General features: G+C 43.2%; 1 protein-coding gene and 1 long non-coding RNA gene across 5 annotated transcripts; both read right to left on the minus strand.

Annotated features, from left to right (window-relative positions):
• Window positions 1-36,629: 36,629 nt before the first annotated feature.
• Window positions 36,630-42,605, minus strand: LOC135561625 (uncharacterized). Its single transcript, XM_065003347.1, has 2 exons — window positions 42,521-42,605; window positions 36,630-39,466 (listed from the first exon to the last, which is right to left on the minus strand). Exons 1-2 carry the CDS (start codon window positions 42,603-42,605, stop codon window positions 36,630-36,632), a joined length of 2,922 nt encoding a protein of 973 aa, XP_064859419.1.
• Window positions 42,606-45,041: 2,436 nt separating this feature from the next.
• LOC115145975 (uncharacterized) lies at window positions 45,042-57,717 on the minus strand. Of its 4 annotated transcripts, none has more exons than XR_003866074.2 (3): window positions 56,774-57,713; window positions 52,423-56,551; window positions 45,042-46,433 (listed from the first exon to the last, which is right to left on the minus strand). It is a non-coding gene; the product is annotated as an uncharacterized LOC115145975 (long non-coding RNA). The 4 variants fall into 4 exon arrangements; XR_003866076.2 differs by lacking the exon at window positions 45,042-46,433 and adding an exon at window positions 51,057-51,985; XR_003866075.2 differs by lacking the exon at window positions 45,042-46,433 and having other exon boundaries at window positions 51,057-52,559; window positions 56,774-57,717.
• Between the last annotated feature and the right edge of the window lie 14,372 nt (window positions 57,718-72,089).

Genomic DNA, 72,089 nt, shown 5'->3' on the forward strand with positions numbered 1-72,089 from the left:
CCCATATAGCTGGTGTAAAGGAGTATAAACATACTTTACTCAAAATATACAAATGCGATACAGTACAGAGAGCCCACATTAACGGGCCATACTACATACAAACAATTACTTACAAACAGACATGGGGGAACAGAGGGTTAAATAATGAACAAGTAATTGGGGAATTTAAACCGGGTGTGTAAGACAAAGACAAAACAAATGGAAAATGAAAAGTGGATCGGCGATGGCTAGAAGGCCGGTGACGTTGACCACCGAACGCCGCCCGAACAAGGAGAGGGACCGACTTCGGCGGAAGTCTTGGCACTATGTCCCAGAAAGATAGCTGTTGTACACAACATCATTCTAGTCACATTAGCGCACGTTAGCTACAACCGTCCTGGTTTAGGGACACCCATGTGTAAGTCCGGTCCTGCATTAACCTCTAGACAGCAAGATGGAGCTGACAGAGATGGTCTCCTCGCTTCGAGTTCTTATTTTGATTTGATGTATTATTTCTTACATTGTTACCCCAGGAAATCTTAAGTCTTATTACATAGGGTGGCAGGTAGCCTAGTGATTAGAGTATTGGGCCTGTAACTGAAAGGTTGCTAGATCGAGCTGAAAGGTAAAAATCTGTCGTTCTGCCCCTGAACAAGGCAGTTAACCCACTGTTCCTAGGCCGTCATTGTAAATAGGAATTTGTTCATAACTGATTTGCCTAGTTAAATAAAGGTAAAGGTGTAACATTATCTGTTTCATAGAAACATGGCTCACTCTGGGTATGTTGTCGGTAGTGCATTGGAGATGTTGTACCCACTGTGACAATTTAAACCTACCCTGACCAGAAACTATGGATGAATGGCGGCATTCGAGGCAAAACTAAAAGAGCGAACCATTTAACCGCATTTAACCATGGAAAGAGCTCTGGGAATATAGCTGAATATAAACAGTGTAGTTATTCCCTCCGCAAGGCAATCAAACAAGCGAAATGCCAGTACAGGGACAAGGTGGAGTCGCAATTCAATGGCTCAGACACGAGACGTATGTGGCAGGGTCTACAGGAAATCACAGACTACAAAAAGAAAACCAGCCACGTCACGCTTCCAGTCAAACGAAACACCTTCTTTGCCCTCTTTGAGGATAATACAGTGCAACGGCCCGCTAACAAGGACTGCGCCCCGTGGCCGACGTGAGTAAAACATTTAAACTTGTTAACCCTCGCAAGGCTGCTGGCCCAGACGGCATCCCTAGCCGCATCCTCAGAGCATGCGCAGACCAACTGGCTGGTGTGTTTACGGACATATTCAATCGCTCCCTGTCCCAGTGTGTTGTCCCCACATGCTTCACGATGGCTAACATGGTTCCTGTACCCAACAAGGCAAAGATAACTGAACTAAATTACTACCGCCTCGTAGCAATCACTTCTGTCATCATGAAGTGCTTTGAGAGACTAGTCAAGGATCATATCACCTCCAACCTAGACCCACTTAATGTTTGCATACCGCCCCAACGGGCCCACAGACAACGCAATCACCATCACACTTCACACTGCCATATCCCATCTGGACAAAAGGAATACCTATGTAAGAATGCTGTTCATTGACTACAGCTCAGCATTCAACACCATAGTACCCTCCAAGCTTATCATCAAGCTGGAGGCCCTGGGTCTCAACCCCGTCCTGTGCAATTGGGTCCTGGACTTTCTGATGGGCTGCTCCCAGGTGGTGAAGGAAACAACATCTCCACTTCGCTGACCCTCAACACTGGAGCCCCACAAGGGTGCGTGCCCAGCCCCCTCATGTACTCCCTGTTCACCCACGACTGCGTGGCCATGCACACCTCCAACTCAATCATCAGTTTGCAGATGACACAACAGTAGGGGCTTGATTACCAACAATGATGAGACAGCTTTACAGGGAGGAGGTGAGGCCACTCAGATTGTGGTGTCAGGAAAACAACCTGTCACTCAACGTCAACAAAACAAAGGAAATGATTGTGGACTTCAGGAAACAGTAGAGGGAGCACCGGCCTATCCACATCGAAGGGAAAGCAGTGGAAAAGGTGTAAAGTTTTAAGTTCCTCAGCATACACAGACAAACTGAAATGGTCCACCCACACAGACAGTGTGGTGAAGTAGGCGCATCAGCGCCTCTTCAACCTCAGGAGGCTGAAAAAATGTGGCTTGTCACCCAAAACCCTGAAAAACTTTTACAGATGCACAATCGAGAGCATCCTGTCGGGTTGTAGTATCACAGCCCGGTACGGCAACGCCCTCAACCGCAAGGCTCTTCAGAAAGTTGCATGTGCATCACAGGGGGCAAACTGCCTGCCCTCCATGACACCTACAGCCCACGATGTCACAGGAAGGCCAAAAAGATAATCAAGGACAACAACCACCCGAGCCACTGCCTATTCACACCGCTACCATCCAGAAGGCGAGGACAAGTACAGGTGTGTCAAAGCAGGGACCGAGAGACTGAAAAACAGCTTCTATTTCAAGGACATCAAACTGTTAAACAGCAATCACAAACTCAGAGAGGCTGCTGCCTACATTGAGACCCAATCACTGGCCACTTTAATAAATGGATCACTTTAATTAAATAATGCCACTCTAATAATGTTTACATATCTTACATTATTCATATTATATGTAAATACTGTATTTTATACCATCTATTGCACCTTGCCTATGCCGGGCCGGCCATCAATCATTCATTCATCTATGTACATATTCTCATTCACCCCTTTAGATTTGTGTGTATTAGGTAGTTGTTGGGAATTGTTAGATTACTTGTTAGATATTACTGCACTGTCGGAACTAGAACTACAAGCATTTTGCTACACTCGCATGAACATCTGCTAACCATGTGTGTGTGACCAATGACATTTGATTTTATTTGATTTGGAGTGTCTTAAGGCCACACAGCATATGCTGAAACTACATTTTTGCATCTGCTTATACAGTTTGAGATTTGTTGGTATTTTGGTTCATTAATATTAGTATTTCCCAAAAAATGTAGATAAAAATGTAAAAAACTTGATAATTTATATTTTCTTTAGTTCATCAAACTACCTTCATCAACATTTGAATACATTTTAACCACTTTAAAATGGACATACAATAATTTCAAAGCTCGCTAAATTAAATTACACACAATTTAAAAGCCCATTTCATAGAGAGTGTTACAAGCTGTACTATATTTAGTAACTCACTTTGAAGAGACGGTGATCGATTCTAAATAGGCGTTTGGTAGTCTAAATTCAGTGTTCTTGTTTTCCTCAGCTTCAGAGGCATCTGCATTCACCAAACTTTGTGTGCTTATCCTTAGATATATTCTCCAGACTTACCCTGAGGGAATTGTTGATATGTTATATATTTTGTATTCTAGATACATTTTCTTTGGAAAATTCTCAGATAGTGTCATGTTCTGACCATAGTTCTTTTGTGTTTTCTTTGTTTTAGTGTTGGTCAGGATGTGAGCTGAGTGGGCATTCTATGTTGTGTGTCTAGTTTTCCCGTTTCTATGTTTGGCCTGATATGGTTCTCAATCAGAGGCAGGTGTTAGTCATTGTCTCTGATTGGGAACCATATTTAGGTAGCCTGTTTTGTGTTGGATTTTGTGGGTGGTTGTCTTCTGTCTTCATGTGTCTGCACCAGACAGAACTGTTTCGGTCTTTTCCACATTTGTTATTTTGTAGTGTTCACGTTTATCGTCTTTATTAAAAATGATGAACACTAACCACGCTGCACTTTGGTCCTGTCCTTCGTCCACAGAAGAAAGCCATTACAGATAGATAAAAAAATATAAAAAAGTTATTAAGGGGGGAAAATATCCTGTTAGGGTGTGGTTCCTGGCCTTAAAAGCCTACTTTATTACTTCAGACAACTGAGAAATGTATCAATTACATGTAAGGGATATTATATTGATCATCAAGATATGTTTCCTTTGAACGTTTAGCTTCATTGGAGGACAGAGACATTCATGTTGCTAATTTGAAACAGAGTCTTGATTTTGCATTTGTGAATACATGCTATTTTCCACATTTGCTCCCCTCACTTATATTTCTATTAGCTGCGTTGGGCTTAGTGCTAACGTACTATTATATGGTAATAGGTTACTTATTAGCATACGGCTACTGTGCCCACTAATCACTACCAAACCGTCTATTTAGAATCGATCACCGTCTCTTCAAAGAGAGCTACTGAACATAGTCCAGTTTAACACTTAGAAGTACAGTTGTCTCTTGTGCATGGTGCCTCTCACTACAGTGCACGGGCCTACACACACATTCTTCTTCTTCTATACAGCGCCAAGTAATGGTTCTTTGTAACCGTGGCAGATCCCTTTTTTAAGGTTCTACAAAGAACCATGCTCATAATGTTCTAAATGGAACCTTTACGGTGTTATAAATAACCTTCCCCTAACGTTTGATAGAAAACAATTAAAGATCCCAAACAGTCATTCTGATTCCCATGAAAAATAGCATTTTGAGTGACTAAAATATCACCCATAATATGTTTTGGGGATAGAAATGCTGATAATTTGAGATAAAGGACTTTTTTTCTCTCATGGCTAACTATCAGTAAGTTTGAAAAGACAGGCTGAGTGGGCAGGGAGTGTATATTCATGACATCGCCTTGACTGACAGCTCTTTGAAACACCTATGTCAAGAAATGTGTATGCAGTCAGCAGTAAAATCATCTCAAGCAAATTTGGTGATACACAAAGCAACTCAAACAACATTGAAATTGCATCAATGATGTCACATTTTTATACATCTCCCGTTTGGCATGTCTCTTGTGATGCGATTCCTAGCAGCACTGACGGATGTGTTGACATGACAACTATGGCAGAGTTTTGAATGACCCTTCTCCCCCTTTTTGTTCCATGCTGTCTGAAGACCTACCTAGCAAGTAGCTAGCTAACACCAGACACAGATGAAAGGGGACACATATCTTTCCCACAGATTAATAGTGTAAACTTTTAATGAGAGAACTTACTGAGGAGCAAATTGAGAACCACTTCACAGTTCTCAATTGACATAAAGCCATACATTGGTCTTTCAAAAGACACTGTTGTTAGTCAAAGACATGTTTAACAGGAAACATAACAATACATATTAGATAAAATGGTATAATACTCTGACTCACGGTTGCACAAAAAGCGCTTTGTACAAACCTCGCCCCAAAATATTCTAATGAAAATTAATCTTCACTACATTTTAATTATCACTAAAAGAGGAAAGAACCCTTTTCTGAATTGCAAAGAACCATTGAAGAGCTCAAAGGGTTAGTTGAGTCTTTATGATTCCACATAGAACCATCACCCCTCCCAAAAAACCCATGAGGAACCCTCTTTTCTTGGTGTGCATATAGTTGTCTGTCTGTTGACTCATTTGAAGTGTGAGCAAATGTCCACAGCGCTCTCAAACCAGTGGTTTTTATTCCAGCACGTTGAATTATAGGCCTGCAATATTTACTAATGCTACACTTAGGATCTATGAGGACATGAAGTTCAGCTTGTCAATATTTCATGTTGAGAGCTATTTAGAAAGTCCCCCCCCCCCCCCCCCCACTCACACACACACCTGCAGCTCTCCATTGGCTTCAAGCGTCTCTCCTCTCCCATGTTTTCGAAAATATTTGTGTGGAATTAATATGCTCTCTACTTGTCACACATCTCCTTACACCACCATGCCGTTAATCTCAGAGATTTCTCCCACTGGCACGATCCATACTATATAGCGAGTTCTGTATAAATATAATGTAATTAATCCAACAGAAAGAAAGTGTTGATTGTGGCCAGCAGGCCTCCATGTGACTCCAGCTTTATTCAGAGATCAGGTTACACATTTGGGACTGGCAGGGCAGTTCAGATGACAACCCCAGAGCCAAAAGGGACCATGCCCTTGACTCCTTTCTCCTTTATTTATTCCCCCCTCTCTCCCTCTCTTTCTCCTTCTCCGTATATCTCTCACACCTCTTTGGTAACAGAATGACAGCACAAAAAACACAAACTGTCAATCTCTTTCCAAACTTTACATCTTTGCATCTCAGGTAAATGTGTTTTTGTCAAATGTTCTGTGGAAATTGTTAAAAGTAGTCCTCGTGCAACCATTGGTTTTTGTTTGACATACATTTTAAAGTGTAAAACCTGAGTGTCATCATCATTCTGTTACCGTGGAAATGCCCATCTCTCTTTCTCTCTTTCTCTCACTGCGGCAGTAGCAGCAGTATCCTCTGCTCTGCTCTGCTCACCTCTCCTCTCTTTGGTGCTCCAACAGGCAGCTCTCTGGTCCTCTCTGTGTGTTTCTCTGTGACTGAGGACAGCAGCTAAAGGTTGGATGGAGGATGACTGATTTCCCAGAAGAACCAACAGCACCTCCAGGCCCCATTAAAGCCATCTGCACCTCGCCTTCCTGTTTATCTCATCCTCTCTCCCATCTCCCCCTGGACCAAACACTGGGCCCCTCCCCTGCTCTGCCCTCTCTATCCACAACCCCTCTACCAGCCCTCTAAAACCCCCTCCTACCACCCCATGGACCAAACAGCGCCCCTAACAGCCCCCCACCTCTGCCGTACTCATCCAGTGCCCCTTCCCTCTGGACCAAACATTTCCCCCCCTTCCCTCCCCTGCTCCAGTACCCCTCCCCCTGGACCAAACATTGCCCTCCCCTGCTCTCCATATCCACTACCTCCTAGCCCCCTACCACCACACACCGCCCAATGTCACCATTCACCACTGGACTCCCACTCCTCCCAGTACCCCATGCCCCCTCAACCCCTCACTCACCCCCCCCATTGTGTTGTACCACCCTCAGGCGTGCCAACAACCAACCCTCTCTCCCTGCCAAGGCACCTTGGGCTCCATTACCCAGCGTTATCAGTGGGGACCAAGCAGGGGGAGACAACTAAAGTGGCATTTCCAGAGCGCATCAACAGATAACCCACACATCCTCCCCTCTCCCCCTCCACCCTCCTCACCATCCTTCTCCCCTCAACACCCCCTACCATCCCACCCTCCGACCCCCCCTGCCGCCTCGGGCCTCGTAAAATTGGACTTATGGCTGGGTTGCCAGCATAAATAAGTCCCTTTGATAGTTAGCGGAAGAAGTTATGACACTCTTGGGTACGCGTGAGGGACAGTGGCAGCGAGCGTCGTCTCAGGGAGGACTTGCTAGCCTGGCACCCCGGTGGCTGTGATCTTTCTGACGATTCAGGGCACGCTCTCTTCATTACCGCCGGCCACCGGGGACTTGTTTTTTTCTGCAAGATTAATGAGTGCCGCGGAAATTCTCCAGCGCATCTCGATAATTAAGTCTTTGTTTATCAAAAAACAAGTTATATTAGGAGCAGGAAATTCGCAGTAATTATTCATAATCCTAACAATTCAAGTGTAGCTACCTCATTTGCCTGTGTAATTCTGCTTTTTAATTTCTTGCATACATTTGCATATTAATTTCGCCCGTTGGCTGCTGCAGGGCTCTGACAGTTTTTTTTTTGCTCGTTTTTTCCCTTCTCTCTCTCTCTTGCTCCGCGTGATGTTTTTCACAGGGGTGAGGCTCAGTTGGGTGGCATTTCGGCTGGGTGTAATGATAAATTATGAATTTTTCTAATTTGCTGCATAATGAAGTAACCCCTTCCGATCCACTTCCTCTTCTTTCCACCGATGGAGGCACCAAGGCGCCGCTCCGCTCCGGCCCACATCAGATGGCTGTCAGGGCACGTTTACCCACCTCCTCCCTGACACGGCTGTACACACACACACACACACACACACACACACACACACACACACACACACACACACACACACACACACACACACACACACACACACACACACACACACACACACACACACACACACCTCCCAGCCACGGCCATGTGGTCATTAGGGACAGTGAAGGCGGCCATGCCGCGTGGGTGTCAAAGGCTGTTTGGTGAGTGAGAGGTGAGAAATCGTCAGTTCCCTCCCTCTCTCCCTCCCTTCCGTCCCTCCCTCCTTCCTTGGCATGCTCTCCGGCCCCTCTGTGCCCTGCCATCCCTGGCCTAACCTCCAATCCCTTCCCCTGCTCTGCTCTGCTCTCTGCATGTGGTGTCAACTCCCATTTACATGATGTCTCCCCAATGCCCTGTACCGCGGTGTCACTGCCAGGCACTGCCAAACTCCACTAGCTGTGTCCACTCCAGAGAGAGAGAGTGTGTGTGTGTGTGTGTGTGTGTGTGTGTGTGTGTGTGTGTGTGTGTGTGTGTGTGTGTGTGTGTGTGTGTGTGTGTGTGTGTGTGTGTGTGTGTGTGTGTGTGCGTTTGTTTAGCCTATGTTTATGGTATGTTTTTAGATTTCCATAGATATATAGCCAGTCCTGGGCCTTGATGACAATGTCTAAGAGACACCCTGACATATGTTTAAGTGGTGCAGTGCATCGTTTGTTAAGTGGTAACTGTTACACAACTAGACTGGGGCCTGTCATAGGGGAATGAATATTGATGATGCAGAGACTCATGAAGGAGGCAGGATGATGTGCTTAAAATACACTGGGAGCCATTTAGAGCACTGCAAACACACCCCCACTGACATCTGAGGCACTCACACGCAAACGCTAGAACACACATGACACACACACACACACACAAATGCGTACATGCAAGCACACACATGCCCGCTCAGGTACACACACGGAGGCACGCGCGCACACATGATCTGACAATTAACCACTAACATGAAACATGATGTAACCTTTGACCTGAAACGTTGACTTATAATGGGATGATCGCGTATTAAGCCTTATGAGACGAGATGTGACAATTCTTTGTCATCCAACTTTGAATAAATCAACACCGATTTAAGACGAAATCATAGCTGAATGCATGTGATCGTTCAAACCATAGTGCGTGTAAAGTCCTTTCCTTACTCTTTATTTAATATAATATAAAGGCCAGAATATTAAACATAATTTGCATGAATTTGATGCTATCCTGCTTTGAGAGTGTTCATTACAAATTAACAATCATATAACACACAATCCATCTGGTTCCTTGAGAAATAGGCTACTGAGAGAGCTTATTAAGGTATGGCTGTAACTCTCTCTCTCTCTTTATCTCCCTCTCCCCTTTATGAGGTAGAACTGGTAGAACTCTCTGGACTCATTTCTTTCTGTCAGAGCGACTGTCATGCTCTTAGATTTATCTCCTATAACCACGGTTACACACCAAACTGGTCAACAAATGGTGCATGGGCTCACCAAGATACTCTGCCCACGTGTTGCAGCTCCAACTTCAACTTCATTTTTCATTTGGCTTTAGTTTTTCTCGCAGGCTTTATAATCCATTGTTATCCTGACAATCTTTCTCTCCTCTGTTTGTGGTTCTTAGGATAAGGTCACTGTTAAGGTTAATGTTTCGTGAAAACCAAACATACAATGGCATTAAACCTTATTGCAAACCCTGAGTTGAAAGCTGTTCTGTAATCCTTTATGACTGTAGATAATACAGAAACCAGAACACTAGCTCTATCTCTGTCTCTCTGTTCCAATCTCTAACTGAAACACAGGACAGCAGCACTAGCTCTATCTCTGTCTCTCTGTTCCAATCTCTAACTGAAACACAGGACAGCAGCACTAGCTCTATCTCTGTCTCTCTGTTCCAATCTCTAACTGAAACACAGGACAGCAACTCTATCTCTATCTCTGTCTCTCTGTTCCAATCTCTAACTGAAACACAGGACAGCAACACTAGCTCTATCTCTGTCTCTCTGTTCCAATCTCTAACTTCCAATCTCTGTCTCTCTGTTCTAACTGAAACACAGGACAGCAGCACACTAGTCTCTCTGTTCTAATCTCTGTCTCTCTGTTCCAATCTCTAACTGAAACACAGGACAGCAACACTAGCTCTATCTCTGTCTCTCTGTTCCAATCTCTAACTGAAACACAGGACAGCAACACTAGCTCTATCTCTGTCTCTCTGTTCCAATCTCTAACTGAAACACAGGACAGCAACAGCTCAGCTAACTGAAACACAGGACAGCAACTCTATCTCTGTCTCTCTGTTCAAATCTCTAACTGAAACACAGGACAGCTAGCTCTATCTCTGTCTCTCTGTTCTAACTGAAACACAGGACAGCAACTCTGTCTCTCTGTTCCAATCTCTAACTGAAACACAGGACAGCAACTCTAGCTCTATCTCTGTCTCTCTGTTCCAATCTCTAACTGAAACACAGGACAGCAACTCTAGCTCTGTCTTTATTTACATTTTTTATTGAACCTTTATTTAACTCGGCGAGTCAGTTTAGAACAAATAGTTTTTGACGGCCTACCAAAAGGCAAAAAGGCCTCCTGCGGGGATGGGGGCTGGGATAAAAAATAAAAATACAGGACAAACACACATCATAAGAGAGACCTAAAACAACAACACAGCATGGCAGCAACAACTCTGTCTCTCTGTTCCAATCTCTAACTAAATCACAAGACATCAACACTAGCTGTATCTTTGTTCTGTCTGTTCAAGTCTGTAACAAGGTACTACCAATATGTAAATGTCTTCTGGCTAACGTATTCAGATTCACATGTCAGCCATCCTGACACCGGGTACCATTCCCGGGGACCTCAGAGTGTCACCTTGCTGTGCCAGCCCCGGAGCAGGCTGCTGGATGCTCTGACACTCACAATTAGACGGCCGTGTCACCGCCACACGATTAGACAATATTGGACGCTATCGTCCGCCTCACCTCTTGCTCTCTCCTTGTCTGTCACTCCGTCTGTCAGACTTTTATGATAATTTTGAGTTTTGTATTTTCTGTTTAAGGATAGGTACTGGCCAGCAGCATAATCCTGAAATGAGGATACGTCATTGATGCATAAGTTGTTTGTGATTGTTGAACTTTCCCACCTCTGGAATAGAGCTGAGGTTCATTGAGATCATGTAGGGGTTGCGGTGTGTGTGATCTGTTTACAAGACTGGCGTTAGCAAGGGTCATGGGTCAACATTATTGCATGCGGTCACACCATGTTGGCTAATAAGTGTGACAATATTGCGTTTTCTGTTGCCTGCATTTTCTGGAATGGTCTCAACAACAGTATGTTCTGTTCTACTGCATATTAGTGCCTTGAGAAAGTATTCATACCCCTTTTACTTATTCTACATTTGTTGTTTTACAGCCTGAATTCAAAATGGAGTATTCTTGTTTTCACCCATTTACACACAATACCCCATAATGACAAGGTGAAAACATGTTTGTTTTTTTATTTTGCAAATGTATTGAAAATTAAACACAGAAATATGTCATTTACATAAGAATTCACACCCCAGAGTAAATACTTTGTAGAAGCACCTTTGGCAGTGATTACAGCTGTGAGTCTTTCTGGAAAAGTCTCTAAGAGATTTCCAGACCTGGATTAGGCAACATTTGGCCATTATTCTTTTCAGAATCCTTCCAGCTCTGTCAAGTTGGTTGTTGATCATTGCTAGACAACCATTTTCATTCAGGGTCTTTCTATAGATGTTCAAGTAGATTTAAGTCAAAACTCTAACTCGGTCAGAACTTTCACTGTCTTCTTGGCAAGAAACTCCAGTGTAGATTTGGCCTTGTGTTTTAGGTTATTGTCCTGCTGAAAGGTGAATTCATCTCCCAGTGTCTGGTGCAAAGCAGACTGAACCAGGTCTTCCTCTAGGATTTTATCTGTGCTTAGCTCCATTCCGTTTCTTTTTTATCCTGAAAAATTCCGCAGTTCTTAACGATTACAAGCATAACCATAACACGATGCAGCCACCACCATGCTTGAAAAGATGGAGAGAGGTACTCAGTGTTGTATTGGATTTGCCCCAAACATAACACTTTGTATTCAGGACAAAAATGTATTTGCTTGCCACATGTTTGCAGTATTACTTTAGTGCCTTGTTGCAAACAGGATGCATGTTTTGGAATATTTTATTCTGTGCAGGCTTCCTTCTTTTCAATCTGTCAATTAGGTTAGTATTGTGGAGTAATGACAATGTTGACGCATCCTCAGTTTTCTCCTATAACAGGCAAAAAACTCTGTAACTGTTTTCAAGTCACAATTGGCCTCATGGTGAAATTCCTGAGCTGTTTCCTTCCTTTCCGGCAACTGAGTTAGGAATGGCACCTGTATCGTTGCAGTGACTGGGTGTAATTAATGACTTCACCATGCTCAAATGGATATTTAATGTCAGCTTTATTTTATTTTTTACCCATTTACTGTATCAACAGGTGACCTTCTTTGCGAGGCATTGGAAAATCTCCCTGGTCTTTGTGGTTGAATCTGTGTTTAAAATGCATTGCTCGACTGAGGGATAATTGTGTGTGTGGGATACAGAGATGAGATAGTCATTAAAAAAAATCAAGTTAAACACTATATTTACAAACAGAGTGACTCAAGACATTTCATCTTTTAATTTTGATTAATTTGTAAAAATCTCTGAAAACATAATTCCACTTTGACATTGGATATTGGATATTGTCTGTAGGCCAGTAAATTTGAAATGGATAACCAATCTGCCGTTCTGCCCTTGAGCAAGGCTGTTACCTCCCAACAGCAACTGCTCCCCGGGCGCCGATGACGTCGATGAAGGCAGCCCCCCGCACCTCTCTGATTCAAAGAGGTTGGGATAAATGCGGAAGTGTAACGGCTGTTGGAAGAAGGTGTGGACCAAGGTGCAGCGTGGTACGTGTTCATGATTTTTATTAACTGAACACTGAAATAACAAAAATAACAAAGAGAATGAACGAAACCGAAACAGTTCTGTCTGGTGCAGACCCCACAAAAACCCTGTGGGGAAAAGCTACCTAAGTATGGTTCTCAATCAGAGACAACAATAGACAGCTCTCCCTGATTGAGAACCATACCCGGCCAAAACAAAGAAATACAAACACATAGAAAAAGAACATAGAATGCCCACCCAAATCACACCCTGACCAAGCCAAAAATAGAGACATAAAAAGCTCTCTATGGTCAGGGCGTGACAGGAAGACACATTCCAGGTGAATGCACTCAGTTGTTAAACTAACTAGGTATTCCCTATTATATTGTGTTTTTCCTGATATATGGAGGTGTAACGCACGTCGTGGGTGGAAGAAGAGGAGGACCAATGCGCAGCGTGGTAAGTGTCCATATTGTTTTAATAAGAATACTGAAAACTGAACAAAAACAACAACAAAAAATGACAAAATGAACAGTCCTGACCGGTGAAGCAAAACACAGAACAGAAAATAATCACCCACAAAACACAGGTGGGAAAAGGCTACCTAAGTATGATTCTCAATCAGAGACAACGAACGACACCTGCCTCTGATTGAGAACCATACCAGGCCAAACACATAAACACAACATAGAAAAAAGAACATAGACTACCCACCCCAACTCACACCCTGACCATACTAAAACAAAGACATAACAAAGGAACTAAGGTCAGAACATGACAGGAGGATAATGTAAAGTGCCATTTCAAAAGCAGAGCAGCCTGTACCTAAAGGTTAGGATACAAACCAATCTCACAAATGTTTTGTGACAAATAGATGCTTCTGAAAATGTTGTGCTTAATCAACACATTTGTGCATACTGCATATAACTTCTTAAAGATATTACGTCAAGTTTGTTTGTCATACAGTATATGTGGACTCATTGATATGTAAGGAGTCTTTGAAATTAACCCATTAATGTTGCTCTCGGGGATGCCTCACTGAGACAGTGAGTGAAAACATTCTTGATGACTTTGAAGGGCTTATTGAGACAGTGAAAGCGTTCTTGATGACTGTGTAATGGAGATGAATGAGTTGGGCTGTAGAATATTTTTTATAACTATCATCAACACCTGGTTGCTTCTGGAAACATCTGCTTGCGTAACTCGTGTCATTCTGGACACGTCTTCACATGACACATGCGATGTGATACACATATGTCCATATGCAGACGTGTGCACTTGTGTGTGAAACACATGTGCACACACACATGCAGATATATACACACAGACGCACACACACGCACGCACACACACACACACGTGTAGTTAAGTAAGGGTGTCCATACTATTGATGGGTTAGTGTATCCATTTTCACTTGTTGTTGGTGGGGAAGGTCCAACATCATGCATCCCAAATGGCAACCTATTCCCTATATAGTGCACTACTTTTTTTTACTAAGGCCCCTAGGGCTGTGGTGAAAAATAGTTCATTTTATAGGGAATAGGGTACCATTTGGGATACAACCTATATGCAGTATGACTACACCATATTGGTATCAACCTGCATCTCTCCTTCCCTTTCAGCCCAGACTGAACCTACATCTCTGGCACTTGTAACAACCCTGCAGGTCTATGACTGCCAGGGTGAAAGGGTTCAGAGTGGAGAGAGAGGAAGAGAGAGAGAGAGAGTGAAAGAGAGACAGGAAGGAGAGGAGAGGAAGGAGTGAGGTGGCATGGTGGGGTGGTGGGGGGTTGTTGAAGTTGAAGCCTGTTCTTTTGTGCAGCCGCTTCTGATCATTTACATCAAGTTGACATTCGGAGAGTTTACTCTGGGGTCTGTAATTGTATTCTTTCGCCAGTTCTGCATTGCCAACCGTGAAAATGGAATCATATCAACCCTGACCAATTTTTAATGTACAAAATGAATTGGCAGAGGTTCAAAAAAGAGAGCTACAATTCAAATCAGGTGAATGATACATGGGAGTTTTTTTCTAGAATGCACAGAGCCGAGAGCACCCCCCCCCCCCCCCACACTGCTCAACCCGTCCCCCTAGCCCCCCTGCTCTCAGCTATCATATTACAATGGATTTCTTTTGCTTTCAGGGGAAGGGTAGGCAGGCTTTGAGGGAAGGGGGGGGGGGGGCTGAAGAGAGGTGTTCTAGTGAGAGAGAAAGAGATTAAATCACCACAGATTTATAGTTGTCTTAAAGGTGAATTAACTAATTGAATTGATGGCCTAAAACAAGGGCGGACAACCTCAATTTTACTGAGTTCACTGTAGCTGCTCAAAAGAGACAGAGGTTGACATTTCATTGGCCCTGCTGGGTGGCTAATGTTGGGATGAGTGAGGGAATGCTGGCGTTTAAAACTGAACTGACACCATCCTGGTCTTGGATACGTCTGTATGAGATGGGGGTTAAGGGCTCTCTGGTATGGGACTCACTCCATCAATCATGTTTAGCTTGTACGCATGCCACAGAAATACAAGGTAAATTAGCTGTCCTGGAATGTTTACCCTCTATTGTAATGTTGTGAGCATACAAGACAAGATACCACTCGGATTAGACAGCCATTAAGTATTCTTTTATTAATGATCTATATGTTCAGTCAGGTAACTCACAACTCATATCGAGAATACATCATAGTTTACCTGACCACCTACAAGTCTTTGCTGTTGAATTCCCTTAAAGCTAGAGGATTTTCATTGCTAGTTCATTGTTGATTCTCCTCAACATTCCATTGGATTATATTGGATCTAAAATGATCCAGAATGATCCAGAAGGATCAGCGTGTTGGAATCTGCTCGTGTATGGAGAGGATCTCAAAGATTCCATATCTCCTAGAGATATTCCATATCTCCTAGAGATACTCCCCTCTTTTTCTCCGACTTCAACTCCTAGTCCTATGTGACAGTGCACCGAACCCCAGAAAACGGACGTGTCTCTTCCTCTTCCATATTCCAGTCAACATCTCTCAGAGAGAGAGAGAGAGGGATGGAGAGAGAGGGATGGAGAGAGAGAGAGAGGGAGAGAGCGCAAAAAAACAAAGGGAGCGAAACGAAAGCCATACATATGTTAAAATCACATCAGTAATAAAGATTAAGTAGAAGTTAATAGCATCCTCAGTCATGCTTGTGGAGGTAATCTCTCTTTTTTTAAATCAAAATTAGATTTGGAGGAAAGGAACAAACAGGGGGCGAGACTTTGGCGTAATATTTTAATCAAATTGTCATGAATGAGTGCATACAATTAGAGATGCTGTCAGTCACAGAGCCAGGGACCCTGTTGTCACTCAGCTGTCATGTCGGGGAAGGGGGCTGGAGGGAGGGAGGGGGGGGGGGGTTAAGCAAGGGGGAGGCATGACACGGCCAGGATTAGAGATGATGACCTTTTGTAGGGTCCCACATACAGTATGCGACCCCTTTGGCTACTATGCCTTGCGCTGTTGTAGCCGTCGTATGGACACCGTCTCCGTGTGTCTACTCAAAGAGGGTCAAGGACATGTGTGTGCATGCGTGTGTGTGTGTGTGTGTGTTCCTTACAGGCGGACTAATTAAGGGGCCGAGGTGGCTGCTCTGGAAGTCAGACAGTGAGAGACAAATCTCCTAATCTCATCAAATGATATTAGAGCACACAGAGAGAGAGACATGCAGGGACGGGGGGTGGAGAGGGAGAGAGGGAGGGAGGAAGATAAAGGTATAGAGGCCAAGAGGGGTAGAGTAAGAGGCAAATAGGGAGAGTGGCGACATGGAGGGAGATTGCGATAGAGAAGGAGGGGGAGAGAAGCAGGGGAGGACGAGGTGAGTTACAAATGGAGACAGGTAGACAATCAGGTTTTGCAGGCCACACAATACATGAATGCTATCATAGAAATGATTGTGTGGAATAAACACTCATGTCGCTGTTATCATACAGAAAGAGATCTCTCCCCCCCTCCTCCTCATCCATCTCTGTTGATTCTATTGCTGTTGTTTTTTGCATGAGCACTCTAAAGCCTAAACAAGTGTGAAAACGATGGCTTATTAGTGTTGTTTGGGCCCGGGCGGTCTCCGTCTCTGTCTCGCCATGCACTGTGAATAAAACGCCCTGCGATTCGCCTCGGCATTGCTGATCTCTGTGCGTTGGAGCGTCGTCCTGCCTGCCTGCTCATGGTGAGATAATCAATTTGTGACACACCTAAAGAGGACCAGGGCTGGCTTCTCTTAATTGGGCTATTATGAGACCAAGAGGCATAGACAAATGAGGGGGCTACTTTATTATTAGCCAGACTGTTTGAGGAGAAGAGTACATTATTCTCCCTTCGTTGCCTATTGTATATCTACCCCTCTGTTGAAGAAGAACAAAAACACATTTTCATCTTTATGTTGTTGGAGATGACCATTAATGATCCCAACCCATTAGGGATCCTCTCAGAGATCAAGCATGCGTTCCAAATGGCACCCTATTTCTATAGTGCACTACTTTTGATAAGGGCCCTGGTCAAAAGTAATGCGCTAAATAGGGAATAGGGTGTAATTTGCGACGCAGGCCAAAATACATGTAGAGAATGCTCGGCCCACCATACTGGAGGTTAGCATGTGTGTCACCCACCCTTTTAAACCTGTTTTAACATTATCGCCATATTATTTGTACAAGTCATTACTTGCAAGAGGGAGACCCCCCCCCCCACCTTCCCTCCAACTTTGATAACCGATAATTATGATTTATCAAATACATTTATCAGAATCAAGTCATCACTTAAAGTGACAGACTAAAGAGAAAATTGACATGTTAGCCAACACAGCAGACAGGTACGTAGTCCAACATTTGGTACAACTAATTAAACACAATGTATGTCAGACACAGTGACTGATGCCTTGCATAATGGCATGTGTGTTTGTGAGCTGCGGGAAAAATCTACTCAGCCAAAACTGAAACCGAAACGCCATGTGACAACAAAACCAAGGGCGACGTCAAGCTCTCCACTGAGAGAGAGGACTGACAGCATTTTGATTCAAAAACATTATTGAGCACCAAGTTAAAAAGCAGGGACAAAATTGAATGTATTTACTCTGTAGATATTTTACGTCCCAACAGCGCACAGTGACACACACACAATCCTACCTTTCCTCTTTGTGTTATATACACTGATTTAAGTTGTTTTGCTACACAGAATATTGGACAGTGTCACCTAGTGTGTGATTGTGTCAGATTTACTCTGTGGAGAGTAAAACATTTCCATCAAAACCACACCCATCATTATCATATTCCCCAGCAAGCTCTACTGCAGCTAGATTATTTTTTAGGATTGTTTTTAATAACTGTGATTTTGCATGTAGCATTGCAAGAGCCTTAACTCCTGTAGCTTGATGTACAAGTACACCCCCTGGACAGGACACTATTCTTTCTCCTTAATGCCAAGCAGAGATGCATCAGGTCCCATTTTTACAGTCTTTGGTATGACTCGGCCAGGGATTGCACTCACAACCTTCCTATCGCAGGGCGGACACTCTAACCACAAGGCCACTGGTGCATGTGCATTCCCTGAATGATTAATCTTATGCTTCACAAAAATAAACAACGTACATTTTTCTAAACTAATCCAATCAGTTAGTTAGATAGATGTATTGCACCCACTACTGAAATGGTTGTTACAGTTGAAATATACTATATGAGGTGTTATTACATCTGAGGTGTTATTACATAACACTGAAACTGTTCATTCCCTGACACGGACAAAGTTTAACAGTGTCGGCACGAAGCACAGTGTTCATTTAACACTCAAATGTTTTGGGCCCGTATGGACACTGGCCCAGTGTTACATGTAACAGTCGGTGTTGATTTAACAATGGAGTGTATACCAATGTGTTATGCATTCAGCCCGTTATCATGTAAAACACCATAACCATCACAACATGCTACTCACACAAGGAAATGTCACCTCCTGTGAAATGGCGATGGCATGCTATTCCAGCAAATAACCCATATTACTTGAATGATAAACACCCCTTGACAAAGAGTAGTAAATATCAAATGGAGAGCAGTAAAAATAAATGGTACGTCCCTCTCTGGTTATGGATTGGCTCATCGATCAGAGAGGAAACATAGATATTCTCTTGACAAGTAACGGGGTTGGTTGCACAGCGGACATGGCGGAGGGACATAAGTACGCGAGCGAGCAAACGAGGCTCAGTGTGGAGTGGAAGGCGGCCGAAGGCGGTAAGGTGCATCGGTGTGGGACGTGCTCCATTTGAGCGCGGATTATGGAAGCAGTGCATCTTGGGAGTCAGGTAGAAGAGGACAGGAAGTTGATGGATGGGGACTTTTGATTGATTTAACTCTGTCTGGTGAGGCTCAGTGGTTCAAGACGTGCTAAAGAGTAGAGGAGATGAGGAGACATTATCAAGAGTAATTTCTTCAGGTACACTTATGCATGCAACGGGAGGATATCATTTCGTGTGCATCCCAGATAGCAGCCTATTTCCTATATAGTGCATTACCTTTGACCAGACCCCTATGGGTCCTGGTCAAAAGTAGTGCACTATGAAGGGAAAATGGTGCCATTTTGAACCCAGGCATGGTCTGTGTTGAACCCAGCCATGGTCTGTGTTGAACCCATATGGTGATGATGTTGCCATTTTTTGGGACCTGTTATGTATGTTTTGAATGTTAACTTGACTCTTTATGTCAATGGGGCTGTTATACTGTATGTCTGATGTGTTTGGCATAAAATATGTCTGTATGATCTCATTATAAATCATCCAAGACATCCATTCATCCGTTACACCCGTTAAACGTATAACATGAATCCCCAAATAGTGATTACAAGGTAACTAAAACCACAGTTACATCTCACATTCACATAATACTGATAATTACCAAGATAATAAATGTATTAAGATCTCCTCATTCATTAATTTGTCCTGCTGCAGGCAGGCCTGACTGGAGCTAGACTGTGTCTTCGTCCCAAATGGCACCCTTTTCCCATGTATTATACTAGTTTTGATCAGAGCCCTATGTTCCCGTATGGGCTCTGGTCAAAAGCAGTGCCATATATAGGGAATAGGGTACCATTTGGGATGCAGCCTACAGCAGTGTATCCATTCATCCAACAGTGTTATTCCCAGTCATTTGTCTACATCAGCGGCCCACATCAGAGCTCAGATTGAGCTGCAGCCAAGCTCTACCACTTAATCACCGGGTTAATGCCATCCTCAGAGGAAGAGAAGGTGTTGGACATATTGAGATTTCAGTCCATTTACAAAATGTGCATAGGAAATTACCCAGACCCCGTGTCATTCTCACCCCCCTCAACCCCCTTCTGCCCCCGAGACACTGTTAATGCCAGCAGGGCATGGGGGGAAAGAGGGAGGAAAACAGGGAGGAGGGGGGGTGAAGGAGAAGGAGATGTTAATCAAAACCTGCCCGCATGTTTTAAAATAGTTGGCATTGAGTCATTCCCCTTCTCTCATTTCTCCAGCCCTCCTTTCTTTCTCTCCCTCATTTTATTCTCTCTTCTCTCCTTGTCTCCTTCTGTCATTTCTCTCACTTCATCTTTCGTCCTCCACCGTTCTCCGTTCATTTCTCTTTCTTTCTACCTCTTCCTTTTATATTCCTGTCCTCTCTCTCTTCCACACTCTCTATCTGTATCACTCTCACTTCCTCCCTTCCCACCCCTCTCTCTCTCTCTCCATTCGGTGGGAACATGGCGTCCTGAGTCCCTGTGAAATATAACTGCCGGTGTCTGAGGAGGGGCTGTGTGTGCGCTCTGGCAATATGCTCTCACTCAATCAGATTTGCATAAGTAACCTCTCAGCAGGGCTGCTCCACTGCCCAGGTGCAGGCCTATTTGCATATAGAACTGTGAGAGGGCTCCCCAGAGTCACTTTAGACTCCAGTGACTGCTGAGTGAGCTTACGGGCCGCGGCGCCCCACATGAAATTTGAATTAAAAACCTTGCCTTCCGCCCTGTTTTTTTTTTTTAGGGGATGGGGTGGGTTTGGGGGGGGGGGGGGGGTGTTTGTGTGTGTGTGAGTTTGTGCGTGTGCTTGTGTGTCTGAGGGCGGAAATGGGGCTCAAACACGGAGGCATGTCAGTAATGAATGGAGAGACAGATAGCCCAAAAGAGATGGATGGATGGATGGACAGAGGGATGGGATGGACCACTGCTCACAGTCTTGGAACGTCAGGATGAGATTGAAGGTGAAGGGATGATACGTGTGGTGTCATGTGGACAAATGTAAAACAGAAAGCTGAGTTTACGCCATTACCCCTGAATCATCTACTATTATGGACTGATTTGTAATGAGAAGTTTAACCAAAATCTCTTCTGCATCTTCTTCCTCAATGGTGATAACAGCACCTTTTTTATTTTATTTATTTATTTATTTCACCTTTATTTAACCAGGTAGGCTAGTTGAGAACAAGTTCTCATTTGCAACTGCGACCTGGCCAAGATAAAGCAAAGCAGTGTGACACAGACAACAACACAGAGTTACACATGGAGTAAACCACAAACAAGCCAATAACAAAATAAACAAATCAATGACACAGTAGAAAAAATAAAGTCTATATACAGTGTGTGCAAAAGGCAAGAGGAGGTAGGCAATAAATAGGTCATAGGAGCGAACAGTTACAATTTAGCAGATTAGCACTGGAGTTATAAATGAGCAGATGATGATGTGCAAGTAGAGATACTGGTGTGCAAAAGAGCAGAAAAGTAAATAAATAAAAACAGTATGGGGATGAGGTAGGTAGATTGGGTGGGCTATTTACAGATGGACTATGTTAGCTGCTCAGATAGTTGATGTTTAAAGTTGGTGGGGGAAATAAAAGTCTCCAACTTCAGCGATTTTTGAAATTCGTTCCAGTCACTGGCAGCAGAGAACTGGAAGGAAAGGCGGCCAAATGAGGTGTTGGCTTTGGGGATGATCAGTGAGATATACCTGCTGGATGTGTGCTACGGGTGGGTGTTGTTATCGTGACCAGTGAACTGAGATAAGGTGGCGCTTTACCTAGCATAGACTTATAGATACAGCATATGATGACTGAGATAAGATAATTAAACGTTAACAGTGCAAACACCATATTATATCTGTACCACTGAGCACTGTTTCTATCCTTCTCTGGATGTAAATTCAGCATATACTGTATATTGAAATGTATCCTCTTATTCTCATATGGCGTGACAGTAGCAAAGGAAATTGGCTGAGAGGATCTCACTGGTGTCCCATTTTCTAAGAGATAAAAACTTGTAAAACAATGTATTTTAATACATGAGGACCCACAGTTTGCATCAGAAGGGAATCGGTGCATAATTCTGGGGCTCCAGCTTTGACCTTGACTTAATACTATCTTTAACAGAGGGCTATTTGGTGAAACCACTGGCTGTACTGTATGTCATTTGTACTTTCTTATATGTTAATGTATCGAGGAATTTATTCTAAGTCCCTAGGAGAAAAAAAGGAGTCACCGGGGAATTCCAATGGCTGAGCAATATCCTTTTCCCATGAATAGAGGATATTGTGCACTGACCGTTAGAGGAATAGCCTATTTGAATATATCCTTCTGTTGTCTGTGACTGCTTGCTAAGGTAATCAGATAATATTGAGAGGTGGCTAGAATACAACAAGGATGGTACAATCCTCTGTAGTGTGTTTGTTCTGTACTGTGGTCGTTCCCTTTAAAATAGAATGTAGGAAATAAAACCACTGGTCATTCATTTAAGTCTTACATCTGCGTCTATGAGTGAGAGTCTTTTTAAAACAAAGATTTACAGAAGGCTATAAATTGAGCTTGTATCGGTACTTTAGCAATACCACTTAACTTCAACTTTCATTTTCATCCAAGAAGTGCGATATGTATTGTATGGTATATCCAATGTATGTGGTGGCAATGAAACATTAGTTTAGTTTCCACATTCACAGTGTACACACCTCTCCGCTGTAAAGTACTACACAAAACTCTTGACTACATGCTTAGCTCACACTGTGCAAACACACCATGTGTAAGTGAACCTGTCTTTTTACCTAGTGCAGGTCAGGCACCCTATAGTGAACATATGAAAGGATGCTTGTTATATACAGTGCAGGCAGTGTTAGGTTAAGAAGGGGAAGGAAGATGAGGAAGAAAGTGGATGGTGGAAATATAAGGCTAACCTATCCCACCAGGTCTTCATCTCTTATGTATAGAAATTGGAAACGTCTGACTGTCCGAAGCGTCTTATCTCCCTGTCCAGATAGCATCACAAAACAGGTCTGTAATGACCACATGCTCCATTTGATAATCCAAAAGCCGTCCCCTTCCCTGTCCCCGTTTGTGCAGAGATATGTGTGCTTTCTCCCCGCCGGCCGTTGCTAGGGTCTTAGGGCTTAGGGCCTGGAGAGCATGAGTGCATTACAAATACAAAGGAAATGCATTTGGGCTCTCTCTCTCCACTGCTCCGGCTGCTGGGTTAACATAATAGCCTTCCCCTGCTGGCCCTGGCCTTGTTTTTGATTGATACTTTTCAATTACAGTCGCTCCGTCCAACCTGTCCCAACCCGCTCCCTCCACCCAAACATTCAAAATGCTATTTTTTTCCCCTCTGTGATAACTTCAAACATTTAGGGGGTACAAGAGCGCCAGTAACCCTGTTTAGCTGGTGCAGTAAATTGGTTCCATGTTCAACATAATAGCACTGACAGGCTTTTGCTAGGGAAATCAGTCTGGCAAAGGGACATGCCAACGATAAGACACCCAGCTTTGAAATTCTATTTCTCGGTATCAGAATTAAATCTGGACTTTTTCTTTGCTGGTGAGGCACTCTGTAGTTGCTTCCTCCACAGCTGTACCATTTGATCATGGGTGACAACTAATACTTACCCCTGAGATCCCTGCATGCTCTTCCCATTTTAGGGATTTTGGACCACTTTTGTTGTTTTGTTATTTTTTTCATGTTGTGTCTTATTGGTTGTCTAAATATCTACTGATTTGTTCCATTGTAGAATATAATGGTGTTGCACATATTCTGTACTTTACCTCAACAGCATACTGTAGTCGCCTTTGTGTATTTTTCCTCTGCAATGTCAATGGAGGCATTTCCTGTTTGAAATAAAGCATAGTTTACTGTTCTAAGAGCGAAGGGTTTTTCACATCTTTGCTTGTCAATGGGCCACAAAAGCACTGATTCAAACACAAACAAATGTCTGACGACTGAAGAGAAGAATATAAAAGAAGAAATCAGTCTTTACTCTGTAATTCATACAAGGATGGAATCCCCTCATAATCCTCAATATCAATAACAGACCTACGCATATGCCTCTCTATCATTATCTCTGATCCATATTCATAAGCATTCTAATGCATACATATTGTAATCAGCAGTGAAGGAAGAGTATATCTGTCTATCTGATATCCATGTGGTGAGGAGTGACAGCAATAGGCCTTGAGATAATTAATCGATTTAGTTGAGGGGTGGAAAGCCACCCGTCGCTAGGTGAGATAAGTTTGTGGATTTACACATTTTAAAGTCATCCAGTCCCTCAATGGCACCAAACTGTGCGATATTCTAATGCCATTAATTACTATTTCCGATTGGATGGTCTCGGCTGTGTCTGGACCAGCTGTTTCATCAGTGTGTGTGTGTGTGTGCTGTGTGCGCGTGCATGTGAGAGAGAGAGAAAGAAAGAGAGAGAGCAAAAAAAAGAGAGAGAGAGACCACCACACCCACTCTGTGGGTCCCAGTACACCCCACATTTATCCTTTAGTCACGGGGTGACATTCTATAAGCCTCCTGCTGTATTTCTGCCCACCATTGGATTGTCAGGGACTGAAAACATTACAGTACACATGCTTTCACTGAGTTATGTTTATCCTTATAAGAACAACTAATATTATTGCAAGATAGCATCGTTGATCGGCACAGAGCGCCACAGAGAAAGTTATAAAAACTAGACCTACTGCACTTTACTATTAGTAATGGATCTGGTATTAGTAAATATTGTGCCATAACGTCGAACTATACATCAAGAGAGTACATGTTCCTACACTAAACATATGTACAGTGTTGCCTAGTGTTGATTTTTCAGTGTGACATTTCTAATGTTGATTCCGGTGTTCAATTAACTCTGTAAATGTTACATGAACAGTCATTGGTGTAAAAGAACCCCAGTGTTGGCGTTATTAACCAGTGTTAAACCTAAACCATGCCCATCATTATCATATTTCTCAGCATACTCTATTGCAGATAGTTTTTTTAGAATTGTTTGTTTCAATATCTATGTTTTTGCATTGACTGATTCATTAATCTTAAATATAAATACATTTTTCTAAACTAATCAAATCTGTTACTTGGATTTATTTAACCCGTTACTGAGGTAGTTTAGGTAGTCTAATAGTTTAGGATACCTCCATCAAGTTGGCTGCAATGGAGGTTGCAGGTGAATGTAAATTCCGAATGTTGAATAACCCATTCTGGCTTAATTCAAATGCTTCTACACCTACATTGCTTGCTGTTTGGAGTTTTAGGCTGGGTTTCTGCACAGCATTTTGTAACATCAGCTGATGTAAGAAGGACTTTATAAATACATTTGATTGAAATAGGAATTACACATCATTTTGCTCGCTAGCATAATGCGATTTGCAGGCATGAAACATTACTTTTGTGCTAGTGTATTAAGGTAAACCTAGGCCCTCAAATAAGTGCTTATTAAATACTTGTGTTGAGTAATTACATTTTTTAATGACGACATATGTGACCCATTACAGACAGCTGGATGCATGTCGCACCACACTAGATCATAGGAGAGGCATTTGAATGTAATACATTCAATACAATAAAATACGATTTTTTTCTCAGTTGTCACGCCCCGACCTTAGACAGCCATTTTATTTCTCTATTTGATTAGGTCAGGGTTTGATGTGGGGTGGGCATTCTATGTTTTGTTTTCTATGTTTCTTTATTTCTATTATTTTGGCCGGGTGTGGTTCTCAATCAGGGACAGCTGTCTATCGTTGTCTCTGATTGGGAATCATACTTAGGTAGCTCTTTTGTCCTCCTTCAGTGTGGGTAGTTGACTTTGTTAGAGGCATTATAGCTGAAGTTAAGCGGCACGGTCGGTTTCTTGGCTACATTTTCTATAAATAAAAGGAATATGTACGCTCACCACGCTGCACTTTGGTCTACTTCCAACGACACTCGTGACATCAGTAAAATCCTTTTTTTTTCCAGAAATGCCTTCTTGGAGATTTGAACTATCATATGCATTAATAAAACGTGTATGTAATCTGTAAATATAAATAAAATGTAAAATCACAAAGCTGTTTAGACACAGAGAATATACAGAATCTTGCCTAGACATGATTGGTTGAGATACTGAAGGGGCTGGGACATTCACGAGAAAGAGAGTCCATTCTGTTGCTCAAGGCTTCTCTGTCAAATGGCTCATCCTGCTCTCTAATACTGCAGATATGTTTTTAAAAATCCATTAGATTGACTAATATTTTCATCATGGACTACATGCAAAGTGTGGCTACAGCATTCAATACCAGTGTTGTCCTGAATACAGTTGCTGGTATCAACACAGCTCTGTCTTCTGTGACTAAGGCAGTCTGGACTGGCTGAAACCAAGTGGGAAAGATTATTTTGAATGTGTTTCAGTTTGTCATTATTCATCATAATCCATACACCGTTAAAGGTTAAAATGCCAAGATAGCTACATGTACATACGTTATTGTCTCAACTGTATGGAAAGGTTTTCCATTGTTAGCTATATAGCTAGCTAACTAGACAGTTGCATACAGGTACTGATATAGCTTGCTTCCCGCCATTGTTTACAGATGGATTGTTGCGGGACGAAGCAACATTAAGACAGCTAGCTGAGCTGGCAAGTTGCATTCCGCTGTTAATGTTGATTGCTGATGTGCTAAGGCATGCATGACAGGATGATCATCTTTTTCATGTTTGCCAGTTTCTCATGTTTAACTTACTAGTGTGCCACTGTGGTGCGAATGCAAACCCCATGTTACGTTACAGGAACACATGCTACGTTGAAATGATAGCAAAATAGCTAGCTAGCGATTGGATTATAGATTTCAATGTAGTTTTTTTGTATGTTCAATTAGCTGGCTAGCTAGATGAATACCATTTACATCTAGCCAGCTGGTAATTCTGAAGATAAATGTTTGCTAAATCTAGCAAGTTATCTTGTGTCTGCATTGCCATTGTTAGGCTGGAAGAAGGTTAAGTGTGTACAGGGGATTTTAGTAGCGGTTAACAGGCAAAAAAAAAAGCTATAGGACATTCATCAATTCATGTTTTAACCAATGTTTCTGGATATTGCCTCCCTTTTCTTACCTCATTTGCACACACTGTATATAGATTTTCTTCAACTGTATTATTGACAATATGTTTTGTTTATTCCATGTGTAACTCTGTGTTGTTGTGTGTCAAACTGCTTTGCTTTATTCTTGGCCAGGTCGCAGTTGTAAATGAGAACTTGCTCTCAACTTGCCTACCTGGCTAAATAAAGGTGAAATAAAAATGTTAATAAAAGATTTATAGATATTGTCTTCAGCATAAACCTGCCTCCACCACAATTAAAAGGAGATGATCGAGGGTGAACAAGCAACACGTCAGGTATTATGTATTTGTACTTTAAGCTTATTGCTTGGACTTGGGGGTTAATGCATGTTATTGCTGGTATGCAATGTTTTCATGTCTTGTCTATTTTTGTCTGCTTTCCTCCTTTACAGCTTTAATTGTCTGGAGCCTGGTGTTGTCATGGCCATGGAGCTTTCACTCAGATGGAACCAGGTATCAGCTACTGTGCAATGTTGACGTCCTTCCTCCCAGAGATGTGAAAGTATCCCCGGACTGGACACAACCCGGCAAACCCGGGTTCTTGGTCAAGTTTGAGAAGATCAGGACTCTTGCAATGAAAAGGCCATGGGCAATTACATGTCCTAAGGGCAGGACAAAAATATGCTCTCAGGCCAAAGTTACTCAAAGGATCTTATGATATACAGCGCCTCCGGAAAGTATTCAGACCCCTTGACTTCTTCCACATTTTGTTATGTTACAACCTTATTCTAAAATAGATTCAATAATTTCCCCCCCTCATCAATCTACACAGTGTTGAAGGAAAATACGAATCATATTTCCAGTGGGACGATCGTTAACAGCCGATAATCACATAGGTATATTGTTTTGAAATTACAATTAGATCATTTCAACCTATTACACAAATGACTTCAGTACCTGCATAGAATCATATGAAGCAGCCCCATAATGACAAAGGAAAAACAGGTTAACATTTTTTTGCTAATTTATTCAAATAAAAAAATGGAAATATTATATTTACATAATTATTCAGACCCTTTACTCAGTACTTTGCTGAAACACCTTTGGCAGCGATTACAGCATCGAGTCTTCTTGGGTATTTGGGGAGTTTCTCCCATTCTTCTCTGCAGATCCTCTCAAGCTCTGTCAGGTTGGATAGGGAGCGATGCTGCACAGCTATGTTCAGGTCTTGCCAGAGATGTTCGATTGGGTTGAAGTCTGGGCTCTGGCTCCCTGACCAATGACATTCAGAGACTTGTCCCGAAGCCACTCCTGCATTTTCTTGGCTGTGTGCTTAGAGTCATTGTCCTGTTGGAAGGTGATCCTTTGCCCCATTCTGAGGTCCAGAGCACTCTGGAGCATCAATAATCTCTCTGTACTTTGCTCTGTTCATCTTTGCCTTGATCCTGACTAGTCTCTCAGTCTCTGCTTCTGAAAAACATCCACACATCATGATGCTGCCACTGCCATGCTTCACCATAGGGATGGTGCCAGGTTTCCTCCAGACATGACGATTGGCATTTTTTAAATTTTACCTTTATTTGACTAGGCAAATCATTCAATTAAGAACAAATTCTCATTTACATTCTTATCTACCCCAGCCAAAACCAGACGACGCTGGGACAATTGTGCACCGCCCTGTGGGACTCCCAATCAGAGCCAGATGTGATGTAGCTTGGATTTGAACCAGATACTGCAGTGACACCGCTTGCACTGAGACGCACTGTCTTAAAACACTGCGCCACTCGGGAGCCCATTCAGCCAAAGAGCTCAATCTTGGTTTCAGCGGACCAGAGAATATTGTTTCTCATGGTCTGAAAGTCTGTCGTTGCCATTTGGCAAACTCCAAGTGGGCTGTCATGTCTCTTTTACTGAAGAGTGGCTTCTCTCTAGCCACTCTACCATAAAAGCCTGATTGGTGGAGTGCTACAGAGATGGTTGTCCTTCTGGAAGGTTCTCCCATCTCCACAGAGGAACTCTAGAGCTCTGTCAGCGTGACTATCCGGTTCTTGGTCAACTCCCTGGCCAAGGCCCTTATCCACCGATTGATCAGTTTGGCCGGGCGGCCAGCTCTAGGAAGAGTCTTGGTTGTTCCAAACTTCTTCCGTTAAAGAATGGTGAAGGCCACTGTGTGGACCTTCAATGTAGCAGATATTTTTTGGTACCTTTCCCCAAATCTGTGCCTCGACACAATCCTGTCTCGTCACTCTATGGACAATTCCTTCGACCTCAAGGCTTGGGTTTTGCTCTGACATGCACCGTCAATTGTGGGACAGGCGTGTGCCTTTCCAAATCCTGTCCAATCAATTGAATTTACCACAGGTGGACTCCAATCAAGGATGACCAACGTCAATCTCAAGGGTGACCAATGGAAACAGGACGCACCTGAGCTCAATTTCGTGTCTCACAGCAAAGGGTCCGAATACAGATGTAAATAAGGTATTTTCTTATTGTGTGTACATTGCCAAGTAAACATGTTTTATTTAATTCATTTTAGAACAGGGCTTTAGCGTAACAAAATGTGGAAAAAGTCAAGGGGTCTGAATACTTTCTGAAGGCACTGTAGGCCTCGGTCCAGATATTGTTTTTAAGTTTAGGTTTTACCTTGATTGTAGGCTACTACTTTTAGCACATAGCCACATGTGCATGTGTTCCAATGTGAATTCTTCAAGAGATGGGTGGGTCTAAGGCGCTAGAGGGTGTGAAAGGTGCTACATGGGCGTGAACAAAGAACAGCGCTGTTCAATGTGGAAGTTTATCTTTGTTATAGAACAATCGGCCGTTTAATACTGTAATGTTCAGAGAATCCATTTGGGCAATTTGGTGAAACTATTAATTTTCTAAAAATGTTTCCCAAGGATTAATGTAGAGCGAGTGTGAAAATCAGATCAAAATGATTGAATGCCTTTTTCACCGAAATGGGATAATACACTTTAAAAAGCCTTATTACTTCCCTCATGTTTCCTCCAACCACAGCGTATGATGAGCCGTTTCAAAGCTCAGAGTCAGCACAAATTTAGGAAAATACACTTAAACGAGACAGTGGGTCACATATTCACTTAGGATTGCACTTGGTGAAGGCCACATGACAAGCTAAAATAGAGACTGCAACAACCATGTCTCTGTCACTAACAAATACGGTCATGGGTGGTAATTTTACAAGTCACCTGAAAAGCAAGGCACTCTGGGAGATATAAAATAAGGCTTTACACTAAGCATAAAATTAATTTCACATTGAAAAGTGTAGACTCCTGCAGAAACTGGACAAGTGTTAAATTGAACATTGTCAGTGTTGATTTAACACTTGAGAATTTGGTTTTTTATCTTAATTTTTATAATTTTTTGTAATTCCGACCCAGTTTTCAGGCTACCCAAGAGGAAACTCCAGCAAAAAAAGAGTCAGGGGGAGGGGGGAGTACTGGCGAGATTAAAATGAAGGGAAAACCGGCCACCTCTTCTCTCAGTTTCATTGGCGAGTCACTGGATAATAAGATGGATGACCCACGATCGTGCATGTCAGCTATTACCGGGACTGATGTATATATTCCACCTCAGGACAAGAAAAACAACAAGCTGGAACTTAACGAACTGTACGAAGCTATAATCTAAACAAGCAGGAAACCATGCACCCAAAGGCTACTTTCCTTGTTGCCGGTGATTTTAATTATGCATCATTAAGACACGTGATGTCCAACTTCCATCAACACGTCTCTTTAGCTAATAGGGGGGATAAAGTCCTATACCACAGTTACTCAACCCACAAGCAAGCATACAATGCCGTCCCTTGTTCCCTCTTTGACAAATCAGATCATGACTCCTGCATCTTGTCTACCAGCAGAAGCTCAAAGAGGAAGTGCCCCTGAAGTGCTCCTAAGAGAAATGGTCCTCCGAATCGGAGGATGTCATATACAGGACTGCTTTGCTAGCGCTGATTGGAATATGTTCCGGGACTCTACCGATAGCATCGACGACCTAACCCCCTCTGTCACCAGCTTCATTAGGAAATACAACACCGACAATGTCCCCACAGTGATGGTTCAATGCCTCCCCAATCAAAAGCCCTGGATTAACACTGAGGTTGGTGCTAAATTATAGGATAGGGCTACTGCACACAGGGCTTTCGCAGTCAACCCGAGGCTATGGCTGAGGACACGAACAAGTACAAGAAGTCCCATTATGACCTCTGCGAGCCGGACAGTATTCCAGGGCGCATTCTCCGAGCATACGCAGAACACCTGGCAGGCATATTCATAGTCATTTTCAACCCCAATCTTGTCCAAGTCTGTAATTCCCAACCCCAGATCCATAGAAAACGCAATCTCAATTGCACTCCACACTCCAGTCTCCTGAGGGGGAATAGGTTTTGCCGTGCCCTCTTCACAACTGGCTTGGTGTGCTTGGAACATGTTAGTTTGTTGGTGATGTGGACACCAAGGAGCTCTCAACGTGCTCCACTACAGCTCCGTCGATTAGAATGGGGGCAAGCTCGGTCCTCTTTCTCCTGTAGTCCCAAATCATCTCCTTTTTCTTGATCACGTTGAGGGAGAGGTTGTTGTCCTGGCACCGCACGGACAGGTCTCTGACCTCCTCCCTATAGTCTATCTCGTCGTTGATCAGGCATACCACAGTTGTGTCATCGCCAAACTTAATGATGATGTTGAAGTCGTGCCTGGCTGTGCAGTCAAGAGTGAACAGGGAGTACAGGAAAGGACTGAACACGCACCCCTGAGGGACCCCCGTGTTGAGGATCAACGTGGCGGATGTGTTGTTACCTGCCCTTACCACCTGGGTGCACCCTGTCAGGAAGTCCCGGATCCAGTTGCAGAGGGAGGTGTTTAGTCCCAGGGTCCTTAGCTTAGTGATGAGCTTTGAGGGCACTATGGTGTTGAACGCTGAGCTGTAGTCAATAGCATTCTCACATATGTGTTCCTTTTGTCCAGGTGGGAAAGGGCAGTGTGGAGTGCAATAGAGATGGCATCATCTGTGGATCTGTTAGGGCGGTATGCAAATTGGAGTGGGTCTAGGGTTTCTGGGATAATGGTGTTGATGCGAGTTAGTGTTACTGTTCTTGGTCACAGGGACTATGGAGGTCTGCTTGAAACATGTTGCTATTACAGACTCAGACAGGGAGAGGTTGAAAATGTCAGTGAAGACACTTGCCAGTTGGTCAGAGCATGCTTGGAGTACACGTCCTGGTAATCCGTTTGGCCCTGCGGCCTTGTGAATGTTGACCTGTTTAAAGATCTTACATCAGCTGTGGAGAGCGTGGTCACACAGTCGTCCGGAACAGCTGATGCTCTCATGCATGTTTCAGTGTTACTTGCCTCGAGCAAGCATAGAAGTAATTTAGCTCGTCTGGTAGGCTGGCACTGGGCAGCTCTTGGCTGTGCTTCCCTTTGTAGTCAGTAATAGTTTGCATGCCCTTCCACATCCGACAAGCGTCGGAGCCGGTGTAGTACGATTCATTCTAATTCGTCTATTGACTCTTTGCCTGTTTGGTGGTTCTTCGGAGGGCATAGCGGGATTTCTTATAAGCTTCCGGGTTAGAGTCCCGCTCCTTGAATGCTGCAGCTCTGCCATTTAGCTCAGTGCGAATGTTGCCTGTAATCCATGGCTTCTGGATTATCGACCCGTAATACAGTCATTTTTGTGGTATCGTACTGTATGTCATTACAGAGTACTTGCATTGATATCATATTTATATTACAGTAGGTGTACTGTAATATGAAATACCGAATTTTACTTGGCACCGAGCTGTCTGTAAACTACTGTCAAATTCACTTTAACCCCTTTACAGGGTAGGTAGTGTTGGCATCTCTGAGCTGCAGATTTAAGATGGGTTGGGGTGTCTTTATGGATCTTTTGTGTTAAACTGTCTATTTGGGATGCTTATACTATAGGTGCAGATGTTTGTATGCAAGAATATCTGCACTGTATGTATGTTTAGGGTGCCTATAGGCAAAGGCTGTAGGTACAGCCTTTGGCATATAAGCTCTGGTAGATCTGGTATGATACTATTGTGTGTTTTGGATGCCTACTGGTGCAGATGTAGTCTTTGTCTCCTTGTCTGTTTGTTTAGGATGTCTATAGGTTCATCGGACGTCAGTATAGTGTCAGTGTTCGGCTGGGATTACAGATTCCAGGCATGCTCCAGAGGGAGGTAGGAGGGTGGGAGCAGGAGGGAGAGAGGGGTAGGGAGGGAGGTGCTCCCCAGTTCCCTCTGACATTGTGAGTGTCAGCCTCAGATCACTTTAATCAGAGAGAGGATATGCATGATAAAACGGATAAGGGACTTTAATCAAAAAAATTCGCTGGTCTGGAAACGTGACACACTCCGACAAGCGCGCCTCATCCCCGCTGCACCCCCATGTCACTGGCAAGGCAAGCCGTCGCGGCTCCCTCCCTCCACCATGAATATGCATGTGTTGGTGGTGGTGGTGGTGGTGGTGGGGGAGCAGGCTAGGTAGAACATTAAAATGGGCTATTGTTTGTTCAGCTGCACAGTGTATGGCGACCAGAAGACATTTCTAAACAGAAGCCCCACCATTCTCCCAACATCCTGTACATTTCCTTCATACCGCCATCGCCAGACACAACACACTCCTTTGTGTGTTGATTCATGTATGTACTCACATACATAGTACATATATACATGCACATACAGTACATCATTCTTGACTTTTCCCCAGGATTAAATTGTGTGGCAGAAATCGTTTATGAGCATTCGTCAATTCCTCGTCGTCACATCCATAGCGGTAACTAGTAGTTCAGTATTGTCATGTTCTCCAAACATTTAGGATGTTCCCCTCGGTATAGAATACACATGTGCTACTACTGCATGACCATAGGCTCCCCCAGAACAGTTGTATGTTGCACGTGCATAGATGTTAAGATTTTACCATTATCATACAAGATGAATCAACACTTGACTCGATTCGAAGAAATGCCTTTCATTCAATTTTGTTCATTATTACACATACTGAAACTGTTCTAGAAAACAGATTTGAGACACTTTAATGAAATTATAGGGTACACACTCAGTTAGGAACCCTACAGTACACATATAACCTTGGGAATAAAGCAAAGCTAGTAATCTACACTCCAGTGTTGACGGTAATTTGACCCTGACATTGTGAACAGGGAGAGAGAGTACCACAGGATTCATGGACCTGACTGCCTGGCCCCTCTGACTCCAACAAAGGCCTGAAGGCTGTAAATCAAATCAAATGTTATATGTAACATGCTTCGTAAACAACACATGTAGACTAACAGTAAAATGCTTACTTACAGGTCCTTTTCCAACAACGCAGAGTTAAAGATAAAATAGATGAGATAAAAATGAAATAGCGACATACGGAATAAATACATAGTGAATAACAAATAACAATAATGAGTAAACATGTAAACATGTCTATATACAGGGGAGTACCAGTACCGAGTCGATGTGCAGGGGTACGAGGTAATTGAGTAACTGTGTACATATAGGTAGGAGTAAAGTGACTAGGCAACAGGATAGATAATAGACTGAGCTGTAGCAGCAATGTATGTGGAGCAGTACAGCCATGTGCTAAACAGAGTGAGTAAAGTAGTGCAGTAAACAACAAAGATTAAGAATAAAAGTGGTGAAAGTAGTAGCAAAAAGTAGTAGTAAAAATACACTTGATCTAGTCCTTGGCCTATATCCTCATCTGACTTTGGTGCAGGTCATGTTGTTCTTCACATTACGGTCTGTGGTAAACACACACTACAACAAATCAAGTCACAGTTTATTTGTCACATGCACAGGATACCGAAGGTGTAAACGGTACAGTGGAATGGTTACTGGCACAGTGAAGTCTTTAGTTTAGACCCATAATCCCAACCCATACTACCATGCACAAATCTGCAGGTAGCTAAAGCTAACTAACTGGGTTCAATGTTAGCTAGATAGCAAACATTAGGCTATACTACCAATACAAATGGATTTCTGAGATACAAATAACATTACTACACGTAGCATTAGCTAGCGAACCAGCCAGCTAATGTTAGCTAGATAGCTCACAGTCTGCTTTAACTTGCAATGAAAACAACTTTCTGACAAAATCAGTAAAGTCTAATATCTGAAAATGTAGCTAGACTCTTACCCGTACATGAATGGATGCTTCCCCCTCTCTGTCATGGATGCCATGGTTGCACTTAGCTAGCTAGCTAACATTAGGGTATAACTAGCAATGCAAATGACTTCCTGAGATACAAATAATATTGCTACACAGCTCATACATGTAACGTTAGCTAGCCAGCCAGCCAGCTAATGTAAGCTAGCTAACAGTATGTTTTTATTTTCAAATTTAGAAATGTATCATATCTAAAAATGTAGCTAGACTCTTACCAGTATACATGGATGAATGCTTCTCCCTCTCTGTCATGGATGCCATGGTTGCCCTTAGTTTGTAATCCAGCCTTCTGTGCTATCGTTTTGACTCCCAACACATTTGCAATCATACTCTGCTTCCACCAGGCATTCCACTGATTTCAAAACTCGGTCAACTTCTTCTGTGAAAACAATACTGTTGATTGCCATTTCTTCCCCATCAATGTCATTAAAATACTCTACAATGTCAGGTTTAATGAAAATGTTTTGACCTAAATAAGGGATTTCCTCATCGTCTAATTCATTTTCAGAGGCAGAGAGAGTCAGCATGGCACGATCGTCCTCCAGAAAGTAGTTCATCACAACTTTTTCCCAATTATCTTTGTCGATAGCGCCTGTGAAATTCAGGGCAGCAATGTTGAGAGCAGTAGCAACACTTGTGCAGCTCTTCATGATATTTTTCAAAAAGGCACTGTAGAAAAGATTATATACACGTACTGAGCAGCTCATGTTAAAGACAGAAGCATCCTACATGACAGACCAATCCAAACTCATCTCTCAGCATGTCCAGCACATCCATTATCTCAGCCAATCATCGCTAGCGGGAAGGGTCCTGCCTTTTTCTGTGGCTAAAACCAACTACATTTACATTTACATTTAAGTCATTTAGCAGACGCTCTTATCCAGAGCGACTTACAAATTGGTGCATTCACCTTATGACATCCAGTGGAACTAGGCTGGTAATTTAACAATTTTATTCGTATTTACAGATGGCATACACGTTTTTTATTAAGGCACATGAAAGTTCAAATGTTCCAGAAGCATTTATGCCAAAAAATAAATGCTTTTTGATTTAAATATTTTTTTTTCTTTCAAATGCCTCTCCTGTTATGTAGTGACGTGGGACATACGTCTAGCTTCATGGAACGGGTCATATATTTTGGCATAAAGGCGCTTCCGCCGCCATTTCTCACACAATACATTTTACAGACACAAAAAGATCCCACCATGTCGAACGTTTCCATTAAAGCTGTCGTGATTTTTTTGATAAGATTTGACTTTGCGCGCATAAAAACTGTGATTAGAGACATGGTCATTGAATTCTTTAGTGCTGTTACGTTAGATACCGGAGCTCCAGGCACGCTTTTTCAAACCATGTGTTGCAAAATGGGAGGTCCCACTGATTTCACCTTGGTTCTGGTGCTTTCTTCGATTCCAAACTGCTTTCAAACACCAACCTCTACTGGAAACCGTTCTTACAAATATAGTTGGGATTTTGTACATGTAGTTTCACCTGACTGGTAGCTTAGCGGGAAGTGTGGGGTACTATGGAACATTCAGGGACATTGTTGCAGGGACTGCAGGGACGTTGTTGCAGGGACTGCAGGGACGTTGTTGCAGGGACTGCAGGGACGTTGTTGCAGGGACTGCAGGGACGTTGTTGCAGGGACATTGTTGCAGGGACTGCAGGGACATTGTTGCAGGGACTGCAGGGACGTTGTTGCAGGGACTGCAGGGACATTGTTGCAGGGATTGCAGGGACGTTGTTGCAGGGACTGCAGGGACATTGTTGCAGGGACTGCAGGGACGTTGTTGCAGGGACATTGTTGCAGGGACTGCAGGGACATTGTTGCAGGGACTGCAGGGACGTTGTTGCAGGGACGTTGTTGCAGGGACGTTGTTGCAGGGACGTTGTTGCAGGGACTGCAGGGACATTGTTGCAGGGACTGCAGGGACGTTGTTGCAGGGACTGCAGGGACGTTGTTGCAGGGATGTTGTTGCAGGGACGTTGTTGCAGGGACTGCAGGGACATTGTTACAGGGACTGCAGGGACGTTGTTGCAGGGACTGCAGGGACATTGTTGCAGGGATTGCAGGGACGTTGCTGCAGGGACTGCAGGGACATTGTTGCAGGGACTGCAGGGACGTTGTTGCAGGGATGTTGTTGCAGGGACGTTGTTGCAGGGACGTTGTTGCAGGGACTGCAGGGACATTGTTGCAGGGACTGCAGGGACGTTGTTGCAGGGACTGCAGGGACGTTGTTGCAGGGACTGCAGGGACGTTGTTGCAGGGAATGCAGGGACATTGTTGCAGGGACTGCAGGGACGTTGTTGCAGGGACGTTGTTGCAGGGACATTGTTGCAGGGACTGCAGGGACATTGTTGCAGGGACTGCAGGGACGTTGTTGCAGGGACTGCAGGGACTGCAGGGACGTTGTTGCAGGGACGTTGTTGCAGGGACGTTGTTGCAGGGACATTGTTGCAGGGACTGCAGGGACGTTGTTGCAGGGTGCAGGGACTGCAGGGACGTTGTTGCAGGGACGTTGTTGCAGGGACGTTGTTGCAGGGACTGCAGGGACATTGTTGCAGGGACTGCAGGGACGTTGTTGCAGGGACTGCAGGGACGTTGTTGCAGGGACTGCAGGGACGTTGTTGCAGGGATGTTGTTGCAGGGACGTTGTTGCAGGGACTGCAGGGACATTGTTGCAGGGACTGCAGGGACGTTGTTGCAGGGACTGCAGGGACATTGTTGCAGGGATTGCAGGGACGTTGTTGCAGGGACTGCAGGGACATTGTTGCAGGGACTGCAGGGACGTTGTTGCAGGGACGTTGTTGCAGGGACATTGTTGCAGGGACTGCAGGGACATTGTTGCAGGGACTGCAGGGACGTTGTTGCAGGGACCGCAGGGACTGCAGGGACGTTGTTGCAGGGACTGCAGGGACTGCAGGGACGTTGTTGCAGGGACGTTGTTGCAGGGACATTGTTGCAGGGACAGCAGGGACATTGTTGCAGGGACTGCAGGGACGTTGTTGCAGGGACGTTGCTGCAGGGACGTTGTTGCAGGGACATTGTTGCAGGGACATTGTTGCAGGGACTGCAGGGACGTTGTTGCAGGGACGTTGCTGCAGGGACGTTGTTGCAGGGACGTTGTTGCAGGGACATTGTTGCAGGGACTGCAGGGACGTTGTTGCAGGGACGTTGTTGCAGGGACGTTGTTGCAGGGACTGCAGGGACGTTGTTGCAGGGACGTTGTTGCAGGGACGTTGTTGCAGGGACGTTGTTGCAGGGACGTTGTTGCAGGGACGTTGTTGCAGGGACATTGTTGCAGGGACGTTGTTGCAGGGACATTGTTGCAGGGAACTGCAGGGACGTTTGCAGGGACGCGTTGCAGGACGTTGTTGCACGTTGTTGGGACGTTGCAGGACGTGTTGCAGGGACGTTGCTGCAGGGACGTTGTTGCAGGGACGTTGCTGCAGGGACGTTGTTGCAGGGACGTTGCAGGGCTGCAGGGACGTTGCAGGGACGTTGTTGCAGGGACAGGGATTGTTGCAGGGACGTTGCTGCAGGGACGTTGTTGCAGGGACGTTGCTGCAGGGACGTTGTTGCAGGGACGTTGCTGCAGGGACGTTGTTGCAGGGACGTTGTTGCAGGGACGTTGTTGCAGGGACATTGTTGCAGGGACGTTGTTGCAGGGACGTTGTTGCAGGGACATTGTTGCAGGGACGGACATTGTTTGCAGGGACGTTGTTGCAGGGACGTTTGCAGGGACATTGTTGCAGGGTTGCAGGGACTGCAGGGACGTTGTTGCAGGGACGTTGTTGCAGGGACTGCAGGGACGTTGTTGCAGGGACGTTGTTGCAGGGACATTGTTGCAGGGACGTTGTTGCAGGGACGTTGTTGCAGGGACGTTGTTGCAGGGACGTTGCTGCAGGGACGTTGTTGCAGGGACGTTGTTGCAGGGACTGCAGGGACATTGTTGCAGGGACGTTGCTGCAGGGACGTTGTTGCAGGGACTGCAGGGACATTGCTGCAGGGACGTTGCTGCAGGGACGTTGCTGCAGGGACGTTGTTGCAGGGACGTTGTTGCAGGGACGTTGTTGCAGGGACATTGCTGCAGGGACGTTGCTGCAGGGACGTTGTTGCAGGGACGTTGTTGCAGGGACGTTGTTGCAGGGACGTTGTTGCAGGGACTGCAGGGACGTTGTTGCAGGGACGTTGCTGCAGGGACGTTGTTGCAGGGACGTTGTTGCAGGGACGTTGTTGCAGGGACGTTGTTGCAGGGACGTTGTTGCAGGGACGTTGCTGCAGGGACGTTGCTGCAGGGACGTTGTTGCAGGGACGTTGTTGCAGGGACGTTGTTGCACTGTTGTTCAAATATTTGTATTTATTTATTATAGTATAAGGTTCTGTCTTAAGCATCCTAAACAATGCCATAGATTCCATTTTTGAAAAATAGTCGACTTTAAGGGAGAAAAAAAAGGGAAGCATTACTGAAGATGCAAACCTGGTATTCCAACTGATTATAGGCTACGAGCGCCAACGACTTATACTGTAGCTGTGGAAAAAAACAGTGGAGAAAAAAACACCAAATAATCACACGCTGCTATTTATTGCCGACTAGCAGATGTCACTCATTTGCATTGTGAACTAATAATGAAGCAACGAGTTATGATCTGTTTTTCAGTACAATTTTATGAAAGTTCCCTGAAGCCTTTCAGAAAGCCTCAGTTTCCCATCACTAGAATGATTTCCCTTTAAAGGCCTGTGGCTTACACCAAGTCAGTACCTGGGCAAATACTATCATTAAAATGAATGTTCGTTACGTTTGATACTGGAGTTCCGAGGCATGCGTCGAAATTTCTAAGCAGTGTACTTCAAAGCCTGTATCACTTCTTCCCAAGCACGTGCTCAATGATGTCCGAAGCTTTGTTTTTGGGTAGCGGGTGGATTAAAATTCAAACTGTTGGATGTCTCAACTCTGTTTGGATTCCATTAGGAATTACACATCACTACGCGAGACAGCATAATGTTGCTTGCAGGCCTGAGGTGACCTGTAAAACCAGGAGTTTCCTGACACCACTGAGTTAGGGTAAAAATAAACCATCAAAGTAAGCCCTTATGATATATGTTATGTATATTGTCATACAGTTTCAATTTAACGATGACATTCACCTAGGAACTCAATTGGTGAAAGTCACAGGCCGTTCATCAAAGGAAATAATACCACAACCATTTCTCTGTCACACACACAAATACAGTCATGGGTGGTAACTTTACAATTAACTCAAAATGAAAAGGCACATTGGAAAATACTGTATGCAAATGAGGCTTTCCACCATACACCATTTCATTATATTTAACTCCACTGTAGAGTGAAATTGTGTGATATTTTTTACCCCACAATAGAGTGAGTGCATTTTATATTTCACTCCAGAGTAGTGCCCAAATGCCTATTAGTCACTCCAGTGTATAGTGAAATGCCTAGTAGTTCAGTCCAGTGTATAGTGAATTTAACACAGCCAGTGTTCATTTTCTGTTCTCTATAAGGTTACAGAAACACTGTCTGAATGTTAACATTTTAACACAAATTCACTCAGTTGAGAGGGTTAGTTAAAAAAAAGGGTCAATGCAGGTAGTCCAGGTAGCCATTTGATTAGCTATGTAGCAGTCCTTGTTTAGCAGTCTTATGGCTTGGGGGTAGAAGCTGTTCAGGGTCCTGTTGGCTCCAGACTTGGTGCTCTGGTACCGCTTGCCGTGCGGTGGAGCAGTCTATGGATTGGGTGGCTGGAATCTTTGACAATTCGTTCGGCCTTCCTCTGACACCACCTGGCAGACATGGCTGTGTGTGTGTGTGTGTGTGTGTGTGTGTGCGCGTGCGTGTGTGTCTGTGTCTGTGCGTGTGCATGTTCGTGTACACTCTGTGTGTGTGCCTGTATGTGTGTACATTGAGACGCAGTTCTAAACACAGACGGCGTGTCGTGTCGCAGCGACAGCGGCGTGTGTGTGTGTCAGCAGATGGCCTCTGAACACTAGTCTTCACTGTGCATGCCCAGCTCCTCTCCTCTCTCCTCTCCGGTCTGTCTGAGCAACAGTACGGACAGATGTGGATTGACACTCTTAGGACCCCCATGCACTCTCTAGCACATCAAAGCTAATGAAGGATATTCAAGTGCCACTGAAGGGAAGAGGAGAAGAAAAAACACACAGTGGAATAATTGCTTCTCCAGCTATGATAATTAATTAGCACATACATGCATTTCGGAGCAGGTCATACATGTGGAGCAGATGGCCTTTAAGAAAACATGTATGAGTCAGTAGTATCAGAAAAAAACAACAACAACATACTGTTGTCTACGAAACCAGGCACGTCTAAGCCTATTTGCATAATATATTGGTTGGAGCGTTGAAGGTAATAAAGGCAATTAGCCATTTGATATCAGGGACCCTTTAAATGGTAAGAGTTGTTCGAGATGGTCTCTGCCATAGAACTGGAATTAGTCTTTTACAATTCTATGGTCTCTGCAGCAAAGACATACTCTTAAAGTTTTTTGATATTTGATAATCACAGCTTGTTTGTGGTTAGCACAATAGACACTACAAATATCTTTCTAAACTTGTGTGTTTGCGTGCACGTTTACGTGTGTGCGTGTGTGTGTGTGTGTGTTTCTATGTGAGTGTCTTAAGTGTGTCCATGCGGGTGTGTTTCTCTACCTCCCTCTCTTCACAGTGATTAAATATGCAAAGCCATTTCCCTGATTATTCTTTCCCAGTTGTATTCAAGACGAAGAGCGGTGTGTCTCTCCCGCCTTTTTGTGCCCATCCCGTTATTGGCTCACCTTCCAGAACAAATCCCTCCAATTCAGCGGATCATCATTTAGAGGGCAGGGAGCTTGTTAACCTAATGATTAAGTTAAACCAGCCCTTTAAGAATATATGGATGTGCTTCATCTGAGCAGAACAGTGTAATGGTTTGGAAATAAAGGGGCAGGCTGACTGGCTGGTGGAAGGAGGCTGTGGTGAAATGGCTGGGTGCAGGTCAAGGAGGCAGACTGAATGGGAAATTACGCTGATCGAAGGAAAGGAGGAACGCCGTGCGTATATTGACTTGTAGGACACGTCGATATAGGCTCGCTTGTCAACATGTAAATACAGATCTATTATTTAGACTGGATGTGTTGTTGAGTGTGATATTTTTGGAAGCATTGCGCCCCGAATATATTTGACGTGTCCAAAACATTTAAAAAGTAATTTGATGTAAAGTTAAAGATGTTTACTTAAATTAATTGGATAATGAGATATACAATATAATTCATAATTTACATTCTATCTACTTTTTTTTTTTTTTCTCTCTCTCTCTCTCTCTCTCTCTCTCTCTCTCTCTCTCTCTCTCTCTCTCTCTCTCTCTTATCCATCCCACCCTCTGTCTCCCTCCCTGCCTTGTCCGCAGCCGTTGTCTCGTGTTGGGTGACCTCCTTCTTCCTGTCAACCAGATCACTCCCCATGCCACTCAAACCCCTCTTCTCTCCTCATCTCTCTTGCCTATTGATCCTGGTCAGTGGCAATCGATCATGCTAGAATATTACATCTTAATTATCCACAGGCTGGCTGGCTGGAGAGTTCAGGGACAAGGTAGCATCCCAAATGGCACCCTATTCCCTTTATAGTGCACTACTTTTGACCAGAGCCCTATGGGCCTGGTCAAAAGTAGTGCCCTATGTAGGGAATACAGTGCCATTTGGGACACACAAGGACAACTCCTGTTTCTGTCACCAAAACTCCAGCCAAAGTCACTGAGTGAAACTCTGCTACTCACAGAGTCAGGCAGTCTGCTGGCGCTAAATTTAGTCTAGCGCCTCGCTCTAGAACCCTAGAACTCAGAGGAAGTTCTTACTGTGTGTTGTTCTTTTTCCTTCCTCGGAGTTGAGAAGGGGCTGAGTTGTTGTTTGAGATGGTTTTCTTTGAGATGGTCCTGATAACATCATTTAACTTTTGTAACGTCTTTTAACTTCAGTGTCATTATCTCACAAGATTTGTGGAGATATGGGACGTATCGTCAGCGCGGCTTGAGTCATACCGTTAAAATTAATGAGAGATGGTGTTCGTCCCAAATGGCACCCTATTCACTATGTATTGCACTCCTTTAGACGGGGACCCATAGGGCTCTGGTCGAAAGTAGTGCACTGTATAGGGAATAGGGTCCCATTTCAGACGCAGAGAGGTCAGAGGGGATTCGATTGAAAGAATATCTACTATTGATGTTATCTACATATTTAGTCACTATTTACAGAAGCTTTGCTATTTGGTTTGAAATGAATATGATCTTACACAGTCAGATTTAAATTGTGTCCGATTTCTATGGAGATAGAGGGAATTAGCGACCCTGAATGTATGGCTTTTGATGGAGATGTATTATGCAAATGTTATTTTGATTGTCGGAGTACTTGTTTTGGAAGTTAGCTGTGTAGTTTTTTTTGTGTATCGTTTCATTGTTATACTGTAGCTGGAAGTAGCCTCTAATACCTAAGTAGGGTTCAACTTCATCTAGATAGAGTCGTCAGGTATAGTTGGTCCTCACTGTATAAGGATAACGGCATCCTTCCAATTCTTCATGAACATTACAAATGTATTTTTTTTTTTTACACGTACAACCAATGTATTGTGTTATGTAGAGTTCAGATATCTATTTAAAGATGTGTTTCAGATACTGATGGTTCAGGGCAACATAGGCTAATGTGCAAGCAATACCCCTTCTCCCTACCTCACCTAAAAAAGTGATAGAATACAATATAAAGATCGAGCAGCAAGCCACTAGGGTACTGCATGGAGGGGAGAGGGGAGGGGGCTGGCTATAGCTGCTCTGAATGAAATTACAGCCGCCAGGCACTACCTGTTGCTGGGGGTTGGTTACAGAGATGGCTCTATTGTGGATGTGGAGGGGTGCGTAGGGTGTGTGTGTGTGTGTGTTTGTGTGTGTGCGTGCGTGAATGTTCACCTGTCTGTGCATATGTGTGAGTGCGCATGCACCTCTGTGTCTGTGTGGGTCTATCTGTGTGTGTGTGTGTGTGTGTGTGTGGGGGGGGGGGGGGGGTATTGAACGCATGTAGAACAGGATACAGGCAGTGAGGATGTGTGCTGTTAAACCAGGGCTTCCAGCGCTCTGAAGTGGACAGATCAGATGCAGACGAGATTAGATTTCGTTTAAAAGCCTCTCCGGCGCACTAATGGCATGAGGCCGCGAGCGCAGAGGCCAGAGTAAGGTCAGTGGCGTGGAATTGAATGCCCTCCAGCTAATCTCACATCTACACCCCCACCCCCACATCTCACAGACACACACTGCTGCACGCAAACACACAGAGAGAGAGAGAGAGAGAGAGAGAGAGAGAGCGACACACACACATATATTCATACATGCATGCAGACACACGCACACTCTTTCTGCCTGTGTGTATAAAGCAGATTTTGACATAGGATACAATATCATTGGCCAGTTCTGAGTTTGTTTCATTTGTGCCGTTCTCTTTCCTACACTGACTGAGTGGCTGCTTTCTGAAGGACACAATGGAGTACAGCTAAAAGTTGGTGAGAAATGATACACTACTTTCAAGTGGAAATGTCGAGAAGTGTCAGACCTGTTGAGGAAAACAAAGTTCCCTCTGTTGCTGTGAGTTTGTTCTGTGGACGGATAATCTCAGCAATATGTTTAGGACTGCTATTCCAATTAAGAAAACCAGTGCATTGAGTGTTCTATCATCTCTTCACAGACAACTGCGCCATGATGCAATGGTCTGGGACTCCGAACGCAAATTAGAATTCACTTTTAATCCTAAACAGAAGAGTTGAAGACGGCAATTTAATTTGCCCCTCTTTCTTTTTTTTCTTTCTAGGAATTCTTTCTATTTTCCCCAACAGTCCCAGGTGCCAGAGCAACTTTGAAGAAGTAAGATATCAATAGTTTATTGGCATGGAGTGTAAATTTAACAAGTGCACGTTTCATAGACACTGGGTGAAAATGATTTTTATTAAGGATTTAAGTCTTTTTTATCCACTCTGGAGATTAGTGAAACATAATGAATTTTTGAATAAAATGGAAAAGGCATTAATGAAAACTTCCCTAAGATAACTTCTAAAATAGATAAAAGGTCCTTTAGGAATTATGACATTATTATGTGACAAGGTTTGGAAGGAGAGCACACTGTTTCCTGATTTAATCCATTTTGAGGAAATAACTGTTCACCGTTCCTCACCTCAGTTACGGCAATGCTACAAAACCACATTGGGTAGTAAATAGCAATTAAACACTTCTCTGGAAATATTCATATAATCATAATGTACATCATTTAGCCACACAACCGCAAAAAAATCTATACGTAACTACATCAAATACAATTCCATTTATCAAAAGGATATTGCTCCGTTAATTGAATAATGGCACATTGCATCCTCAAAAGCCCGTAGCAAAGTGATCGATAAACAAACAAACTGATTTAAGGTTATCGTTATCAGTTGCACATGGCTATCTGAAACAGAAATCAACAGGCTAATTAATTAGCTATGTTAGGACAGATGAGAAGATTATTGCTTGAATGTCTACGCAGTTATCCTTAATACAGAATTGTCTTGTAAAGGACAGACGAATATCATCTTAAAAATACTCCGCTCTCCTAGCTGAGCAGTTTATTAACAATTCTTAGCTAGGTCCACGTTGCCATTCAAATACACACGGTCATCAAAATACCTCTGAGACCCACTCAAACAATAACACACTCTATCTCTCTGTTTAGTCTGCTTTTGTGTTAGGACCAGCCTCCTTCCACACTCCTTGGCATGGGAGACTGTAAAGGCAGAAGGCACCTGAAGAGTTTCTGACCGGGGCCCTGGAACCCGATCAGCTGACCCGTTCCAAATCCACCCCTGAACCAGGCATGGAAATAGCCCAGGAGCCAGTGGGGTGTGGGCCTGGTGGGTGCGGGGTGGGCACGGGTGCAGGCCGCGGGTAGGCCCTGGCACAGGGCGTGGGCAGGCCTGGGTGAACACGTCAGGTTGATTTATGTGACGCCTGGCCCTGCCTGACCCCTGTTTGTGGCCAAGCTGGCTCTGGTTGAGTCTCAAATGTCACCCTAACCACTTTAAAGTGCACTATTTTTGACCAGAGCCCTATGGGCCCTGGTCAAAAGAAGTGCACTATAACGTGAGAAGGGTGCCGTTTGGGATACAACCGCTGTCTGGCTGGCCCTGGCATGTTTCTCCTGGCTGGGATTGGGCTGGCTCTCCATGTCTCCTCTGGCTTATGTCCACCTGTTCTCTCAGAGTCCACCACACTCGGCCAAACGCTAGAGGAGGAGAGGATGGAGAGAGAGGAGGAGGAGAGGATGGAGAGAGAGGAGGAGGAGAGGAGGGAGAGAGAGGAGGAGGAGAGGATGGAGAGAGAGGAGGAGGCGAGGAGGAGGAGAGGATGGAGAGAGAGGAGGAGAGGAGGGAGATAGAGGAGGAGGAGAGGATGGAGAGAGAGGAGGAGGAGAGGATAGAGAGAGAGGAGGAGGAGAGGATGGAGAGAGAGGAGGAGGAGAGGATGGAGAGAGAGGAGGAGAGGATGGGGTTAGGTGGGGGATGCCAACGGCTCTAGGTCATTGATCACAATTCAGTTGTAACTAATGCTAAAAAAAAGAGATGGAGTAAAGGGAAGGAATTGGGGTTGACCCATGATGGCTTGCCCAGACTAGCCTGTCCAGATGGCTGCTGTATGACCAGAGGTCTAAACTAAACAATAGAGTGACTGACTGGATAACTCTCCTATCAGGCCTAAGGTATTGTAGAATGTGTGGTGAGGAATGTATTCTGTGTTACAACTGGTGAACTGTGACCTGGGCTTAAGGGCAGACCTGCGAAGCATCGAATGTAGTACTGTGGAGGGTGGACACAGATTTCTGGGAATACATTGAGACATGTTTTGCATGGCATGTTGTTGTAAGTGGATGTTTTTTTTTTTTCAGAAAAAGTTCAGTCGGCTTGAACTGATTTCAGCAGTTCATACACCAGATCAAATGTACACTTCTCTCTCTCTCTCTCTCTTTCGTTGTCCTGGGAAGTTTGTCCAATTGAGACAGGATGGGTAGAAGGAGTCAATGATTAAACTCTCTCCCATTCCCCTCTCTCCCATCTCACCCTCTCTCCCCTCTTGTTCCATGGCCCTACCTGCTCAGCGGGGGTTCCAATTAGATTGTCTGGGAGTTCCAGAGGCTCGCCCATGTGGAAGGAGATGAAATGGAGGGAATCACTGGCCATCGATACCCAATTATAAGACTATAGGGCAGCACTAACTTTCAATGATCCCTTGCACTGGGTTACTGAGTGACTGGGCCCCTCCATTCTCTGTACTCTATTGTTTTTTGGTCAATTGTTTTAAGGACAATAGTTGGGTGATAGACCACAAACACATGATGAGCATCACGCTGAGACGATACCACCGAGGAGTCCGACTTTACATTTGAGCGCAGCTAAAACTGTGCATTTACATGGTAATTACATAGCAAACACATTTTTACCTTCGATGAAAACACATTATTTAGCTTCTATGATTGTGACAGCGGCTTGCAGTTTGTATGATTTCACATGGAAAGTTTTGTGTGGAGTAAACAAACAGGAAGTGGGACCGATAAAGATGCTGTTAGCAGGACTTTATGTGGCTCGTTACAACATTTACATTTCTCACGTGCTCAGCAGATGTTTAGCTTGAACAACGGTTATGAAGATCAGACCATCCATTTCACCCCCCTTCATATTACTCTGGAGAGAATGGGTGAGGGTCAGTATTTCCATATCTCCAAGGTAGCCACCCTAACATGTACATATCACTAATCCCGCGTCTGCATTATTTAATGTTACACACACACACATCAGTTTCACAACGCATTACTTTCGTATTTCCAGTAGGAGACATGGTTAATTAGGTAGGGGCGACACGTATGGCTGCAGGCTTTCATCTGAAGAATTATCTCAGGAGTTGAGACAGACAGCCAGGTCCTCTGACTGGGCCCTGAACCAACCACCTTCTACAATCTTTCAACCTCCTCCCTTCTCCTCCCTTTCCCCCCACGATCACTCATATTACACAGACTCCCAAATCATCCAGATACAGGTCACACACTGATGACTTTCTACCAAGGACCCGAGGTGTTCTGTAATATGCCTGAGAGTGACGCGTGGCGCGGGCCTCCCTTGACACTCTGTTAATTTGCACATCAATAAGGAGAGGAGGAAGGCTTTGACCCAATTAGAGGAGAGGAGAAAGGGATGAAACAGCTTCCTGGTTTACTCCTGATCATCCTCACAGGGGAGGGGAGGAACGGCACACTGTGCTGCGTCACGGCAACCGTCCGTCTGCTCCCACCTCCCGAGTCATCCGCTGGGGAGTGACCGGATCAGTTTCGGAATCCAGGGTTAGCCAGGGGTCACGGGATGAAAGGAATGTAGTGCTTAGCCAATCAGAAGGCTAAGGACAGGCTGTGTGGAGTGGTGGAGGAGAAGTGGCCAGGAGGCAGAGAGCTGTGTGGTGCCACTGCCAGAGAGCCTGACCTGGTCTGACCCAACTCGAGCCGACTTCATCTTGAGAGACTCTCTGTCCTTCACCTAAACAGAGCAGTGGAGGGGAGAGCTAGAGGAAGAAAGGGATAACAAAGGAGAGAGAGGGAGAGAGAGAAAGAAAGAAAGAGGGGGAAGAGAAAGAAAAAGATGGTGTAGCGAAAGAGAGAGGGACCGAGTGAGAAAGAGAGCGACAGAGAAGGAAAGAGACTTCTCCAGACTCCATGCCTTGTTAGATCTATCATTCCTTAATTAATAGTGTTTTTCCGAAGACGTCTGAACTGTGTCATATCCGTTATTGGAAAACCCAACGCGGTTAATGAATCATTTTCATTTTTGATCCATTATATCATGCTAGTTGATCTCCTCTTTTCCGCGCCGCTGAGTGATAGCGTCGTTTTCTGCCCCTCGATCAAATTTAATTTGGCCTTCTATTATATTACAGTGTTGCGACTGAAGTGTCAATTTTTGTCAGGCAATTAGGAGCTCTAACCTGTGAAGCTGAGTTTGATAGGCATCGTAATTGGATTGTTTCAGCAATAGCTTGAAACGCTTTTAGCTTTTTTCCCTCCCTTCTTCCCTCCCTTTACTCTCCCTTCAAGTCCTCATCTCTCGTTGGCTTCTGATAGTAACTGTCTATATGTGTAACTTCCGAACAAACAAAAGATTTGAGGGATAGAGGGAGAGAGGGATAGAGGGAGTGAGTGGGCTTGCTGGGAGTGCTTGCCTACGCAGAAACTCTTAGCCTTTGCTGCTTCATACATTTGCATGGATTTTGAAATGCGCCCATGCACCAGACTTTTCCGCTACTGTGGCAGATATTTGTCTGTTGGTCTTGACCTCCTACTGAGGAGGAAATGTCTGTGTTCAAAAAGTCCTCACCTTTCTGGATGGTAGATTAGTCTGCCTCGATTGAGAACAGAATCATCTATGATGTATTCATTCATTAATCAGGTCAGGGCCACTTTCTTTTCATATTTATTGTTTTGTATTAAAAAAATAAAAAATAATTATGAGATAGTGGTGGACACTTGTAGAATAAATAGTTATGATGAACTTAAAAACAGACAAATAAAAGTTGATTGCATAAATCACCGTTCCCTGTTTTTTCCTCAGGTATAAAGGGCAGAAGAGAGAAACTCTGAAGATGTGGTGGCCAGTGTTTGGCTCTACTGTAGCAATGCTCTCTCTCTCTCTGCAGATGCCTGTGATTGCAGCTAGCGCTGTAGCTAGCCCAGCCCTCACAGCGGGAGCATTAGATTAAAAATGACAAAGGCTTCGAGATGCACTCTTTCTGCAGGAGATGCAGGTGTCTTTGTTACAATGCACTCGGGTTAGCAAAGGTGCTCCTTCACTAGTAATTACCTGCAGTTTTTTTACCACCCACATTAAATGAGTTTTTCTGCAGGAGTCCCCAACAAACCAATAATCCCACTAGCACAGTAGGAGAGCTCAAATTATACATTTGCTCGAATGAATTCCAGGTTGGAATGGGGAGACTGGAGGGGGGAGGGGGTGTTCTGATTACAATCATCTCTACGTTTTGCTCGAATGCAATTGATGTAACTTATTTAGTTTGTTTCCCCCCAGAAACTCAGGACAATGCTGAGCTAAGGAAATAGTACATATTCTTGTATGTATACCCAACCCGATGGAACTATTTCCTTTCATGCCCTATTGTGTGTTTTTAAATCCTCAGACAGACACATGCCAATCAGAACCCATTGGCTGTGTGGCACCTTGTGACAGAAGGACTGGGAGAGGAGTTTTAAGGAGTAGCATTTACTTGACGGCACTCAAAGGGAGTGTAGAGAGACTGGGGTAGAGGAGTGAGGGGTAGGGGGATAAAGGGTAGGGGGATAGGTTTTTTGGGGGTGTGGGGGGGTGTGGCTGTTTGTACTGGGTCTGTCCTCTCTGAAGAGTAGGCCCATCGCCCCTGGCAACACCTGGGGTGACAATGGCCCTGGTTGTGCCCTGGGGAGCAGTGATGTCATATCCCCCAGAGTTCTACCCTGCTCCCTCCCTCCCTGTGCCCTACGCCGGGTTTGGCTTTCAAACAGGAGCCAAGCGAGGTGGGACCCACATAATGTAGAGACAAAAACACACACACACACACACACACACACACACACACACACACACACACACACACACACACACACACACACACACACACACACACACACACACACACACACACACACACACACACACCAACGATGACAAATGATTTTATGTCGTATGACCTTGTTCTGTTTGTTTGTATGCAGTCAGATTGTTTGTTTATGTGTATAAAACATTTCGGCCGCACAGTACGTACTGTAACAAAATGTCAAGAATGAAACTCAAAACAAGGAACACAGAATTGTTTCAACTTATTGTTAAGATTAAGTTATTTTGCAAACAACAATTATAGTTACACGTAAAGGAGATGACAGTTACAAATTTTAGCAGATATGTATGAAACCCACTTAAGTGCAGTAATAAATGTTTTGTTTTTACAACATACTGTAGCTATATGTGCTTCTAGTCTTTATCTTGCAGTTAAACATGGTATAATGTTTGGCAGTAAAGTGTTTGAAATATAATCAACAACAAATAAATAACAGTTATTTGTGGTTTACTTTAACCCACCTGCACAAAAAGTTGTTAAAATCTTCTAAATTAGCAGCACTGAAAAAACACTGTTTTCCTCCACGGTAAGTCTGCGAGAGCAGGATATTTGTGTGTGCTCCTGAGTGTGTGTGTGTGCGCACCTTTTTCATACCAGTGGAGGGCAGAATTACATTTCATAAATTAGAGCTTCCAGACGTTGATTAGAATGCAGCAGGAGCGAAGACGGAAGGCGCCTCCGCTAAATGTTGTTGATCTCTTTCTGATATGACTGACTTTCTTCTTCTTCTTCTTCTTCTTCTTCGTCTTCTTCTTCTTCTTTTTCTTCTTCTTCCTCTTCCTCTACTTGTTCTTCTTCATCTTCTTCTTCCTCTTCTTCTTCTTCTTCTTGTTATTCTTATTCTTCTTGTTCTTCTTCTTGTTCTTCTTCTTGTTCTTCTTCTTGTTCTTCTTCTTGTTCTCCTTGTTCCTCTTCTTGTTCTTCTTCCTCTTCTTCTTGTTGTTCTTCTTCCTCTTCTTCCTCTTCTTCTTCTTCTTCCTCCTCTTCTTCTTCCTCTTCTTCTTCCTCTTCTTGTTGTTGTTGTTGTTCTTCTTGTTCTTCTTCTTCCTCTTCTTCTTCTTGTTCTTCTTCCTCTTCTTCTTCTTGTTCTTCTTCCACTTCTTCTTCTTGAGGTTCAGTTTCTAGGATGTGCTGTTGATCAGGTACATGTGTTGGATGGAGGACTTCGGGGGGTGTTTGGTACTGTAGATCCTACTGGTCTACATTTACATTTACATTTAAGTCATTTAGCAGACGCTCTACGACTCAACACACCTCCACCTCCAAGGTGTGAGTGAAAATGAAAGATTATTTGGCTACTATTTTACTTAACATTCAGTCTATATTTAAACTCAAATTTGCTATAACCTATACCTCCCGTTTTCCGAAGGAGAAGGTGGTGTTATAGTGAAGGCCTGTGAGGCTACAGTCCAATGGTATCTAACCTACAGGGACCAGACAGCTCTGTAACAGTGTTACTGTGCCCACTATCCCCCAACATCTCCCACCATCTACGACTCACATTAACCAAATTAGCTGACAACCAGGGAAAACCCGAAGGATACACCTTCTCTCAAATGGTTTCTTACCCACATCTTCCCTTCTAGTTGATCTCTTCTAACCCCGGTCAGGTAGGCATGCTAAACGGTATTTTCGGTGTTCAATCTGCATCAGTGACATCATGCAACATGGCACCGGTGCTGCTGCTCATTTCTTATTGGATAATCTGAAAGCAAATAACGGCAAAGAGCCAGTTGCATGGTAATAAATAGAATATGCCAATCAAATTAAGAATGTGTGTCAGTTTGGACAGTGCTGAGAGTGATCTGCCATAGGTGGAGACTGGGGGTAGCCATACCTCATTTTATAGGTCATTGGTCTCATTTGTATGTAATATTCTCTCAGGTTTGAGTGCAGACAAGAGAGAGAAAAAGAACAACACACTTTATCTGTGAATATGCAGTTGCAAGTGAAATGTAATGTCAAGGGGAGGGGTGGCTTTCATATTTTTGTTTGAGCACGTGAAATTAATACATTGATGCACACTTTTTTCTAAATTGTAAGAAAGCAGTTATAAAATATAGCATATTATAATCTGTGATTATCACAGGCAGGCGCTAAAATGTCTTCTCCTAGATTTCAATAATTTATAACAGGAAGTATTGAAACTGCATGATGGAACCTCCAAATATGGGTGCTTGACTATGATCGCTACGAGTGTCAATGCTATCGTCTCTACAACCAATATAATATTATAAAATATTGTGACTAGCCCAGAATAATTCATTTACAATATGTTATAATCAAATTACAATCATTGTTCAACCAAATCAATAATTGATCGTTAAATAAAGAAGCAACCACAAAAACAAACCCACCAAAAGAAACCCAATATTATCACAAAGAAATAACTCAGATTATCTGACAGCTGGATTTAATCCGAGTGAATCTATCATCCAATCGGTGTCAGCCCTGAAACTAAGCCTTTAGCTCTTCATTGGATGATGAGGTGTGGAATAAGCCATTTCATGTATTTGCTGCACAGGGGTGGAAAATTACGACAGTTTCCCATCGCAATTAAGACATACTTCAACCATCTCCTCCATGTTCACTTTTATCTTCACTAGAGATCACACTATGCAATCAGTCTGTACAGGGAGTAGAGAGAGAGAGAGAGAGACGGGGCTGTCCGTTCCTGTACAGGGACTGACCCCGTGGTGGACAAGGCAGCGCTGAAGATCAAAAGCCACTCTTTAATGAGATACCGAAAGAGGATGAAGGAGGGAAATCCTGCTGTGTCCCAAATGGTACCCCGTTCCACCTATTTCCTTTCATAAAATGGGTAGTGCACTATATAGGGAATAGGGTGCCATTTGAGATGGTGCGAATACTGACATGTTTTTATTTGATTTATTTTTTTCTTAGTATCACAGTGCTGTAAGCAACGCTAAAGTAACACTGAAGTTCCCCCTCTTCCCCAGCTTTGACACAGGAAGGATAAGAGGTTGACAGTATGTACGAAGAAAAAAAAGAAAGAAGGTTATTTTAAAACAATGCCATCTGTCAAACTGTAATCTATGAACTATGGAGCTCCAAAACTATACATTCCTTCTTCCTCCTCAACTTGTTTCAGCATTGTTTCTTTACAGGGCAGCCAACCAGAGCATGCTTTTTTATGACATCAGCAAAACTATTCTAATCAGTCATTGTGAATTATAAAGAGCTTTTTCATTTTTTGTTGCTGGTATGCGGGCAGGGACAGGGACAGGGATGTCTGGGGAGTCTGGCATGATGCATGGTGTACCTGTGAGAATGTGATCTCCCTAGCAGTTATACAATGACTAATCTACCTACGTCTCCCAGCCCAACAACGGCTCCTCATTAGAAACGTGTTAAGCACACGCTGTAACGTTATAGGTTCCCTTCAAAGGGGAGAAAGAGGGGAGGTTCTGCTTGTTTGTTGTTGAGACTGTCGTACGAAGGAAGGAGGAAGGAAGGGGGAGAAAACATACCTAAAAACACGAAACAAAAATGTGCAGAGTGACAGATGGATGGTGGAATGGGGATAAAGGAAGACAGGCAGGGGAATGGAAGGGAGGATCAGCTGTACGACGCTGCTGTATTCTAATGGGTATAGAGTGACGATCCCTCAGAGTGACACCTAAAGTTGGTTTGCTAATTTATCCACATTGCGCCGACAACAGACAATGTGTATAGAAACATTCTTATCCATATTGCCATAGTGACACACCCAGGTACACGGAAGTGTACGTGTTGACGCCTGCCTCCAATTTCACTTCTGAATGTGTGACATGCTCAACGTGATGATTACATGAAACCCATTTATGGCTTGGCTCTTGTGAGAGCAAAGGTTGAACATGCAAGTAAGAGTAGCCTAATTTGTTTGGTATTCATTTAAGTTTTTCCAATTGAGATTAAGCTGAAACAGCAGATTTAGCTTGAGAGCAAAAATGTATTTCCGTTGTTGGACACATGGAAAAAGAATGTCCATGTGCCACAGCTTTCAGCAATGTGCGTTTGATTGAGCCGAGGCATACGTGTAGAATACAGCTGAGCCACGTCTGGGTCAGAAATATCTTCCTCTGCCGATACAGCCCACTGGGCACACACTGGTTGAATCAACGTCGTTTCCACGTGATTTCAGTGAAATCACGCGGAACCAACGTGGAATAGACGTCGAATTGACGCCTGTTCCATTGTGGAATGGCTCTGTTTGGGCCTAGAAGCCCGCCGAGGAGACAGCTGCACTTGAAATAAATAAAAGAGGAGAGGAGGCAAGAAGCAGAGGAAGAAAAAGACGAAGAAATCAGCGAGTTGCGTATGAACCCTATGTTTTGCCATCCTTTCATCCACGTTAGCATATTCAGCAGGGAGCGAGGCTTTCATAAGTGACACCTTGCGCTTCCAGAGGGTCTGCGGTGCGTTTGAGTGCCTCTTATCTGATGGCAGGATTGTGGGGGGTTGGTGTCTCGCTGGGTTGGTGCTGGGCAGGCACGGATGGGGAGGGAAAGGAAAGGGGCGAGATATATCTGTCCCCGATGTGGCAGAACTTCTTCCTTTGTTTGTGGGGTTAGCGTAATTGGGACAGTGTGTCTGTGCCAGTCCCATGAGATGTGTGAGGTGACTTCCTGACTGCCTGAGCGTAATTTCCCCTCGTCTCTCTCTCTCTCTCTCTCTCACTCTGTCTGACACAACATGGCCGACATCGTACGCCCCCGCTACTCCTTCACCCTGCGGCTTTCACTTTTCACTTCCTGCCTGGCTTCCACCCGAGCCCCATGTGCCCCGTGTGACCCGCTTGCCTGCCCACCAACTACCGTGCCCACCTGTGCTGTAGCTGCTGCCGAGGGTGGCATGGTTTGGGTTTAAGGATTATGACAGGATGGGTGACATTATGCACCCTCCTCCTTCCTTCATCTTTACCAACCCACAACTAACCACGTCAGTATCATATTGGCTCCAGCTGGAGAGGAGGAGGAGGAGGAGAAGGGGAGAAATGTGAACTGTTCTTTTACCCGCTCAACCACCCACCTCTCTCTCAACACACTCCTCATCTTAGATACATGCTCTCTGTACACCACAAGTTATCTACCAGTGTGCCGTTGTGCAGGGGTGTGTGCATGTACTTCATGTTGTGATAATGTTAGCAAACACATACGTTTTTACGTTTTGTGGAACAGGTTAAAGGTATGAATAAAATATATATGCGTACTTACATGTGTTGTTATTTTTTATAGTAGAGGCTACAAGTTGTAGTATATATATGTAAACTGATTAAAATGGCCAACTGTAAAATGCTATAACTTTTCACTATAACTTGTTGTTTTTTTTAACAACTATTTGTATTATTATTGATTAGATGTTCTTCCGTGTAAATGAATTAAACATTTATAAATGTCTTAAACGCACACAACAAAAACAAATATTAAAGCGCCAGCTGCTTAAAGTTTTGGAGACACTTTCACAATGGTTTGTTTGTGAATAATGTTTTTTTTTTTTTTTACACATATTAGTTATATTAAACTGAATTACGATTGCATTACAGAATCATAAATCAAACCAAATTGAGTTCAAATCAACATTTTCTTATCATTATTTCTCTACAATCTTTCCCGCTTCATCATTGAACAAAAAAAATGACTCCAGTAGACTGACTCTGCATGCAACAACAAGTAACTTCAGGAACACTGTCTGAGACTGGAGAAAAACATGTATTGTGAAAGAAAGTGCATTCATAAGTAGGGAATCGAACAACAGAAAGAGAGAGAAAAAGAAAGTGAGAGAAAGCAAGAAAAGTAAGAAAAGCCAAAGGAAAGGAACAGTCCACTCAGTCAATGACCCAATTAACATTCCTGTAAACAAGGCCAACAAAGACTGTATTTGAATAACAGCGTCTATGTACGTCTACGTGGAACTTACCAATTATTCTGGAATCGTAAACAGTTTGCGGGGAATCTCTCTTTATTTAGCATCAGACTCTCCCTGGCTCTGAAGACTGGCTAGTACACAACTCCTCTCGTGCCAACAGCACAGAGAACTCAGAGAGAGAGAGAGAGAGAGAAGCCTTTGTTTGCTCTGATTTGATAACATATTGTAATCCCAATTGCTTTAAATAATTTATCAAGTGTGGGTTTTCCTTCAAATAAATGGCTTTGTGTTCAGTGAGGATTGATTCCATTAGTTTGTATGTGTGCACAATGAAAGACAAATAATAGAGAGAAGGGTTACATTTGGTGGAGTTCAATGTCCAAAAATGTAGAAATTATACTTACCAAAGTAAAAAGTTAGGTATATTAATAACAATCTAATATAAATACTACTACTACAACTACTACTACTGCTACTACTACTGCTACTACTACTGCTACTACTACTACTACTAATAATATTAATAATAATAATAATAATAATAAATAATATTATGTTATCATGAATTATCATTCATATTAAATGTATAGAAAAAGTCCTAAAATGTACATGTATAGACAGACAATCGTCTTTACATGTTAGAAAACTAGCATGCGTAAACACACACACACGCACAAACACACACACACACACACACCTCGCTATCACTGTAGATGCATCTCTCTCTCCTCATGTTATTTCTGCAGCTGATCGACTCAATTAGCTCAACACACAAGTGCATAATTAATGCCAAATATGATATGCTGCTCCCAACACGTCTTAAAGTATATCTCAAACACAACGTAACTACAGCATGTGGATAATTGCCATGAAGCTGTTTCATAAAGGGGTTATATGTACAGGGGTTATATGTAGTATATTGTACTGTATCAAATATAGTCAAATATAGTATAGTACAAATATTCTGTCATTTAAACTATATTTCTGAATAAATAGTTATAATTTTCATCAAATATATACGTTAATTGATTAAAATGGCAATATTTATATGTGTTCACAGTCACTCATCAGAAAATTACTTCTGACATATTTTTTATCACAATATATATATGCAAAAATAACATACGGTAGCTTATTGTGACTCACCATACCTCCCACTTTTCTATCCACCTGACTACTCAATGTCAAAATATCATTTGTATGTGGTTTCCATAAATTAGCAGAAACTTTTATTGTCTCTGAGATGAATGCTGGTCTCAAATGAGACAATACAAATAATCATACAATAACGCAAGTGTTTTCAGACACTGATCTTAAGTTTTGATGTGCCAAGTCCGTAAAATTCTCCAGTACCAATTCTCTATTCATTTCCATTTCAGATAGTAACGTGGATATGTTCTAGCAGGGACTCAGTTGACCCCACACTTCCTCTTCTACAGTGACACTAATGTTTGCACGAATGTAAAACACATCTTCATGCAAAGCCCTGGTTTTAGCAAACATTCACAACTGACTGCAAGTTGCTACTGGCGCATACAGTACCTCAAGCATTCTCTGAAGTATAGAGTCACTGTTCTTCTCACCCTGTGCATTTTTACACTTCTCCCCCGATACTATTAACTTTAATGTTGCAAGGCATCCATTCTTTATTTATGGAGACCTCAAAATTCAGGGTGCTATAGTCATGCATTGTTAATTGTTAATGCAAAATGCTTGTATCAAAACAACACTGATCTTTGTCGGAGGAGGAATTCTGCGGAGGCTGTTGGAATCAGGAATGCTGTCTGTCAAATAACGAGACAAAAAAAAAAGGTTTGGGATTTTATTTCCTAAAGTAGAGCACACATAAGCGAAACGTGCACTTTATGGAGGGAAGTTAACCTGCCTATGCCTGCCGTCCCTCAAATCAGACAGAATGAATCCAGTCCCACTTTGTCAGGGGGATAAGCACCATGGTTAGAATTTTGCTGATTTTCATATAATGACTGGCAGCCGTAACACCTGTCACTGTGAAATTCATAAATTAGTATACTCAAGGGAAACAAATTGCTTTGTTGATGCAGAACTGTAAAAAAAAAAAAAACGTTTTTGACATTGACTGCCTGCACTTTCACAAGAAAGATTGTTATTTTATTTTACGTGCTACAATTTACAAAGATTCATGAGCATAACCCAAGGTGACCATGAAACAACAAATTTAACAGTATAATTCAGAAGGAGACTTTTCTGGCTAATGTTGTTATACAGAACGTGTTGTTATCTGTGTATGTTTGAGCATATCTGCATACATGCAAATTCAAGAGGGCAAAAGGTCAAGTCTAGGCGAGTGCCCAGCAAATCTAACATTACCTGACTCCACAACAAACACCCATTCTATAAGCATCTCTACTTTACATTCAAGTTCTACTCTCACCCATTGTTCCACCCTTGGTTCCTGAGCAGAACACTGTGGCACATCATCCTTACAGGAGGATAAAGATCTCTCTGTACCAAACGCTGCACTCGTTATTCCTTATCCTGTCAATCACACCCCCCAGTCTGTGTGTAATGTGCTGTCGACAGCTTGGCAGAGCTGTGGGGCTGCGCAGGGCGATGATGAGAGCTCATAGCAGCCTAGCAGGGTTCCCTTCTCATCAGAGTCAGAACAAAAGAGGGCCCGGCCTGCACTGCTGTTCCAAACACACAGCACACGAACACAGAAAGAAACATGGCCCCCGCTTAACTGTTTAACTCTCAACGCTCACTTCTTTTCCTAGGCGAAAATATACCGTAGAATGAAGAACTGAGGAATTTAGAAGAGTAGGACCTTATCCTTCAAATGGACAATTGTTTAGGTGTGATTCAAGTTCAGCATTTTCCACACACAGACACACACAGATTTCCCATCAACCGTCAACACATTCAAACGAACATCTGGATAAACAATCGCGTCCACTCCTCCCTCTGTCATACCTCATCACACCGATCCCCACATCCCCCCATCCCTCCTCTCCCTTGCAGAAAAGAAAGGGATGAAAATAGAATGTTAAACTCCATCATCTCACACTCACCGCCCCATCCTAATCCAAGAGAGCATCACCAAACGGACTGGCGCTGGGCCTAACTTCAGACATCACATCGGCTAAAATCAATCCGGCGACATGCCCTCTTGGTCCTCCCAGATCTCTGAGCCCTAATTGGTCAGGCCCTGTGTAAGGGCCGTGCCTGGTACAGGACGGGCAGAGACGGGGTCGGGTGCCACCCTGCCCTACATCTCTTCACCTCCTATCCCCCTCTCCCGCTCCAGGGCACTTGTTCATGACCATGTCTGGACTGGGGCTGGAGGCTCTTTATCTATAGCCCACCCAGGGGCTACAGGCATCTAGCAATGAGATCAAGTGTCAGCCCCCCAAAAAAGGGCCATGTATAATGTACATCACAACGTTGAATAACAAGATAATGTGAATAGTTGAGTGTATATGTCCCATTCCAAACACATCAGGTTGCATGTAAATGTCACTGTTGGTATTTTGATGATTTACAAAATGGCCGACATGTTACTTGGCACATCCACGTTTTGGAGATATATATATATCCTATATAAACTGTACAGAAACAGTTCCCTTTAACCATTAAGCCGTTGACTCTAAAACCAAAACCTTAAACTTTAAAACTAAAACCCTAAAACTTAACATAATACCAAACAGTGCAGAGCTAATGCATCTAGCTGGGGATTGGATTCTTTCTTTTCTTTCATTTGGAGCAAAATAAAATGTAATGTTCATCTATTGGTTAACTCTCTCTCCAGGTATGTTTTCCTTCTCTGGCACAGATGGCAATTAAAACCGGCTAAACTAAATCTGTGGGTGCAGGGTCTCACAAACAATGCATTTAACTGCAAAGCAGTGTTCATCGCCGACAAAGAGGAACAGATCCACAACTACAGTTGTGTAGTTGAAAGATTTTTTTTTTTTCACAAAACAGAAAGATCAAAGTTGTCGTGGTGAAACGAGACAGTATCTTATTTATATCTTACTGCTAGAGCTTCTTTCAAGGAGCTGACAGATTGAAATATTCGGTGGGCGGTTGAATTATGTACTGAATGTCCTCAGTGTCTCCACCACATGCCCACTGTCTCTCCCTACAATCACAAGAGGAAAAAACGCAGCATCATATTTACTGGCTACATATCCACTCCTCACAAAACCATTGTTTTGGTCATTAGAATTGAGTTTTGGTGAGATTTTGGTCAAGCAGTAACTTTAGTTCAATGAATATTCAATGGAAATAACTGGGCTGATATAGCCTGAAAACAAAATAGCAGGTTGATATATAACACATTCCTATGTGTTTCAGCACATTAACACTCCTTCATTTAAAGTCCCATATAGATGCTGTAAATGAACCAAATAGACATGTAAACAATCTCACTCCTTAACACCTTCCATTGTTTACCAGCTCAAACACCATCTTTACAACAATCGGATCACTCTTACCCACACTCTCCAGGAATGTGGCCATTGAGATCTACAATTAAAATCGTATTCCTGCAGTAGGAAATTTGATTTAATGAACGTTCAGCTCGGCAACAACAGATGGTCGTCTTATTGGAGGCACAAAGATAGACTGTGTGTTTGAACGCCTTCAGATCAAATGCCAGTGGTTATCAATTAAGAGTGAAGGTGCGCTCCGACAACATGAAGCGCTAGCATACTGGAGGCCTCACTGCTGCATCTCACCTCTCTGGTAATGAGGGACCTCCTCAGTAAGGTAGAAAAACAGGAACACTATTCCCCCAAAGATACTGCATGGGTAGCACAAAGATAGTTCACCCAAAATGTTTCTAAATGAAAGACATCTCAAGATTTAATTCACCAAACTTCCCAAATGGTGAAATATTCCTCACTAAGGTCAGTGGTGTAAAGTACTTAAGTAAAAAAATACTTTAAAGTACTACTTAAGGAGTTTTTTGTTTATCTGTACTTTACTCTACTATTTATATTTTTGCCAACTTTTACTTTTACTTCACTAAATTCCTAAAGAAAATGATGTACTTTTTACTCAATAATTTTGTACAATTACAAAAACATTTGGTCCTTGGGTTCTATAATGCTTTGTATTACTTGCTATTATACCTGCGTGGTCAAAATGTAACCTACGCCTATAATTCCTATGTATAATTACTTTCTACTGTTGATGTTCATCACAAGTTGATTTCATTTACCTCCACCTATAAAAATTATCAATCATTATAACACAAATTCAATAACATTCTCTCCATGCTCCACTGCTCTAAATAGACAAAGAGGAAAACTAAGGGGCAAAACAACAACAAACTGGTTAGAGATATATGAGACACAGTCCACAACACTGTACCACTGCTGTGCCAGGCCGGGCTAACGCTGGATGTCGTAGACAGAAAGCAGATCTCTAATGATTAGCCAAAGCACACCGCTACAAACAAATGTGAAACAACGCCATGTATGACTATGATATGTAAGCTATATCTGTTTTACTGTATTTGTTCTCCCATTAAAGAAAGCACCAATGCATAACATAGTATAACTAAATAAAGTAATAGTAGTAGTGGTCCCAAAACTAATGTACTTACTTCTTCATGAAGCAGATATGTAAGTTATAGGGTTTTAGGTCAGATGATTATGTGTATTTCCAGACGTAGTTAATGAGAGCTTGTTGTAGAGGTGATAGAGAGAACCTATGGATTGTTTTGGGAGAGAATATGCTTCTCTTCCTTTAACTTTTCAGCACCCCTCCATCTACAGAGACATCCCTGTTTAATTGAAATAAGTGAGTAAGAAAAAATTACTATGTTTTTCTCATTTATTTAGTACTCTAAATGCATTCTTAATCATATAAAAATTAGGGAAATAAGAATAATTAAAAAATTGAAAATTGTAGCACTTTCGGGAATGGCTAGTTCCGCGCGTCATTCTGCTTCAAAGAAAAAAGATAAATGATGATGCCATTAAAAGTGAACTAATTAAGGAAGGCTTCTTTTAAGAACTCATTAACTGCAACCTCATTTACATAATGATGCATATTAATTAAGTTTTAATGAATCTGAATTTCCACCAAGCCGCTTTTCTTTGGCTGTGGAACAAATTGAACAAATTATTTAAAAGTGTTCTTGAATCTACTTTTCACACCAAAGGGGAGAGAATGCAATCATTTGTAGAAAATCATATTTTTTTTCCTAGGCTGGCCCATCTGTTAATTATTTTTTAAATGTAATCATTTACCCTTTGTTTTCAAAACCTCAGAGATACATTCACATCCCAACCAAATCAGGAGGTATGAGACCAGTGGTAAATATTGCAGAACATATAAAAGCCTGAAATGCATGATTAAAACAATTCGGAGGAGACAGTCAGCCGGGCATGTGTTGGAGTTAGACATGAGAGAGAGAGTTTATGTAATACTGTACAGCAGCATCACATACAGCATCTTATTCACTGACACCATTCACACATCTATATGGTGACTAGAGGCCATCTTGCTCAGTTGCTTGGTTGGTCTATTTCCAGCTGGCAGAGGAAAAACAGTGACATGGCCACATCAGTTCAATTCTCACAGAACTGAACATGAACAGGATTTCTTTCCACTAGTAATTGTAATTTAAAGACACATAAGAAACATAAATATATGTCAAGATATGTAGGCATAAATCACATCTTCATAATATATTCCACTCTGATATACAGTACCACTCACAATTTGGACACACCTACTAATTCCAGGGTTTTTCTTTATATTTTGTTTTTACATTTTCTACACTGTGAATAATAGGAAAGACATCAAAACTATGAAATAACACAAATGGAATCATGTAGTAACCAAAAGGTGTTAAGCAAATATATTGTATATTTGTATATTCTTCAAAGTAGCCACCCTTTGCCTTGATGACAGCTTTTCACACTCTGGGCATTTTCTCAACCAGCTTCATGAGGTAGTCACCTGGAACACATTTAAATTAACCGGTGTGCCTTGTTAAAAGTTAATATGTGGAATTTCTTTCCTTATTAGTGCATTTGAGCCAATCAGTTGTGTTGTGAAAAAGTAGGGTTGGTATACAGAAGATAGCCATATTTGGTAAAATACCAAGTCCACATTATGGCAAGAACAGCTCAAATGAGCAAAGAGAAATGGCAGTCCATCATTACTTCAAGACATGAAGGTCAGTCAATCAGGAAAAAAGTGCAGTAGCAAAACCATCAAGCGCTATGATGGAACTAGCTCTCATGAGGACTGCCACAGGAAAAGAAGACCCAGAGTTACCTCTTCTGCAGAGGATAAGTTCGTTAGAGTTACCAGCCTCAGAAATTGCAGCCCAAATAAATGCTTCACAGAGTTCAAGTAACAGACACATCTCAACATCGACTGTTCAGAGGAGACTGTGTGAATCAGGCCTTCCTGGTCAAATTGCTGCAAAGAAACACCTACTAAAGGACACCAATAATAAGAAGAGACTGCCAAAATATACGAGCGATTGACATTAGACCACTGGAAATCTGTCCTTTGGTCTGATGAGTCCAAATTTGTGTATTTGTATTTGTATAATTGTGTATTTCCCACTGTAAAGCATGGAGGAGGAGGTGTTATGGTGTGGGGGTGCTTTACTGGTGATACTGTCTGTTATTTATTTAGAATTCAAGGCACACTTAACCAGCATGGCTACCACAGCATTCTGCAGCGATACACCACCCCATCTGGTTTGCGCTTAGTGGGACTATCATTTGTTTTTCTTTAGGACAATGACCCAACACACCTCCAGGCTGTGTAAGGGCTATTTGACCCAAGAAGGAGAGTGATGGAGTGTTGCATAAAGATAACCTGGCCTCCACAATCATCTGACCTCAACCCAAGTGAAGTGGTTTGGAATGAGTTGGACTGCAGAGTGAAGGAAAAGCAGCCAACAAGTGCTCAGCATATGTGGGAACTCCTTCAAGACTGTTGTAAAAGCATTCCTCATCAAGCTGGTTGAGAGAATGTCAAGAGTGTGCAAAGCTGTCATCAAGGCAAAGGGTGGCTACTTTGAAGAATCTCAAATCTCAAATATATTTTGATTTATTTAACACTTTATTTTGCTTACTACATGATTCCACATGTGTTATTTAATTTATTTAAATGTATTTATTTGACGTCTTCACTATTATTCTAGAATGTAGAACATAGTAAAAATAAAGAAAACCCTTGAATGAGTAGGTGTGTCCAAACTTTTGACTGGTGCTCTATGAGTATATCATATAGATTTGTATCAGTATAGTGATGAGTAGACAACAACTTGCTCTGCAGTGGCTAAGGCTTATAGTGGTCTGGAAAAAAAGATTGGAAATGAAGTGACATCCCACACAGTCTATTTTAACACCTCTGAAATGTCCAATACTATCCTGATGTCAAGACACAACATTAAAAACTATAAATGTGCTCAAGCTGAAATATGCACAATTAAAGGGAACCTAAATGGTTCCCTCATGTAGGATTACATATTTCACTTAGATAGTAGAAATACAGTGTAAACAAATGTATTTGTTATGTCTGTGTAGCTGCCATCTTGTTTCAGGTGCTCTGGTAATATGCAGTATATTCAGGCACAGAAACAACTTGATCGACAAGTCCATTCCTGTCTGCACACGCACACACGCACACACACACACACACACACACACACACACACACACACACACACACACACACACACACACACACACACACACACACACACACACACACACACACACACACACAATTGTGCACACACACCTGTTATGCAGGTCAAATTGGGAATAGCCCAAGCTCAGGGGAACACCAAAGCACGTAGTGGGACGTTCTAGTCCTTCATGGAGAAAAAGAGTCTGAAGTCACCAGAGAATGCTTAACGCAGGGACCGTCTCGAGCCAAACGGCACGTGACCGCATCACTGCCAAGTCTCCCGGCAGCCGATTGGTTGAGGAAGTCTCAGAGGTTAACCTGCCACACGCCCAAAGGCCCCTCTGGTGTATGGCGTGGCCTCGGCGCACTCTGTTTGTGTGTGTGTGGCATTTTATGTGTGTGTGTGTATATGAGCACGCATGCATGTGTTCTCCCCACTCTGTTCCTCCCCAGTGTGTTTGGGCCTTTAAAGCATCACCCCTACGAGGTGGCTGGGTGGTTGCGGGGGTCCTTCTGACAGTGAGCTCCTACCTCAGGGGAGGTCAAGAGTCAGCGATTCAGATGAGACAAGCTGGCGATGCAGTGTAACTGAAAATGGAAAGCAGATGTTAGTTAATTAGGGAAATGTGACTGACAAGACTTGAGCGGCGAGGTACACAAGCTACCCGGCACCGAGCAGCTGCTGTTACCGACTTCATTGTCAGTCTCGTACACAAGTCACACTATCCCTATGGAGAGAGGCAGAGACGCGAGCACAGACAATTATCAAAATAGAATTAAGCTTGATTGAATCGCACAGATTTTCTCTTCAATTTTACTCATACCCACCCTTCATCCGTCGGATTTTTGCCTTCCCTTCCTTCCCTTTCCTCGCTCTCTCTCTCTTCTTCCGCTCCTTCTCTTGTCCTCATCCTGTTTTAGTTTTTTAAAACGCCATCTTAGCATCTGTGTGAAACTGATGAAGAAGAAAAAGACTACAATAACAATGCATACTGAATGTAAAAAGATTGTCTCAGTTCCTGAGCACCAGACATTTTCCCGAGAACGTTCTTTCTGATAAATGTGCATTTTTAGCTCTGGGAGACGAGTATTGTATAAATACTACCATCTCAGCTATTGATGAGGAGCATAGTTGCGTCTCTGATGAATGGAAAGCCTCATCTGTATTTTATTGTACCTCCCGGCTTTTATGGAATGTAGGAGGACGCCTCGGTCTCTTGTGTGTTGTGACTTCTCACACGTTAGCCTAGCTGAGTACAGAATATAGTATCCGCCTCAATTTGATCTAAACACACACAAATGTTGAATACTGCAGTGTACTTTGCCTGCAGTGTACTTTATCTGCAGTGTACTTTACCTGCAGTGTACTTTACCCACAGTGCACTTTACCTGTCTTGTTAGAAGCCCATGATCACTCACCACCACAGTAGAATAAACCACATTTGTGTTTGAGTATTGTCTGTACAAGCTTAAGTCTAAAGGTGCTTCAATGGTTGTTTCAAGTGTCTTTTCCAGGGATTTTCTTTTAGAGGGAGAGCATACTATTTACTTGTGTTATTGATGAAAACATGCATCCTCTGCCTTGCTCAACAACCAATTAAATAGGGAAGAACATGCCTGAAGAAAAGGAAAGAGTTTGAGTTTGCATTGCATGACATTTATTTAAGCAGGCCTTGGAGCTGAACTTGACGAGTTCAGCTCAACTGGATAATGTCTTGTGATCAAGCATGTGTTTCCATATGTATCCCAGTGGTATCCCAGTGTCGAACTGTGGCAGTTGGACCAAGGCCTACAGTGGGGGAAAACATCTTCCAAAACATTGTAGTACAGGGTTGTACCAAACTCAAAAATCAAGAAAAATCAATGAAACATAGCATAATTTAGGCCTAATGTGCCTGACTGAATCAAACAGGCCTGAGCCGTGCTTCGGGCTCCCACTCACACAGACAACACCCGCGCCACCATCAACAACGACCACACTATTTACACAACCTATTACCATTTGGCAACACTCACACCATCACCAAAAGCGACAACAGTGACAGGCTCGTGTAGCTGAAAGGACAGCACCCGGAATACCTGCGCACACAATGTAGGAGAGCACACTATTAGTGAAACACAAAGACAGGAGTCACACACAGCAAGATGTTAAAGAATAAGTTGCCCATTCCCTCTGACACAATTAGCCAGTAGGTCCAAATCATAAGAATACAAAAACACAACCGTTAGGCTAAGCATTTCCAAATCAAAATGTACAACTATTATTTCCCATTACAAACATCTTTATCACGTTCAGCACACAAAGTAACTGTATTCTGAAGTGTAAATGCAACAATGTTTCACATAACACATTATTTTCAGCGATAACCACAACAACAGTTCCAGTTATTGTTAAAAGTTCATCTTGAAAAGGGTGAAGTTAATAAGTAAGTTCTAGCTAGACCGTGGGAAAACTACTGCGCAGTAACTTGTCGACCATCGAGAAGGCAGAAGTTTCCATACGTTTTTGTAAAAATGGTCCCACCCATTACAAGTCAAGATGAGATTGGTTGATTTCACTGTCACTCCAACATTCTGCCCTAATACAGTTGAATGGCAGATGACTTCTATCCAGCTTCTGATAGCCTAGCCAATGGTGAGCTAGCTAGATAGATTTTTTTTCAAGAAAAATCCCGATTGGATATTTTTTTTCTTCTTTTTTAAATCAGAATTTTTAAAAATATAATCAGAATATCATTGAAATATTATTAAAAAGATTCAATATAAATCGAAACTAAATGTATATTTAAAAAGTACAACAATTATTGGGACTTCTTTAAAGGCCTTGATGGTTCCCCACTTCCCAAATCAACAAAAGGTTCCCAGTTTAAGCTAATGTGAATGACTGGGTGATTTTGATGAACCTTTGATAAGTGTACCTTCATTGAAATGACTGCTATTAGATGTTGTTGTTGGTCCTTGTGAAAGTTCAGTTGCATTGATGTTGTATGCATGGTAGCACATAGAGGACCAATGTCTCTCAATATAATTTGATGATTTTGTGTAATTCCGTATAGCTCCCTAAAATGTCCATCATTGATCTCGCTCTCTCTCTCTCTCTCTCACACACACAAACACACACAGATGTTTGTTTTACTATCCTTGTGGGGACCAAACCATTGATTCACAATCAAAATACGATTTCCCTAACCCCTAACCCTAACCCTAAACCTTAACCCTAACCCTTAACCCTTATCCCAAATCCCTAACTCTAACTCCTAACCCTAACTCTAAACCTAATCCCTAATCCAAAAATTGCCCTTTTCCTTGTGGGGACTGATGAAATGTCCAGACTTGTCAATATTGTCCTTGTTTTACCATACTTGTGAGGACTTTTGGTCCCCACACAGATAATAAAACCAAACACACACACACACACACACACACACACACACACACACACACACACACACACACACACACACACACACACACACACACACACACACACACACACACACACACACACACACACACACACACACACACACACGCACATTGATGAATGGGTAGACATTAGCCCCATTCAAACAACAGATGTTAATTCACTTCACATGTGAATTATCAGATCATTTGTGTCAGGAACCAAATATGAATGACTGAGATTATCTCATATTTGGGCCCTCCCTTGGCAGACCTATGGTCTTCTGGGTCTGCAGGTAGGATGCTGGGGGCTTGGTAGGATGGGAGAGGGGTGAGTGTGTGTGTGTGTGTGTGTGTGTGTGTGTGTGTGTGTGTGTGTGTGTGTGTGTGTGTGTGTGTGTGTGTGTGTGTGTGTGTGTGTGTGTGTGATATGTAGTGGAGGGGGGGGGGGTCTACCATTGGAATGTTCCATTATGTCTGTTTTTTTATTTTATTTTTATTTCACCTTTATTTAACCAGGTAGGCTAGTTGAGAACAAGTTCTCATTTGCAACTGCGACCTGGCCAAGATAAAGCATAGCAGTGTGAACAGAAAACACAGAGTTACACATGGAGTAAACAATTAACAAGTCAATAACACAGTAGAAAAAAAATGGGCAGTCTATATACAATGTGTGCAAAAGGCATGAGGTAGGCGAATAATACAATTTTGCAGATTAACACTGGGGTGATAAATGATCAGATGGTCATGTACAGGTAGAGATATTGGTGTGCAAAAGAGCAGAAAAGTAAATAATAAAATAAAAAATAAAAAACAGTATAAAAACAGTATGGGAATGAGGTAGGTGAAAATGGGTGGGCTATTTACCAATAGACTATGTACAGCTGCAGCGATCGGTTAGCTGCTCGGATAGCTGATGTTTGAAGTTGGTGAGGGAGATAAAGTCTCAACTTCAGCGATTTTGCAGTTCGTTCAGTCACAGGCAGCAGAGTACTGGAACGAAAGGCGGCCAAATGAGGTGTTGGCTTTAGGGATGATCAGTGAGATACACCTGCTGGAGCGTGTGCTACGGATGGGTGTTGCCATCGTGACCAGTGAACTGAGATAAGGCGGAGCTTACCTAGCATGGACTTGTAGATGACCTGGAGCCAGTGGGTCTGGCGACGAATATGTAGCGAGGGCCAGCCGACTAGAGCATACAAGTCGCAGTGGTGGGTGGTATAAGGTGCTTTGGTGACAAAACGGATGGCACTATGATAGACTGCATCCAGTTTGCTGAGTAGAGTGTTGGAAGCCATTTTGTAGATGACATCGCCGAAATCGAGGATCGGTAGGATAGTCAGTTTTACTAGGGTAAGCTTGGCGGCGTGAGTGAAGGAGGCTTTGTTGCGGAATAGAAAGCCGACTCTTGATTTGATTTTCGATTGGAGATGTTTGATGTGAGTCTGGAAGGAGAGTTTGCAGTCTAGCCAGACACCTAGGTACTTATAGATGTCCACATATTCAAGGTCGGAACCATCCAGGGTGGTGATGCTAGTCGGGCAAGCGGGTGCAGGCAGCGATCGGTTGAAAAGCATGCATTTGGTTTTACTCGCGTTTAAGAGCAGTTGGAGGCCACGGAAGGAGTGCTGTATGGCATTGAAGCTCGTTTGGAGGTGTGTCTGAAAACATCTCATTACTTACTACCCAGATTTCCCTTTGGGCTATAGGCTATAGAGAATGGGGAATGATGGGCCTGATGTGCTAATGAGCAAAACATTATTTATGGTAGACACAACGATATCCATGAGACACGAGCCATTTGCAGTGATCCATACCTATAGTTTGTGCTTGGACATGATTTTTCAGTTTTCTATTCACTATTGGTTTCACGGCATTTATTTGATAAGCATAAATTGTTCTGTCGTCATGTTCATCCCTTTATCGATTGAAGATACTCCAAAGCAACTTCATACAGGTACTAGTTAATGACTCTCCCACTCTTGTTTACCTTTGTAAGTGTTTTTAGCCTGTGTTGCTCAGGATTAATAATGTCATTACAGCCTTACAGAATTAGACTCCGGTATTTTCCTCTCTCTCTCTCTCTCTCTCTCTCTCTCTCTCTCTCTCTCTCTCTCTGGAGTTATTTTTATTCTCGGTATGAAGTAAACCAAAGGAAAAGCAGAACAACCCTGCCCCGCTCCTCTCCTTCTTCTCCCTGCCTCCACCTCCACCACCATAACCACTTGTCCCAGAGGTGTACAACTAAGGTAGCAAAACAAAGGGAAATATTTCAAAACGCTGCACATTGTGAATAACTCTCAATATAAAACATCTCGGACTCCAAAGGTAGAATGTTGCGATACGTTGCCGTCGGTAACCACGGATGGAGGCTGTCAGTATGGTAACCGCCAAGGTACAATAATTGGGTCAGGTGCAAAACAGGGGGAAAAAGTTTAACTTCTTGGATATCTTTCCATTTCTCTTTCTCTTTCCCCTTTTTTCTCCCCACACATTGCAGTCAACAACCACTCCCACTGTACACAGCTCACACTTGCTCTGCATATGCTGTGAAATGCTAATCTAGCCCAAGACGTTACCACTACGTTGGCTTGATGAAATGGACAAGACTTTCCAGACACTAAGAGGTCACAGGCTATTCCTTCTAGTTGCCCTTTGGGGCTTTAGGCCTAAATGCAGCATCAGGCATGTGCTTGGTCTGATTACCTTGATGGCCTGTATCTCTTTCCGGCCACAGACTGGACTGCCTCTGTGAATCAGCCAGACCACACTGAGGCCTAGGCCAAACGGCTGGGCCACACAGAGCAGCTGACCGACACCGTGCCGTGGCTGGACAGACAGCGAGCCAGCCGTCATATCCTTAACAGGGCTATTATCCCTGATCTGATGTCCTCTCGTCTGCTTGGCTAGGAAGTGTCAGGCCAACGCTAGCCTCTCGGCTGACATCAGTGACATCTCCATCGCCGGGCCAGCGTGGGGCCGTCACATCCACAGCTCTCCAGCCAGGCGTGCCACGTCTGTCCATAGTGTAGCCTAGAGCTGTGTCCCAAATAGCTCCCTATTTTTTTTATAGTTCAAAAGTAGTGCACCGTTAAGGGAACAGGGTGCCATTTGGGACGTCACCTATCTCTGGACTGTCTGTGGAGTTGAGGAAGTCTGTCATATCCATGGCTGAGCTGAGCTTGGAGGTGAGTCTGTCATGATCCAGTGTAGGCCTGGGAGCTGTCTGGTCCATGGGTGGGCTGGGGTAGATGGACAGGGATAGGGGATAGCCACGGATCCTCACCATCGTTAGGCTGCCATCTGAGGCGCCACG

Source organism: Oncorhynchus nerka, linkage group LG18, assembly GCF_034236695.1.
Source record: "Oncorhynchus nerka isolate Pitt River linkage group LG18, Oner_Uvic_2.0, whole genome shotgun sequence".
NCBI lineage: Eukaryota > Metazoa > Chordata > Actinopteri > Salmoniformes > Salmonidae > Oncorhynchus > Oncorhynchus nerka.

Bases quoted from the DNA above. Each gene is read 5' to 3' on its own strand.
- LOC135561625 (XM_065003347.1), bottom strand. From the start codon at position 42,605: ATGGGGAGTGATCTGGTTGACAGGAAGAAGGAGGTCACCCAACACGAG. The intron at 39,467-42,520 runs GTGGGATGGATA...TTTGAACAACAG, and splicing joins GGCAGGGAGGGAGACAGAGG to TGCAACAACGTCCCTGCAAC.